A 72,089-nucleotide genomic window follows, 5' to 3' on the forward strand; every position below is an offset into this window, starting at 1 on the left:
ATTAGCTCCAGTGGGAACTAACTTCACATGCATTATTTGCCAGGATGTTTTTAAAAATCAATAAAGCTCTTGAAATACTTTAAAGGCAACCAAAGGCTGGCTGCAAAGTAGCTAAATCAATTTAAGAGCGGAGGTTTGTTCTGCCCTGGGAATTGCTAAATAGAAACACAAAATCCATTTGGTGGTACAAACACTAACGTCCTCCCCAGCCCAGCACACACGTCCAGCCCAGGCATGCGGCCGGCAGCTCTCCCACCACCAGTAGCTACAGAAAGCCCAGGGGATCCTGCTCTGCTCAGTACCCTTTTCTCAGCACATAGCTCTGCACTCCAGAGCATCGGGAACAGTGCCCTCTGTCACTAAGGGCACATCTCTGCTGCTCTGGCAGGATGCTGGTTGTGTGGTTTGCCCAGCGTAATTCAGTGTTCTAGTCTGTTCTTCCCCAAAGTACAAGGGAGAGCTGTCCTTTCCGATCACGTTAAGTAAATCATAGAATCATTTTGGCTGGAAGAGACCATCAAGATCAAGTCCAACCCTCAACCTGACACTAGCACTAAACAATGTCCCTAAGAACCTCATCTACGCACCCTTTAAACCCCTCCGGGGATGGTGACTCCAACACTGCCCTGGGCAGCCTGTTCCAATGCCTGACAGCCCTTGCCAGGAAGAATTTTTTCCCAATATCCAATCTAAACCTCCCTGGTGCAGCTTGAGGCTGTTCCCTCTCATCCTGTCACTTGTTACCTGGGAGAAGAGACCAACCCCCTCCATGCTCCAAGCTCCTTTCAGGCAGTTCAGAGATCAGAAGGTCTCCCCTCAGCTCCTGTTCTCCAGCTGAACCCCCCAGGTCCCTCAGCCGCTCCCATCACACTTGTGCTCCAGCCCCTTCCCCAGCTCCGTACCCTTCTCTCAACTCGCTCCAGCACCTCAAGGTCTTTCTTCTCATGAGGTGCCCAACACTGACCCCAGGATTGGAGGTGTGACCTCCCCAGTGCCAAATCCAGAACAAAGGACAATCTTTTGTTTCCCTGTTTATTAAGCAAACAAAGTACAAACCCCATTGGGTTTGTACTTAGTGTATGGTGTATGCACACCATCATTACATCTTGAATTAAAACCTTTACTGCAACACACACAGCACCCACAGCATGGCCTCAGGGTCATGAAAGGACATTACTTATTATAGTAATGGAGCAGGGATCCTCACAGCAGCCACGCCAATCCCACACGGGGTTTGGAACCAAAGCCCCACAATTTTGGTGTCTTAACAAAAATCCCAGCAGTGACGTGCTTCAGGATAGGCACAGCGGCTTTGGTAAATATGCCTCAAATGTGATTCCTAATGCTTGCAGATCACTGACTGCAGTTTATTTTAATACGACAATTAAAGAAGCCAGTGTGATGATAGGTAATTTCAATCACAAGCCATTAAAGTGTCCTGTAGATGAAAGAGGCCATTCTGCACCACCAACTGCAGATGTCAAACCTCAGCCCCAGCAGCTGAATTGCTGCCAAATGGCTCAGTTTGGATCTTCAGACACAGGTAGGTCCTTAGAAGATGAGTAGCTGTGTTGGCAAACAGACAGGAGCCGCTGGCAAACTCCAAGCTTGCTTGCTCTCTTGTCCCATATCAGCAAATCATGAAGTGCTGAATGACCAGTGGGTCTGAGCTCAGAGAATCTGCAGCAAATTAAAAGTTGTTGAAACTCTTAGCTAAATAAAATGAAATATTCTCATGCTAAAAGTCTTCCTTGTTTCCTTTCACCCAAGGAAATCATCTTGGTAATTCCCAACTCATTAGCAGGACCAGAGCATGACACCCCAAACCCCCATGATCCTAATTTTACTTTCACAAGGAGCTACTATTACCCACAAGGGACATCTTGGGATTATAACAGCTCTAACAAGTGTTAGCTTGGTATACATTGGTTATTAAGAAATGGCAAATTCAACATCAGGAATTATTAGAAAAGAACAAAACATTATTATGCCAAAACATGAATGAGGTGAAGGATTTACAGCAACAATTGTGTGCGCAGTTTTTCAATTCATGACACAGCACTGGCAGGAAAGATGAAAGAGAAATATGCATGGAGAACTGCATTTTACTCCGTGGGTCTCTCTCTCCTGTGTATGTCCTCAACAACTACGACATTAGTAGTAGAAAATCAGAGCCACAACTGGAAAGCATATTATCACTTGAACATGCTTTCAGAAGCTGTGAGGGAACAAATAGGATAATGAGATTATGTAGATTACAAGTAGATAATCACCAGGTATGATGCACCTCTGTATTTTAAGAGAAATGGTTCTATAACTCAGAAGAAATTCTGCCTAACATTCATTCCAACACACTAAAGCATCAAATCCACATACCTTTAACAGCACCAGATGTTCAAGCAACGGGGAACAGCAAGTGCCTGCCCAGTGAAGGTGTAACACAAAAGTCATTACGTGAAAGAACCAAACAAGCCTGTTTTCCTCCTGCTCTTGCATCAGCAGGACAGGTCCCGTCTGGAAAGTTCTGCCTGGGGAATTTACACTCAGCACCTGTGTGTGCTCACCTACGTGTGCGCTCACTGTACAACTCACTTTGCAGTCACCCTGAGCTTCTGTGGGACAGCGGCATGAACCCAAGCAGATCACAGAACCACAGAACGCCCTGGGTTGGAAGGGACCCACACGGACCATAAAGTGCAACTCCTGTCCCTGCACAGGACAACCCCACAGTCCACAGCGTGGGTCTGAGGGCAGATGAGCACCCCAGCTCTTCAGCAGCACACTCAGAGCTCCATCCGTCTTCTATGTACCTCATCCACAGGGTAACATCTACCAACCACCCTGAGATATTCATTTATGAACTTTTATCTGTACAAAATCGTTCGATTTGCTGATAGATGGCAAACGGTGCTAACAAATAAATTACCTGTTGTCTGCTAAGAGAAATCGGTGATGACCCAGGTCATCATGGAAACTGTAAGAGGTTTTCTTAGGGAATGATTAAATGAAAAACAATACTAAAGAGGCAATAAGTGCTATTGCTAAATTCATTCTGTTGTCGTCATTATGGGAGCCAGTTTTCCTGTTCTCTGCTAATCAGATCACTTAGCAGCAGCTTAGTAAGAGCAGCATTAACCAAAGTGCATCTGGAGCATCCCATGGACAGCCAGAGGGATTTCTGTGTACTCATTACCTATGAAGTTTTGGAAACCCCTCAAACCAGTCATTCAAGTCGGGTCAAGATACATGGGTTTAATCCTTGCACTCCCTCTAGCAAAGTACAAAGCACTTTGTCAGGGAGCTTTCAACTCTGGCCAAATCAGCAAGTTTGTTGGTTTTATTAATGCGGTAACGCTGATCTTCTGCACCTCCTGCCAGGTGAGGCTTCCCCTCACCCCGGGTCTGCTCCCCACTGCCAGTGTATTTCACTGCTGATAAAGATGAAACTTCCATCATTTGCCCTTTTTCTGTTAACAGACACTATGGGTATAAAAAATATCTTGTTGGGCCAGTATCATATCAACTTACGCTATAATAAGTAATGTCCTTTCAGAAAAAATAGCTTCCTGTGACCTGTAATTCCTAGAATGACATCTCCAGAGTAAGGCCACCCCTGCTCCACACTTTCCACGATTACCGCTACCTGAAGTTTGCAATCCTACCAAAAGGTCACTGTTTATCTTAGATTAAGTGCAGAATTAAGTGCTAGAAGCATGGTGCACTCAATATGATTGACTGTCTTGTACCATGTTGCCTTGGAGACCAGCAGACAAAAACCTGAGATAGATGACCCACAGTCCTCTTCCTCGGGGGAAAAATCTCTCGACCAGCTAGAGAAAATTTCCCAAGAAAGCTGCATGGGGAAGGCTCAGACTGCACCTGCAAATTCTCCTCTGTCTTACCCAGAAATAAAAGACTGAGGAGGAGAGGGACATGAGTACGTGCCACAGCAATGACATGACATGATGGGCAGGCACAGCAATGGCACGATGCATCGGCCCAGCAAAGCAGCGGCACGGCCAGGCTGCACCTCCCCTGCTTGCACTCGGCCAAAGGAACGGTGGAGAAAAGGCTGCTCCTTGTACCGGCCACGCACCTGTACCTGATACTGCAAAGTCCCAGCTCGAGAAAGGGACACACACAACGCCTGACCACCTACGTTCTTCCTGCCTCGTGACAGCGCTGGGAGCACAGTTTGCAGCTCAGCATTACCCCATGCAAACACGGCATCCAGGGGAGGTGCTCTAAGAGCAGCAAAGCAAACACCACTGGAGAACGCACACACTGTCATTATCAGCCTTATTTACAGTATTCAGCTGTGAAAAGCAATCACAAGAGTTAAACAAGTGGCCAATGCAAGACCTCCCTCAAAAAAAGGCATCTTTAACGAGAGTGGCATCAGCACAGAGACCGTCTCCATGTTATCAGACAGGGAAGCACATGAAGCCAAGCAGCGACCGTTCCTCCTCAGCAGGACCTTTTCATTATGGTCAAGAACTATGTTGACCCTAAAGGCACCATAACTTGCAGGTTGTGAGCTGAGCTAAGTGCCCTCTGGGAATCTGCTGCATGTCAAGTTGTCAAAACATGTGTTTTCTCTCATTTGGAGCTGTGGTCAAGACAGAAGTCAAATCCAAGCAGTTGGTCATTATTCTGCAGTTCTATGTAACAGTCCTTTCACTGGGCTTGTCGTAGCATACATGGAAAATACTTTTCAGTCATTAATTTTGGTTGGTGTCTGTGTTGTTTTGTTTTAAAACCTATAGAAAGCAAACAGTCACATTAGGGAGAAACTAAAAGAGATAAATCTGGCTGGTCATATTTCTATCAAATGACAGGAGTCCAAAAAATCTACTTCAAATATTAATCCACAAATACTTCCTCAACAACTGCAGAAGGGTATCGGGGAGATCCAACTGTAGAAGAGTTGAGTACTTACCTAGATAGACCACCCCCCATCACCACTTGTATCAAAGACCATCTTGAACCATATGGTGACAGTCACCTACTATTACAGTAGTCAGCAGGATGGAGTTAAATATTCCAACTTCCCAAATCAAGAAATGAAATTAATCTGAAAATATTTTAATGTAGCAAGTTTGGCTATAGAACCAGTGCAACATAGAGAGGACGCCCATTGTATAACCAACTTTACTGCTTAATCTTAACAGAGTAAGCTACAGAGGCAACAGATTTACCACAAGTTATCTGGTTAAATTAAATATTGCAGGTAGGAACATGCTGTTGGTAATTGTGGCTTTACAGTACCAATGTTCAAGTTGGCTGAGTTAGTTTTACTGTAAGTAAAATGCAAGTTTACAGAGAAACAAAATAATTTAGTATAGCACGCTGTATTGTTTCATGCTCAGTCACAATGATAACGTCTTTGACAGATAAACAATATTTCAGCATTATGTTAATAATGCCAAAACATACAGGAATTTTAATGCCAAATTTACAACATAATACAGTGCTTAACAAACAGATTTCTCAGGTATGGTGGCCAAGTGAGAATGCTACACAGGACTGAGAAGCATCCAAGCACTACCCAGTGCACACAAAGTAAACCACACCGACAGGAATGCTTTACCTTCTGATGGAATTATTGTTCTAGAAGTTTGTGTCCCAAACATAATGCAACGTAAAATGAATGTTGAACCCTTGCCTCAAACACGAAGCAACAGGAATACATGTTCTTTAAAAGCTTGAACCAGTAAAACCACCTTAAGAACAGAAAAACATTTTGATCACTGGACAAGGATGATAGAACTTGATTACTGTATTAGGTGAACTAGAATGAGAATGACGTTGTAAACACATTTTAACCAAATTCGGTTAATGTATCTATTCTTAACTCGAGAATATTGGCATTTCAGCAAACAGTGATTTTTAAAGCTAAGGACACTATCAGAGATTTTATGTTTGTCTAAAGCCAAAACTGATTTAAAAAAATCTGGAAGCTGGCAAATCATTTTTCATTCCCTATCAGCTTTCATTAACTTTTCCACTGCGTTCTTCAGCAAAATTTTCAAAACCCCTGTTTTTGTCTAATTCTGCCTCAACTTAAGCAGCTGGTAGCAAAGCTGAAGCAAACACTATCGACACTTGAAAATCCCAACTGCGAATGGTTTGGTTTCCACTGCTTGGGGTGAGCTCAGCCTGCTGGCATTGCTCTGCATGGAAAGCAGAACACTGAAGCATTCATTTTTAGCTTGAAAAGAAACACTTCCTTAAAAACAAATCGGCTTTCTGAATATGCAAAGAAATATATAGGTAAATCAGATTTTAATCTGTCAATCACAGAAGTGTCCTCCACATTCTTCCCCACGCCCACCCTCCAAACTAACAGCATTGCCAAAGTGGCTGATGTGAAACTGAGAGAATTAAATCCATTTACATGGCTACAAAGCAGAATGAAAAAGAAATGTTGTCCCTGCCGCATATATTTTTTATCTTTTTCCTGCATTGTGTAATGAAGTCACACAAGCATAAAGGGGCTTGTGGGGGGGTTTCGTGTGTAGTTTTTTTTAAACAGGCATAAGAGCTGTGCAAGATAAAACTGAACAAACTTTGTTTCAATTCAGAAAGATTTTATATTACCGACTCATTTCTCTTTGTAACTAAAGGTGATAAAAAATAAATCCATAGTAATAAAAGGAAAAAAACACAACAAAAACACCTGTAGTCAAGCTGGTTTTTCAAGTATGTTTCTCCCCTCAGGAAAGAATTGCATTAGCCATACTACTGATTAAAGCCCCTGTCACAATCATTAGGATTCAGACCATAGGTCCAGATCTCCTGGAACTGGGCTCAGCTGGATCTCCAGCTGGGTTTGCCAAGGCTGGAAGCGGGGGGCCGATGGGTACACATGCCTGCGTTACGCCGCTCCTCAGCTCCCCGATGCCAACAGCATCCACTTCACAGCCCCATCGCGTCCCCGGGACAGGAGAAACAGCACAGGAGCCACAAAGTGACCTTGGACAGGTGCCACTGTTCACTGATCAACCAGCTGCAAGTCTGCTTCGTGCTGCCAGAGGTGCACTTTGCAGACCTACAAAACCCGCCAATTTTGCCCCAAATATTTCTACATAGCACAGCATCAAACACATCTTAGTATTTCATTCAGTCTGGAATTCACACCTCAATCTATTGCGATTATGGAAGCCACTGAAAAGTCAATGAGAGGGGTTCTACAAGAGTTGGTCCCAGCACTGAACACTAAAACGCATGTAAAATAAAAGGGGACAAACTTCCAAGTCACGATTAGTGATGGTGATGGGTTCGACTTTTTTCTCAGATTCACCTCCCATTAACGCAAGAGAAAAGTGCAACTTTGCAGCATGTTTGTTCACGTCAAGTTTTGCCTCAAGAACACATTTTGCAGTAACAAAATATGGTCTATAAAGTTGCAAAGTGCACAAGCTGAAGGCACAGAGTACAAACACATAGGAAAACAGATTTCAAAATACAAAGTAACAAAAAAAGAGCTAAAAGAAAAATCTGGAATTTAAAACTCCCTGACACAAGATACATTTATATGGGACCAACTCTTAAAGGTGACCATTTTTAAACTAATGAACAAATATTGCAAAATAACAAAATTTTATTCTTATTAAGTAAAAGCTCCAGAAAATACCTTGAAGTTTAAAAACTAATACACTGACGTGTTAACTAGTTTTAAGAATGTCCTTAATATTAAGAAAAGAGTGCAAAAAGGATTCTTCCATTCTAACACTTTTGGAAGCTGCTGATTCCAGCTGCCCATTTCTACTTTGAAAGGATCGTTTTTCAAGGTGCATTCCTCACAAAAATCACAGAACATGAACTTGTTGAGAGGCCAGACCAAAGAATCATGTCTTTCAAAGTCATCCCAATTGTAGCAGCAACTGACATTTTATCATATAAAGAAGTCCAAAACTCTTCTTTGAGGCATAGTTCGTGTCAGAGCTTGAGTATCAGCAGTTGCCAAAGGAGGCTCTGGATACCACCTGCGCTCCTCCAGTGTCTGTTCTGGTCAGGAAGAGAAGCTGATCCAATATATTCACTATCTGTACCCCCTGGAGCTTGCACAGCCTGATGAGCCATCTGAAAGTACAGAAAACATTCAAGAAATTCTCTCATATTAAGCTTCCACCTTAAGTCCTTTGCCCCCATCAACCCCAAAACCAGCATTGCCTGCAAAATGCTAACAGTGTAAACTGAAGTTGATATACCAGGGAAACATCCACCTATTCATTTCAGGTTGTCATAAGAATTCATCATAAAATTGTATGACATTTTATGGTAGGAAATAAAGCAAACATACTCAGCGGAAAGCACAGGAGGAAACTTGGTAGAAAGAATGCAATAAAAAGTTAACAATGGCACCAGAACAGATACTATTCCCCTGTCCCCAAGGCTAAATGACAATCAGGACCTTGTACTTAAACCCTGACTTAGTACATGTGGGATTAGATTCTCTCCTGGACAAATATTTAATCAGCACAGAAGGCAGGACCTTTGACTGCACCCAAATTCGGGATGTCTGGAGTAGACCAACTAACCAAGAATGGAGATATTCCTCCCTGTATCTCTTCACTCCACCCCATCATCTCTACTGGGGAAAATTAGGAGAGTAATGAAGTGAAGAACCTCACAGTTAAAAATGCAGCAAGAGACTTCACCTACAAATGCAAGAGAACTTCCCTGCTGCACGACTCGAGCATTTGTAGACAAATACTCAAGACAGGTGGTCACCAGCTTGTATTAGACACATCACTGAGGGTTCCAAGTTGAAAAGCAAGACCTCTCCAAACTGTCCCTCCTGTCAGCAGACAGGAACACACACCACCAGCACACGATTTATGCCAGAGGTGGCCTGGCTCATCACTTCGTTACCTGTTAGATGTATCCTGACTTGGGACAACTACATTCTTCTCCCTTAAGACCTCAGCTGTCTACTTAACTGAAGTGGAAGTATCTTGGCCTCGGCAGCTTGGATATCTTACTACCTTACAGGTGGGCTGTGGGACTCCAGCACAGTTAGCCAGGCTCTAGATCCAAGAAGATTGTATTTTTACTTGGAATGATAAAGATTCCTTTGGCAGACTGAGCTACACATGGAGGGGCATCCTCTGACACATCGACAGCCCCAAGAAGACAGAAGTCCACCAGGAGCTGTGCATCCAAAGCAGCAGGGACAGCAGGACAGCGCAGGGCAAGGAGATGCATACTCACTGTACGTTAACTCTTCTCCAGCTCTCTTGCGTGACTGGTCACCTCTAGGAAAGAAGGGGAAGAAAAGTATTTTCATGATAATCTGTTCTAGTTGAAGATGTCCCTGCTCATTGCAGAGGGGGTTGGACTAGATGACCTTTAGAAGTCCCTTCCAACCCAAACCATTTTATCAGTCTATGATTTTAAAAAAGAGAAAACAATAGTGAAATACCTCAGCGCAATCATAATCAACTTTTACAGACTTTAGGAACAAAATTCAAACATAGTAGTAATAACACATGACTGCGGGATTCTGGATTTACTAAAACAGAAACGTAAGCTAGATTTTATATATTTAACGAGTTCATCCTTCTGTCAAAGACAGTAGGTTTGATCTTGTAACTTTTTACAAAATGAGGATGAGGAAAATTGCTCATATGCAGAGCAGTCTCAAGCCATGCATAGAATTGTTTTCCTTAACTCAAACTCCTCAACCAAGCTTTAGAGAACTACATAAACTCTGCATCTATCCGTCTAAAAAGGTAAGATAGTCCTGAAAACCCAGCAATGAGACTCGAAGCAAATGTGAGCTGACAGCACTTCCTCTTCAAGCACAAAATTCAAATAAGTAACTAAAGCTGTATTGGCATCAATTGCTCCTGAAAACCCAAAGTCAAATTCCCATCTATTTGGAAAACATGGTTTTTCCTTTTATTCTTGTGCACACAGACCCTTAAAGCTGGTAAATCTGGCTGCTTCACAAGTTTCTCACTATGATAGATACGCTATTGAAACTGTCATATAAGGAAGAGAGATTCTAATACATTTTCATCACAGTGGTTATAATTTCACATATATCTGCTGGAAGTTGGTAGAATATTTTTTTCTCTAATAATATGAAGTGTTCTTCCTTGAAATGACTCTTAAAGTGATGGACCTGCTGTGTATGACTTGATTAAGGTCTTTCTCAAGACAAATACTGCCAGGCAAATGGCTCGTGTTCCCACTTTCTGCAGCAAATAGTATTTAATGGTGTTGACAACCTGACTATTTCAAGTAGAACCTGATATGCCATCAGTGCTGCTGAAGACACCTCACTGTGCTGTGTTCCTCAAGGTTATTGTTGTAGGAAGTTCAGCAGCAAAGACACATCACCATTTTTTGGCGCAATTATAGGAGAAGAGGTGACATTTCATGCCAACCCAGAAGCCAACAGCCTTCGTACGCTCCTTCATAAAAGAGATAAACAACCCTTTTGTACATACATATACATCTATACACGTAGGAATAGAACCTCAGAACAATGCTGAAAAGGTCATAAAGAAATACAACCCGTGTTCCTGAACATAAGCAGAAGCACATTTTACTTCTTCAAATACATTTCAAGGAAAAATGCATTTCAAACACTACTTCAAAATGCCATGTAGCAAATTATATCACCTGTACTTGAGTTTTCTTTTACCTCTGCCCTTTCCACGGTGACAGACTCTAACACTTTACATAACCTCCATGTTTACCAGGCTGCACTGACTCCCTGGCAGTAAAACCATATTAATGTGTTTTGCAAAATACATTCATCAGTTACTCCACTGCAGAGTTTTGGTTTGCACTTTAATGTAATAAATCAAAAGCAAGGTAGATAAAAACAGTAGTTGCACCAAAGCATGGGTTGGGGTGGGACAATTTTCTAAACCTACAAGACATATTAAAACTCTTCACATGTCCAATATCCAGAAGATGACATACTCAGAAAGACAAAAGGAAGAGGAACTCTTAGAAATTGGACTTTGTAACCAATATGTGACACAGGAACCTTTACTTTGTTCTTCCCTGTATGACCTTTCTCAAGCCCTCATTTCTTTGTCCCCACAAGACAGAAACGGTTTCCTATGGATTTGTATTATTTACAGTGTTAGAGAATTACTTTTCTGCATAAAACAGGAGTTGCTAAAATATATTCTGAAGATCCCATGAAGTTTCTAACAAGAGGGCACAACACTGGCCTCCAAATTTTGCAACGGTCAGTACCCTTTGCTTCCTTTTATACAGCACCAGCCAAAAAACTTCACGGTCAAGCTGGCAAGCCTGCCTTATTTTCAGATACTGGGGGAAATATGTTCCTGAAACAAACTGATTTTGTGGATATGGATCATTACTACTTGAAACTTCAATTTTAATTCTCTATGAAGTACAAAACGAGTGAAATGTGATTGTATGTGGAACTATTATAAGACACCTACAGAATTAATTAGATTGAAAATTAGACAAAACTAAAATGTTCCTTTTTTTTTGTTTGTTTTGTTTCGTAAATTTCCTCCTTTTGTCAGCACTATATACCTACTCAGTTTCAAACAGTCTCAAACTTCTATTTCTTGGGCCAAATGCACCGCTTTTCTCAGCCTAAGCTCTTATGACTTTATTTTTAGTATCCTAAGCTATCAAAATTTGTTTTGCTCAACAGAAAGCCTTACAAGGAACGAGTCTCCAATGCCATTTGCATTTAGGTCAGCAGTAGAGTTCTGAAGCTCAATAATTTACCAAGCTTTGGAGAGAGAAATTACCTCTGCGGAAAATTACACGAATGTGAAATCCAGGAGCACATCTAACACTAAACATACACACATTTAGTGGGTGTTTAAACTACGGGACCATTTTTTCAGTGCTGCAGTTGCACAGGTAACAGGAAGGATGATTTATCCTCTTCCCATAGAAAGGAATCTCTGGGGAACAGAGCACGACAGCTTCCCCAAGCTTGGTCCCAATGCTGTGCTTCCATCCAGGCAGCTCAACAACAGGCGCAGCCCAGAATCATCAACATGAAAATTAACATGATGAAAATTTTCCACCGTCTCTTCTACTGTTTGTTCTTCAATTCTCAGAAGAGAAACATGTATTTAAAATAAACACCTACTGTATAAATAGCTCTGAAAGTGGAATAAGGAGAAGTCGTCAACTGACATTTTCAGAAGCAACATAATCAGAAAAGAAAAGGTCAAAGTAAAGGCTGAACAAGAGCATGATCATGCATTAGAAGCACAATGAAAAGACTGGGTGGCATGAACTGTAAGCAATCTGTTACATGAAAATATTTGAAGACTTGCGATGATTTGCTCTTTGGTACCATCTGCCAGGTTGGTACTGCTCAAAATGTGTGGAAAATAAGACCATATTTCAGATACTGAGCTGTGAAAGTTCTTCATTAACTCTTAAATTATTTTAAATGATTTCAGCACTGTCCAGCACCATTACTACTGAAGTAGTAATTATTACCTCGTAAATCCATTCTGCATAAGCTCTCTTTGAAGTTTCTGGTCTTGAGCAGCATATTCCTGAAGCTCAGATTCCACAGCAGGGGGTAGAATATTTGGGATGAATTTAGAAAATAAAGCTGGTGCCATCTGTACCCATTCTGTAAGAAGAGGGAAAGCAACAACAAAACATGTGGAAAAGATCTTTTGTGAAAATTTTACTCTTTGACAGATGTCACTTTGCCTCTATTTTGAATACATCCTCTATTTTGAATACATTTTATGATCTCGAACAAAAAACAAACAAACAAACAAAACCCCACAACAACAAAACAAAACCATCCCCTAAACCCACAGAAACCAGACCTTAAAGCAGAACAAATAATCAGACTGTTAAATGCTTAAATGTAGATAAAGGAATTACTATTTTCTTTGGTCATCAACCTTGTGAGTAAATTGAAATTCAGTTCTCGCTGCATCTCACAGGGGCTGCTGAGCCTCAGGACACTCTCGAGTACAGCTGAAGATCAGCAAACTCACCTTGATAATCATAGAGTGCACTATCAGCAAGTTTACTGACGACACAAAGCTGGGAGGAGTGGCTGACACACCAGAGGCTGTGCTGCCATCAGAGACCTGGACAGGCTGGAGAGTCGGGCAGGGAAAAATGTAATGAAATATAACACGGGAAAGTGTAGAGTCCTGCATCTGGACAGGAACAACTCCAGGTTCCAGTATAAGTTGGGGAATGACCTATTAGAAAGTAGCATATGACCCCCACCTGGGAGTTCTGGTGGACAGCAGGATGACCATGAGCCAGCACTGGGCCCTTGTGGCCAGGAAGGCCAATGGTACCTGGGGTGGGTTAGAAGGGGGTTGGTCAGTAGGTCAGAGAGGTTCTCCTGCCCCTCTACTCTGCCCTGGTGAGACCCCATCTGGAATATTGTGTCCAGTTGTGGCCCCTCAGTTCCAGAAGGACAGGGAACTTCTGAAGAGAGTCCAGCACAGGGCAACAAAGATGCTGAAGGGAGTGGAGCATCTCCCGTGTGAGGAAAGGCTGAGGGAGCTGGGGCTCTGGAGCTGGAGGAGACTGAGAGGTGACCTTATTAATGTTTATAAATATATAAAGGGTGAGTGTCAGGAGGATGGAGCCAGGCTCTTCTGAGTGACAACCAATGATAAGACAAGGGGTAATGGGTTCAAATTGGAACACAAGAGGTTCCAATTAAATATGAGAAGAAACTTCTCAGTAAGAGTGACAGAGCCTGGCCCAGGCTGCCCAGGGGGGTTGTGGAGTCTCCTTCTCTGCAGACATTCAAACCCCCCTGGACACCTTCCTGTGTAACCTCATCTGGGTGTTCCTGCTCCATGGGGGGATTGCACTGGATGAGTTTTCCAGGTCCCTTCCAACCCCTGACATTCTGTGATTCTGTGTAACACATTAGTGTGGGAGGCTTGTTCACAAAATTTACACCTCTCTTCCCTGAGCCTTATTTCTAGAAAGCACAGTAATATCAACATATAACCCTGCTTCTCCATTACCCATTTCAAATGAATTAATGCAATTCTCTCACTGATCTTCCAAAGCTCAGATGAACACTTTTTAATGTTCATTATATAATTCTAAACTGTATTAGTTCAGCTTCAGGATAGAAATGTGATTTAATTTCACTACACTGAACACTGCCTTACAGAAGCAAAACAGTTTACCTTAAAGCCGCTACAAGGCTGATAAGAAACACAGGCGACTGAGCAAAGGATGAAAATTGGGTTTATTGCAACTGGGTAAGAAGTTCTAAGAAAAATAAATGCCCCACAAGTATTTCTGAAGCCAGACTTTCCAGAGGTTGTAGCAGTTCTCTTAAACTTCATCTTTACTTGGAAAAAAAGGGATGCTTTTAAATATATTCACTAGGGCACACCATGAGCTTTTATCCAATGCCCACATATGGTCACCTGGTTGATGCCAGGCTTCAACAGTGTTTATTTCAATCAGCAAACTCACTAAATAATCATTACTAGTGTACATGTGGTTTAAAAAAAACCCAATGCACTACCCTCCCTCATCACAGAACCGTTTTGGTTGGAAAAGACCTTCAAGATCATCAAGTCCAACCATTAACCCAACACTTGGCATTCACAACATGAAATACTGTGGTATGTATTTTGTGCCACTGCCAGATCATTATAGGTGAGAAAAGTATTTCAGGTTAAATCCAGGTGGGAAAACCAACACCCTCATGATGGCAGAGATAAAGAAAAAATTTAGAAATATTCTAGAAAAATTCTAGAAATATTGTGTCTTTTTTACCTGGTCGTAGTGTATACAGGCCTTTCACAATATTTGCCATGGTTGAAGGAGTTATTTGAAACGGCGTTGACTGAGCTTCCAAGAGTAAAGCTGAAATAAAATTAAGAGAATTAGCTATTTTTCTAATCAAGAAATACAGGCTCTTACACATACATTTCTGCATCAAAGAAATACAGTAGTTGTGCTTTTTTGTTATCTGATGTCCTCTCAAAGGCAACAGGCAGGTATCTGTTTGACAACCTAATTCTCAAGAGTAACAAAACATCACCTTTAAACAGAAATATTCTGTTCAAATTATATAGGATGAATATGTTAAATAACTTACGTTTCATCTGTTTTCAGATAGGTAAATGGAGTGAGGAAAAACCAACTAAGTGTTGGCGCTAAGTATATATATGGGCATGTTGAATGCCTGGAGATCCCAAAATCCTCACTATACAATTTTTAGCATCTTGCCCATACAACTAAGGCTAGATTGAAATTCTACTAATGAAGTATAAGTAGTGTAAAAAGAAAGTAAAAATCAAATAAGAAGAGTTGCCCTTTTAAACACAAGTGAACATTTCTATTTCATTTTTGGTATTTTCTGTAGTAAACATTGCAGTAATTGCATCTTCCTCTTGTGGAAAAACCTGGCAATAGCAGATTTACTGCTTGTATTACACTATCCAGACCTTTAGCCTGCCTTGTATTTAGCTGAGTTTTGTAAATCCACCTGAATTACAGAAACAAACAAAAAAATAAATCAATAAGGCTTAAACCAACTGTGGCCTTTCAGTTTTTATGATTCTACAAAGCAGCTGAACAGCACACACAGCATCCTGTGCCCACTATGCAGGGGAGAAATTGCTCTTACACACTTCAGGTAGAATTGTATCTCTTGTGCTTCCATTGTAGACTCTGGTTTTCAATCTTTAAAGCTTCACCAAATCGGTCTTCAGCATCTGCCAACACCGTACTTGCCATAGAAAGAAAAATCCTTGGCAGCACGTTCTTCCCTTTGTGAAACTGTTTAAATGGCTCGTGTAATAGGGAGATTAAAAAGGAAGAATTTTTCTAATCTCCAGGTAATGAAAGTGGTTACATTTCACTGTTATAGATGAATTTATTTTACAAAGAACCATCTCGAAAGCGCTTGGACCTTTCAGCTGAAGCCTTGAGGGGGTGAGAGGCTGTGATTTGTTTTGTAATAACATATTTACAGCCTCTTTCCTAAAGAGTTTTTAAACAGCCTCTTGGCAGCCAGGAAAGTTGCGAATCATTACATTTAAAAGGGAATGATGCTTTTTAAAGAAGATATGCACACAGTAATGCACAATCCATACAACATGTGTATTTACATACATATATTTAATTAGACTGTAGCTACTTCAGCATAAGCTTCACCAATAGATTTGTAAAGCATCCAAATTTCTTCTTCATATGTAGACACCAAATGATGTTCCAAAGCTACATATGACAAATTATTTAAAATAGAATAAGCCTAAAAATACTGATTTAAAGGCCACAAACTCCAGAAATAAGTAACTTGAAAACTTTAATAGATGCGAAATAGTAACTCAATCAACATGGCTTCTTGACTTTATTCCTGATAAACTGAAAACTGTTCTGCAGTAGTATCCAAGTTATAACTAGCAAGAGCCATTTAAAAATATTTCAGAAACTACTTTGTATAAATGTATACATACAGGGCATATGTGGAAGAGAAAGCAGCTGTTCAGAGTCACTTTGGGGACAAACCCAAATGTTAACACAAGCACCCACAACTGCAGAACTAGAGGGCATCTGACTGCTTGGATATCTCTGAGTAAATGGAAAATCGCAGGTCACACTTATTTCATCTATGGATGAGATGTGAAACACAGCGCTGAGCACACAGCCATGTGTACTGTTGTCTTTCAGTTTTTATAGTTTTTAATAACATAGGAGAAGTAGATGGCAAAGACAAATTTTATTTTCTGGTATATATGGATCAAAGACAAGAGGTGCTGAGCACACCAGACTGGCAGCCTGTGGTACTGGAGACACGCTGGGCCTGTGAGATGCTCCCACCTTTCTCCTTCCCTTCCAGCTAATGAGACCCCCACAGCACCCCCTTAACGTGTTCGAGCTGCTGACCACAAGAATTATTTGTACAAGCAATAGTTTCAGAGGACAGTCCACATCTTGAGCATAGTTCACCACTATAAACATGCAATATTTCACCCATAAAGCTCATTTCAGTTGTGATCCTTTGAGATAACATGAACAGATATATCTGCAATAGAAAGCGAGTAAAATGAGCAGCCACTTGTTTCTGTTTCAGGTTACTGACCATATCACCTGAGACAGGGATTTCATTAATAACTCAGTCAAAGAATTCACCTGGAGATCAATCCTACAGAAACACCTTGTTCACCACCCCACCACAGCATCAGGAATTAACATTTAGTCTTTTTTCTGCAACTGCTTATACCACATGCGACAATGGAAACTTAAATCGCTCACGCCTGATTTACGGTCGATAAATACAAACATGATGTTATTATATTCAACAACAACGTAAGAAAGGAATGGCATATATTTCCTGTTGCTCACTAAAGAAAACTAAAAGAACAGACTATTCATTAAACCATACAGTATAAATTAATCCAGCCCACACCTTTTCCAAAAGCTATGTGTCAATAGCTGAAGGATGAATAGCATTGCTGGAGAATATGTATTTTCAGAATGATTTCTATAAGGACAAGACTCCTCTCTCTGGATAGATTCAAGAAACCTCAGTCAGACAAAGACATAAACACATAAAAAGTGTAAAACTCCTTCACATGCAAATTTATCTTCAGTTTTGCAATGAAATCTACCCAAACTTTCAATCCTACATTCCTTCTTGAGAGGTTCACTTAAACCAAAGGAATAGAAACAGCCGTGCCAGACACACTAAGTTACCTCTGTTGTTATTTTACAGTCTTATCAAATATTAAGGCTTTGGTTCTTGCTTTATTATAATAATTAATGAGACTCTACAACACAGCAGTTGCAAAGACTCTTTCTACCCCATGGCATTTACAAAGATGGATCAGGGTGAGGCAGAATAAAACTAAACCTCAGGTGAACGACAGTGGTAATGACACTATGATACGATCTGACCACCTCGGTGTTTCTGAACCAAGATGGCATTTCACAGACTAAGTAACCAATATGCAAAGAAGTTAATTAACCTGCAAATAGTCCTGAAAATAACTCACGGCAGAATCAAAGAAGGGACGCGTGGGCTCCCACGATGAAATGCTTTGTGTGCAAAAAGATACAAGATGCTTTGAAATGTTGTTGAACTGAGGTAAGACAATACCCAGAATGGCCTCGGGACTTTTTTTGAGGAATGGTGGATAAACTATATTGGAATAAACAAGGTATGAACCTGCAGCAGTTCAGTTATTCTGCGGTAACCATGTTACTCCATTATTGCAGAATCACTCTGAAGCAGCTCGACCCTTGATGAAGTTTTAAACTATTTCATAATTACAGTGGGTACCTGGGGCAGCCAGAATTCCAGGAGCAGAGATGGTATCTTACCAGTTCAAACTCACTTGTTCAGAACTCAAGATTCACTTGCAAAATCTAAAGGTTAGCTATTCTAAAAATATTCCTATCACTCATTTCCAAATAGATTTCTTTTACTTAGCAAAGATGTAATTCTTCTGGAAGAAGAGTGAAACTCTTGCATATTAGTGCACAAGATTTTCTTTTCCTCCCTTTGCAGTAATGTAACAGAACTTCAATGTAAACTACTTTAATAAATCACACCTAAGTATGGCTTCAGCAGATGTATTGAGAGTTGTAATTATTCAACGACACACTTAAAATTATACATCGTATTCCCATTAAAAGCAACTCTAATAGCTTCCCCAAGTAGGCGTTACTCAGCTGGTGCTCTCCAGCCCTCAGCAGAAGCAGAACTGATGGCTTAATGAAGCTAGAAAATAAAACAAATGTATTCCAGAGATCTTTATCACACCATACAAACTGTGCTCTCTTGTACTTAACTCCAATACGTATGCAATATTTACATTATTTTGCAGAACAACCACTTTGATATTTGCACAGAACTGGAGCCCTTATACAACTGTATGTGAGCTGTTGCTTTGAGGTTCTGGGGGAGGTTGGTTGTTTTGGGGGGTTGTTTTGTTGTTGTTTTTGGTGTCTTTGTTATAGTTGGTTTGGTTTTTGCTTTGGGGTTTTTGTCATTGTTGGGTTTTGGTTGTTGGTTTGGTTTCTGCTTTTCGTTCCTGTCTGTGTTGGTGCATTTGTTGTTGTATTAACCTACTGCCTATTCTATTATTAAACTGGCCAATAAATCTTGATCACATATTACCTTCTCATTACTTTAACCCAGGTACAATTTGGACGCGTTAACTATTGATCTAAAACTTCAAAAGCCTTTTGCATGAAAACCAACCTTCCCATTTGCAGTTACATCAAACTCCTCATTATTCTGCTTTATTTTCCTTTAAACAGAACTAAAAATAAATTTTTAGCAACTTAAATTCTTCAAAAGTTTGTCCTGAGTTAAAACTTACATTAGAAAAAACCCACAGAAGTCATATTTATTACTAAGCGTTTGCCACTAGGCCTTTAATAAAGCCATAGATTACTTTTAAAATATTCATTACATAGCCCAAAAGCTTTATGAAGTATCTAATAAAAATGCTGTGGAGTAAAAATATCCAAGTCTTAATCACACGGAAAATATTCTGTGTTGTAACCTGAATAAATATGAAAAACAAAGCTATAAACATAGAAATACGAACTTTTGGACTTCTATAACTGGAAAAATAAGGTGATATTTTCATGTTTACAATTTTATGAAGGCTCGTTGAAATGGGAACATTGTTCCTGTTTCTCTACCAAGGATCCAGATTAAACGTTACAGTCATTACCTGAGACTATATTTTCCTATTAAAAACCTGCCTTACTTTGAGGTGCTGCAACTTAACATGAAACAAGAAAAACAGCTACAACTGTTTAAAATAACATAGTTCTTTTAATTAAAAGTGCAGTTCAGTAACAATATTTGTGTGTAGATTAAGCGTTCTTTAAAGAATACAAGTGTATTGTAATATACTTGGTAACACCACAGTTTCCAATATGGCTACAATACAATTACTTAACTCTGCCAAATCCCCACAGGTCGGAAAAGATGCAGAACACAGTGTAGCTGATTTTTTGTGACTACTGATATTTGGAATGAAGACAAGAAGGAAGGAAAACATTGCTTTAAGGTTGAACGGGAATTTGAAGTGGAGGTAATGGGATTAAACTATTTGCCTATGTAGAATAAGCCAGAAACTAAACACTGAACAGATTCAAAATCTCCTAAATGCACAACAATCTTTTAAACATACTTTCAGTGAATAACTTAATAATAAACACATCATTTCCTTACACGTCTAAAAGGACCCTCTATGCTATAGAACCCTCTTGCCCCCCCAAAAAAGTTGGTATTTCAACAGCTTTATCACCAGGAAGAATAAAATAGTTTGTTGTAGAGGAATTCTAACAGAAATCATCCCATTTTAGTCTTGTACAAATATGCTGGAATAGATTGGTATTTTGTCTTTGTGCGACACTATCTTGCTTCATTTTGAAGACTCTCAGAAAGGAATCTTATAATCTAAACACAGATTGATTAAAACCCAGAGAACAAGTCACTCTGCAGGCAAATAATCTTACTTTTTTTTTTTTTTTCAATAAATCAAACATCTTATTTTTCTTTATCATCCTTAAATTTTAAGCAAGAAACATATCTTTATGAAGGTGGCAGAGCAAGGTTGTGCATTTTCTTCTCATACATTTTTCCTTACAATGTGCAAAGATCAGTAAGCAAAGCCGTGTCCAGGGGCTGAGTCACATCCAATATATTACAGAAATAAAGCGCCTCAGCAATCAAATGGGACTTATTTTTTTACCATATTGCTTCTGCCAGCACTGTAGTCACTCTGTGTCTCAAAAAAAAGAACAGTCATTTCAAACGCTTACGGGTAGATTCTATATTCATGCTTTAGTTCAGATTAGAAATGTGCTTTTGAAGCAAATTCACTGATCATCCCCACTTACTGCTCCTTGGTTCCTATGACAGAGCTGCCTGGGACCATATTAACTTAATTCCTTTTGGGCAAGATTAAACCAGATATGCTTGAACTACTAACGGCCTTTCTGTCCACAGGACCAGACATTAGCAAGTGTGAAATAAAACTCTCCAAAATGCACATAAAGGTGAACACTGAGTCCTTGACACCAACACATAGGTGTTCCATATTCTCTAGATCTGCTCCCTTTTTAAACACCACCACTTATTAATGTAGATGTAGCCTAAACCATGCAAGGAATCCTTCAGCGCTTGCAACAGGGCACATACCTTAAAACATATAAAACCGTGGCCATTGAACTTCTGCTGCACCAAAACTATACTGACGATATACACATTTTTTCCAAGACCAGGACACTGGGCTACACTGACTTTTGAACCAACTCAGCACAGCCACTCAAGAACAATTTTATTTATGGATCTAACTGCTATTTCCTTAGGAAGTATAATCATTAGATCTGACATGGAAACGAGAAGCACAAATTAAAACAATTTATTGAATGTAAATCTAAAAGGACAGAATAAAAAAAAAGGTGAAAAATAACAAGTGTTTTCCTCCCTTTTCAGGGGATTTTCTCTGCAGTTTGTGGGTCAAGGCAATGACAGCTTGCTTCTAATACATAGATTATTTCAGACAGATGTCAAAACAGAGGGGGGAAAAATAAAGAAATGCCAACTACAGCAGGGAAAAAAGACAAGAAGAAGATGGATTGGATTGACCACCTCTGCCAAAGGGTGAGGTGTGGGGAGTAAAGTAAAAACCCCAACACGTCAAAATAAAGCCCGTGTTCTCTGTTGTAGCTGTGAACCTGGCATCAATCACAGTGCTCCTCTCTTTGGGCTGTGCACAAACTAGAGCTAGACATGGAAACACAGCCTCTCCTGCACAAACACCAGGCAAACCTCTGCAAGGAAACCTCTAATGGTTATAATTTGGTTGATTCTCTGTAATTTTGTATTAAAATTGTACCTGCTGCAAGCAAAAAGGACAACTGCACAACTTCATCGTTAGAAGTTGTCAGCAACCTTGGCCAACTTTCCAGGCAACTTTTCTGGTACTTCTCAGAAAGCACCAACGCAATGGAAACAGCTTTCCTGCCATCTTTATAAAGGAAAAGCTTTTCCAATGTAAATAGCCCTTCTAATAAGCTATAATATGCCTGCAATAAAAGCCTAAAAATTAAGAAAATGGAGCAGCAAGATTTCTTCAGCTGAATCCAAGTGACATAACTGGGAAGAAATGAAGCTGCCCTATGCAAAAATCTTCAGAGAGAAGTTTTTCCCAGTAACTAATTAGAAACTGTAAATATAATAAAATAGGTTACGATTCCTCCCCCTCCTCCGGTCTTTTTACAAGGAATTTTTTCTTGGAAAACCATGAGAAAAGTTGCTACTTTTGGTGAACACACACGATAGGTTTTTACACTGGATTTTAGTTCTGAACTCACACAAGCACTGACATGAAGAACTACATTCTATAATTACCTACGTGCTATTAGAATCTACATACAGGGAACTGCTCCGTATCCTCATGCTTCAGCAGCTAATTCTGTAAGTATCTGGATATATATCATGAACAAAAACCTAAAACAGCCAATGGTCGAGATCTAGTGCTTTAATCCTCAACAATAATTTTGCCTAAATTTCACATGTTTTCAAGCCCACGTTCTAGTTCTGAAACAGCAAATTTCAGGGAATTGCCTCATTCACAACCCATATTATCACTTTGGATCCTGATAACAATTTTAAGAGCTGTGAAGTCCTAGGCCCTATTTATTCAATTGCATTTTCACCATGGTCCAAGAGGTTTCCTTTTTCTCTGGATTAAAAGGACCTGTTCCTATGATCTATTCCTGACAGAGTAGATCAAAGATGGGAACACGCAAACATCCATTCCAGCATGCTGTTAATAGCTTTTCTCTTCTGTTGCCTTTAAAAGTGAGCTTGTTTTGGGCACTAAACTGCCAATAATAATTCAAAAAAAGAATAGCAGCTACTTGCCTGCCATCGAATTTTACCTATTGGAAGTACTAGAAGTAGTTTCAGGAGCTGTTACACGTTTTCATCACTGAAGACAGATACATTTTGCAATAACTGCGATTCTTCTAGACTGAAGAACACACAGGGAGATGACAAACTGAGATTACAGCCCAGGAAACCCAGGTCTAACCTGCCCCAACAGTCAGTGGCTGCATAAACAAAACAAACAAGTCACATCGTGCAGAACTACAGCAGGAACATAGACAACATTCCCCCCTTCCCTAGGGACAAGGGATATTATCTGCATCTTCCCCCCACCATTTCTGAAGCTTCTTGCAAATAAAATGCTACATCTTTGCTTATTACATTCAGTTAAGTAGTTGTGCACATCGCAACTTCTCATGAGCCATTTAATACAGCAGTGTTATCAGCAACAGCCAGCTCTGGCTTTGTAAGGAAAATAATCAGGTTATATTCACTTAGGTCAAATATATCCACTTTAATTTGAAGAGCATTGACTGGATATATATGTGTGAGCGTACAAGTGTTTCACAAACACAATCGTGTTCATGGATCTGTGTATTATCAAGCAAATACATTAAAAATTGTAAGTGCTCAGAAGTGCTCTAGAGGGAGTTGCCTTTTTTTTTAACTAAAAAACAAACCAACCAACAACAAAAATTCTCTATCAAAAAAAAAAAAAAAAAAGGACTTAGTGCAAGCAAATTCTGTCCAAGTCAAGTTCACTTGAGAGATATTTCTTCTGTAAATAATGAATCCACACCTTAATCACTCTATTTTCTGCAACTAAGTGCTGAGGTAAGTGCTCCCACCAAAGAGACCATTGTACCGGGAGTTAATTGTGCATCTTTGTGCCTTGGAGCACGCAGCACAGGGACCAGGGCACACACAACCAGCAGGACTTTGAGCCAGATCAAACACTAAGACGAGATCTGTGCTGCACCGCTCTCCTGCCTTTCTTTTCTCCCCATCTTTTGAAGTGGAGCAGGACCTTTTTCTGAAATCAGATGAACCTGAAATGTACTTACAGCCCTTCCTGAACACAACTTCAAACAGAAACACCAGCTTCCAGGCTCTAATGGAATGATAAGATACTACAAACAAAAAACCCTCCATATGAAAAACATAGCAACAAACTTCAAGAGCAAGAGATGCTGTCCTTGTCCTCCCAGTCTAGATCACAAACTGATTATACCGATTTTGTTGTTTCTTTTTAAAACAGAGTGAAGCCATGCTGCTACTCACTGAAGTGGCAGCTGCAGCATCTCTTTAAAAAACAGCCCCAGGATTCCATTTCTCTATACAGACGACAATTTCACTGACTTTAATTGCCTACGCATACCCACTCAAAACCTTCTTTTTCCAGCCCTCATAATAAAAAAACCACATCTCTGTTGAAGCAAATCTGTATCAAGTATCAGGAAATAGCACCAAATTCTGCCAATGACACCGGCAAGTAAAGTAATTAACAGACACTGACTTATATCTTACTTTCATAGGGCCCTTACGCTTCTAAAAATGAACATAATGGTCTTAGCTATTATGGTCTGAATTCCAGCAAGCTAGAAGAACAGCTGAGAATAAACACTAAAACTGCAAGACTATAGCATATGCTTTGTGTCTTCAAATATTTCCTAGGAATCCATTAGCAAGTTTAGAATTTTATTTAGGCAAACTTTAACTCAATTTAAAGATCCTATTATACAAGATTTAACCAAGTGAGATCACAGTTAGGAGTTTATACATGTCCATATATATTACCTTACTTATATACAGCAACACAGTGGGTGACAGCCTTTATTTTAATTTTATTTTCCAATGTTTTCTTCTATTTTTACTTTAGCAACTAACACAGAGCTGGGGAGATGGCCCATCATCGCAGGTCTTTTCCTTTCAATGGTTCATCTGCCATTTCTATTAGATTCTCATATTATCATCCAGAGATAACTAATTACATAGCAACATCTCTCATAAGTTATGTTATAAAAATCTGACCAGTGTTACTTTTGCTTTGTCATTTGAAAGAAAAAAAAAATCATCACGTTAATGCTTTAATTGCCTGAAAAATGCATACGCTTAAAATTTAATGTATTTCCTTCTAAGGCAATATCAGCTGAATTTTCCATGATCCTGTTGCAGCAATCATCTTACCAGATTTCATGAGACCGTTAAACCTCTTTGGCACAAAATAAAACATTAAGTCCATGGGTGAGGATTCCTCATTGTCCTGCTATTTCCAAGGTGATCTGATCTGCTACGTGGCTAAAAGCTCTTCTCAAGGAGGCTTTTCCAAAGGGCAAGGACAAGATGGCATCAGAGCTGGTGACCTCCCCTCATTCTAGGGTACCAGGCTCCCCGAGCTCAGGGTAGTCACCTTGTTCACCCACCCTTCTCCCAGACGCCAACTCACAGTGACCCTAAAAAGCACAGCAAAGCTCCTTGGCCCCAGCCCTTCGCTGGAGAGAGAATCTGAGACTGGTTGGGGTTGAAGGGACCTCTGGAGATCACCCAGTCCAACCCACTTGCTCACGCAGGGTCACCAGAGCAGATCACACAGGATCATGTCCAGGCAGGTTTGAATGTCTCCAGAGAAGGAGACTCCACAGCCTCTCTGGGCAGCCTGGGCCAGGCTCTGGCACCTCACACGGAAGAAGTTTCTCCTCACGTTCAGATGGAAGCTCCTGTGCTTCAGTCTGTGCCCGTTGCCCCTCATCCTGTCGTTGGGCACCACTGAAAAGAGTCTGGTCCATCCTCTTGACACCCACCCTGAGGTATTTACAAACGTCGATAAGATCCCCTCTTGGCTTCTCTTCTCCAGGCTGAACAGACCCAGCTCTCAGTCTCTCCTCATAAGAAAGGTGCTCCAGACCCCTTGTCATCTTCATAGCCTGGGCATCACTACCCACGTCAGGACAAAAGGAGAAATATACTCTAATCATCCATCATCTGGTCTCCATTTATCACACAGACAGCAACTGCTTCAGAGAGCAGAGGAGCGGAGGAGCTGTTCTAGATGGACACAGACACCACAGCAAGTCTGGGTTACACAAAGGAGTGCACCGGGCTCAACGCTCAACTCACCAGTTGCACAAAGCACCTGCAGTTCTCCCAGCACTGTGGTCAGCCGCTCACTACTACACAAACTCTTCCAAACTGAACTCTGCTTATCTCTGCCTTGGCTAATTGCCCCCTCGGGGAGCTCACCAGCCCAGCGCCAGGTCCCTCTGCTCATGCAAACACTGCTGGCGGTGGCAGCAAACTCAGCGGTTCACCACAGGAGTTACTCACAGGAGCACTTAATGGGGTCACTCAAAGTATGTTCCATTTGCATTAACCTGTTACCTTAACGGAGAAACTCCTGTAGCATTATGCAGTTCACTGGCTAGCAGGGAGTGCTCGAGTACATCGTGACAATAACCCCAGCAGCATCACAATTCTTTGACCACACCACATTCTTAATGATACCTGTCAGTATTTTGATAAAGAAGTCAAAGAGTAATAGCATATGCAACAGGAAAATGAAACATTTGTTTTGCCATAATCACAGGTGACAAGGGAAAATACATATTCGTTCCCTCAGATACTCAAGAGAACTGTGACTTCATATAAAATCGTATTTTTGAAAAAACAGGTTGACATGGGTCACATTTCTTCATGTGAATGCCTTAAAAAGGAATATGTATTTATGTTCAATAACCATTTGCTATTTTCTCCCTACTCGCTGTAGATTTCTGCAATATATGAAAGCCCTGCAGTTTTCCAGGCTCCCATTACAAGAAAAACTCAAGAGGTTTACTTACGCATTAGGTTGTAAATGTGCTTTTCTGCAACATGTTCCGTAAACAGCTTTATAAGGTCATCTTTTAAGTCTCTGTTAAGCTTGGTTTCTATGTAAAATTTATTCTGGAAAATAAGACAGAAGTTTTCAATTTTGTTGCTCGTAACAGCAAATACAGTAAAGTTACTTTTTCCCTGAACGAAAATAGTTCAAAATCTGTAGAATATTTGAGCTCAGTAACTGCATTTATACGACATAAAACATTCCTGTACAGCCATGAAACTTGTATTGAAAATCAAGAATGCATGTGGTGCCACTGGTAACAAACCCAATTACATAAAGGCAACTTACACACAGATATGTATAATGAATTTTATCCTATATCTACAGATATATGTCCATATCAATCCAGGTTGGGAAATTTTAGAAAACACACTTTACTTTAGAACTTTATAAACACTCGAACACCAAAATAGGGCTGTATATAATAAAAGATAACATTTTTACTAATATCTAAAAGTGATTAAGCCATTAAAATAGGTATGTTACAATAATCTATCACCAGTATAGCTATCCATTCCTGTGGTTCATCGACAGTCTCAGAGAACAGCTACTCAGAATTAATCAACTCTGGAAACAAGTGATATATAAAAATCCATACAAAACTAAACGACATTAAATTTTTTAGGATCCATTTATCTTTATCCAGTCAGCGTTAATAATAAATTCACCTCTGCAGCCCTCAAAGGAAATTCTATTAATGAGTTCCTTGAGGAACTCTACACCTAATGTACTATTTGGTGTTATTCATCAGTTCCCAGCCTGCAATTAATAGTAAGATTTCTTGCCTGTATTTTATTCATAGGGGGGTTTTAAATGCTGTTTCAAGATAAATCTCCTGTCATTACAACACTAACACAGAAGTGGAACAACTGAATTCATATGGATGACTTGTGTAAAAGAGTTAAACAGAGACAGTAACAGAAAATCAACATAATCAAAAATAACAAACTGGAACACTTATCTGAGAGATTTACTAGAAGAAGGGATATCTTAAGGGAAAAATGTTTTTTAAATCAAGTTGCTCTCCTGTTTGCTAACACATTTAACACAATTGGCACAAACCCTCACAACACTATTAAAGCAATCTTTTTTTTTAATGAAACTCATTCTCTTGGTCACTACCAAAACCATACACATACCATAATAAACTGCCTATGCAGAAACAACTTAAATTTCCAAGGCAAGCATTCAGCAGCAGTTATTTACCTCTAATGAAAACTGACCCTGTTGGAACAAAGGCAATCTGAGGGCTGAATACTCGCCCCTATTGAAGTTGAGGTTTGTGGCAGCAATAGACAACCACCTTAGAAAGGTGGGGTTTTTTAAATTTAGTAAATTTAGTTCCCTCCCTGAAGCAATCCTACCTGTAGAGGTTTTGCCAAGGGCTATTACTTAGTTCTTTCACCCCCACCTGAGATTTGAACAGAGATCGAGGGAAAGACTCTGCAGACAACTTGCCTTGTAAGAAATGGATTCACTTCATTTGCAGTATTTTTGGTCAATGGTGAATTCACAGCAACTGAAGACACGCGTCCTCTAGGAAGCGTTAAGCACCATACTAGTGTCTTTCAGACCTAACGTCCCAAACCATTTCCACCTCCAGCTCCTGAGCACACACCAGTGCAAAGCATGGTGGTGACCAGAGCATCTCAGCTCAAGTCCACTGACCTGAACCAAACCTGGTTCTTGGGAGATGACAGAGGAGATGCACCTAGCTAAGGAAATAACTCACTCTGTTCCTTTCCCAGCCTCGAGACCTTCTTACATTGAAAGCAGCTGCCAACAATGTGCAAACCGTGATTCTTCCTTTTGTTAAGCATTGGAATGTCTATACCTTAAGTTTCATAACTAGAAAAGCAACAAAAACCCCAGCTGTTTCAAACAGAAGAGTTACAACGCAGTACTTAGAACAACTGTAGAATACTCTTCACACTTGCTCACTTGAAAGTGACTTTCCAAAAAGATTCCACACTTGCATGAATCTAAATACACAATGAAAAATCATCTAACAGAAGTATTAATACTTCATTTCCAATCTGCACTGCAGAAAGGAGACAGCAGAAGAGCTGTTACCTTCCCCATTCTTGTTAGTGGAAAAACAGTACAATTTTCTGTATAAGATCTCGCTACTGAGTCTGTACCAGCATTTCTTGAAAAGTTTGTCAAGCCACCTGAGGGTCCCCTGACAGGTAAAACATAGGCAGATAGATACCTGAGAAACTCAGAAATGATATAAGCACTTCTTCTACAAACCACCATATCATAAAGCAATCTGGCAAATGTTAAAAGACATAATTGAGTTAACATTACTATGCAGAGAACAATAAATACTTGAAAGAGAAAAAACTGTATATGAGTGACTATCTCATTCACATATCTATACTCACATATATTTGTGTATACAAATACACACAAAATGCCCTCTAGCTTATAAGCAATGAAGTACAACACCAGCCAGTAAGAATAGCAATATTTTAGAGGCAATGAAAAAAAAATAATCTTAACTACCCTAAAACCACACAACTCACAAACGTTGGGCTCATTTCATGCCATAAGATGTAGCCACATCTCCAAGTATCACTAGCAATTGAGAACCTATTACAAAAAAGTATATCATCTAAATGATTATTTTCATTTTTCTTGAAGTAGAAATATGATTTTTTTATTCATTCACGTGTGTTGCATACTGTGACATGTACAGTCTGTAAGCATCCAGAATAACCTCACCTAGATTTGCAAAGCAAATTAGGAATCACTCTTAGGAATGATTAGACTCACTGTGTGACTAGCTGACTCCTAATTTGCTCCACCTGCAGTTATATCCTGGAACTTCTGAAGGAGCATAAACCCACAGAATTCTGGAGGGATAAAAGTGCTTTGGGCCTCCATGCCTTCTTGAAAAGTCCATGGCATGAGGCTGAAAAAAATCCATCACCATGTGAAAAAGAAAACCACTAGTGCTCTAGCAAAAGGGGGAAAAAGAAAACTCCCTCAATTGGGAAGTCAGCCCTCTCACCTTTCCTGTATTCCCACGATTCACAAACAAGAAAACGGTTTGGTACATGGGAGGAAAAAGAATATAAGTGCTGCTGTTGATAGCAGAACATACAGGACTAAGCCCAAGGCAATGCCTTTTTGGTCACCAATGGACACTGACATGTTCCAGTCGTACGAAAAACCTTTAGATGCTATGAACCTAAGTTTGTCTGCATCCAGTCAACAGTATAAATTGCCTTATCAACTGACAGAGACATTTCCAAGAGACATTTCTTTATGTCTTGTTCCACTCTGTGCAATTTAAAAGCAACACTGTGGGTATTGGTCTTTTCTCCCACGTAACGTAACAAGAAGCAACGGCCTCAAGTTGCAGCTGGGGAGGTTTAGGTTGGATTTTGAGAACAAGTTCTTGACCTAAAGGGTTGTCAGGCATTGGAACAGGCTGCCCAGGGAGGTTGTCGAGTCACCAACCCTGGAGGGATTTAAAAGACCCATAGATGAGGTTCTTAGGGACATGGTTTAGAGGTGGACTTGGCAGTGCTGGGTTAATTGTTGGACTCCATGATCTTAAAGGTCTTTTCCAACGAAAATGATTGTATGAGTCTATTATATTCTCTCTTTGTAACTACGAAGCCAACATATAACAAGTCAATAAACTATCCCTGTTCATACATAATGACCTAATTGTTTAGGATGGCTTTTTTCCAATCAAAACAGAAACCATTCGCCCCCGTTCCCAGGAAAGAAATATTAGGACAGAAACCAACTGCAAAAGTTTACATTTAAAAGCACAGCTCCCCCTTCCTCTCAAAATACAACATGATCAGCACTATTACACAGGTAGCAAAACCAAGCATGATTCATAATTTCTACAAAGTAAAAGTCATTACAGCTGCATTTTATACTTTTCACTTTCAGTCAGGATCTTGTGTACTGTCACACTTTATTGGAAAAGAATTTTCTAAAACTTACCATATATATGAAAAGAGGCACAATGCTCTGCAATGCTCCCATATACTGTCCAAGAGCTATGTTAAATCTTTCAATATAGAGATCTGGAGGGCTGGCCTGCAAAAAAACATAAAAGTCAGGTTGTAATTTGAACAAGAGACAGATCTGGAAGAGCATGGGCTATGCTTTCATAGCAAACTCAAAAAACTACAAAGCATTTGATGCACTAAATCCATACAAAGCAAGCCACAAATCATTCCAGAGTTTCTGCCATAACTCCCTCTAGCAAAACCAGTTTTCTTCAGTAGCTGGTTTTTGCCAAGGACTACATGTCAGTGCCCAGCAGAAGGTCCATTCGATAAGAAATACAGAATGCACGTCACAAATTAGCATGTAGCACATGCAAATAAAAACACTTATTAAAGACCAGACCTTCATTTTGAGAGAACTACCCATCACACCTAGGATCTATACCCAAATTTCAGCAAGCACTGCGGTGTCTGCTCCAGTCCCCCCAGGCTTTTACTCCAAGACACAATGTGACATTAAGCCGCTGCTTTGCATCAGAGCTGGCAAGTGGCACATCCTCCAGCTGCAGGGAGCTCCGTCCTTCCTAGAAAACGTTTTGAAGTTTTTGCTGGGTCACCTAAGGCAAGGCAAATATCGGGGTTTTGAGCTAGAGGGACTGCAGAGCGATGTCTTCAGATAGAGCTCCCCAGCTGGTTTCCAGCCCCACAAACATCCCTGCAGTCCTCCAACCCACGACATTACCCTGCAGCCCCAAGCAAAACTTTGCTCCACAAAACCCCAATGTGCCAACTTTTCGATAGGCTTTGTAGAGCCCACAGTGACCGCACTGTTTTCTGTATACATACAACCCTAGCTTTCCCAACGAAAGAAATAAGAAAGCTAAAAAGATTTGTCCTGCAGCAAGCTAAGTTACATTGAGAACAAAATCAGAAAAATGGGAAGCTCTACCAGAGTTTATTTTATAAATATCTATTTGGAAGGATGCAGGGGAGCTGCATTAAAGCACTCAAGAGTGCACTTACACAGCCAGGGATGGAAATGGAGCCAGGGTAGCGTGTTGCTCCGCTCTTCCCCTCTCCATCCCAACCCGCCCTCTGGCCAAACTCCTGCTTTCATACTAAGGTCTTTTCAGGGGGTAACTGTTCAAGTTTCTACTGTTCACACACATATACATTCTTATACACGCCCAAAGTGTTGCTTGTTAATCAAAAAGCAAAACTTCTCTTCCCTTGTACCATTCTCCTCTCTGACAGCATCAAGTTAGAAGAGGATGGAGAATGTGGCAGCAACTGGGACCTTGCAAGAAAACAAGCTCAAAGGTTTTCCTAAAGCCAAGCATCTATGGGATGAGAAAAGCTCAAGCCCAGCTGCACCTCGACCACTTTACTGGAACTTAGAACTCATATCTTAATGAAGCAGATTTTTCAGCCTTTGTACGGACATTCACCAGGGGCCCTAAGAGAACTGTTAGAATTTATGTTGACTTTTCGATGTACTAAGTATTCTGAATTTATAGAAGTGTGGGGTTTTTTTTCCTTTAAACTAGCTTATTTTGCCTCCCTCCTTAATATGCTTAATGAACACATGAGTAATTTTCACAGCAAACACCAGCACAGAGCAGACGGAAAGGAAAGTGAAACTGGCAAAGGAATAAAGAGTGTTACTCTATTCATATGCTGTTGCCAAAGGTTATATATGGTTATTCATCATTCTGATTATAAGTTTTTAATCTTATTGCAGATTAAGTTCTCAGGGGTGGCCAAACAAATTTTAGTTCAAAATGCCAGCAACGTATTAAAGTGGCTATCAACTCTAAGAACTCCCTTTCATATAGAGTTACATACATAATTTGTTGCAAACAACACGCAATGGAATCTGCATTTCTAAGCAGCATGTATTCCTGCTTTGCTCCCTTTTAACCTCAACTTTAAATATGGTTATACTCTCTGATTTGTAAAGACTTGGCATATAGCTTCTGAGATTAAAGAAAAAAGGAAAATTGTGCTTCAAAAAGCATATCAGACCAAATAAGACCCTCTCCTGACACAGGGCACTGCTCTTTTCTCACTGACAGCTTGCAATTCTTTTAAATAAAATTAAATAATTTTAAAAAGAGACAAAAGTTGTCCAGACAGTACAGGACTTAATCCCATGTACAGACTCCAGGCAATGACACATAAACCTCCAAAACTCTGACAATCAACCTCTCCTCAATTACTGACTTGTAAACCAACAAATAACCCAAGCCAACAAGAAATCAATACTACTGTTTTCACAGCTCATCTGTGAAATATTGTCATCTGTGTGGGGAAAAGAACCATGTGTTTTCTCTTCATGAGGGTGTTACCGTACGGCTGCTTAAAACTGCCACATCGAAATCACTTACTTGCTTGAGCATTGGAACTTTCTCCACGTCTCTACATTCACATTAATAAGACAATAACTGCAGTGGGACTTGCTTTATATAAACTACATGGACATTATAAAGTAAAGAGCAGTGCATGCCATCAAATTCCTGAATAAATAGATGTTGCTAAGATTTTTCTATTAAATGGCCATAATTAGAGTAAAACTTGCATTTAAAATTTATATTTATTCAGCTATAGCTATTACACAGAAAATGAAAGAAACTGCTCGGGCTGACATTTTTCTCTTAGTGCAGAAAAGATAACCCACATATTCAGCTACTTTAATTATGGGGGAAGGGCAGAATTAAGCATAACACTTTCTACAACCCCTCCTAGAAAATACTAAGTCTTTAAAAACCACTCCTATCTTACCCAAGTGATTTATTACAGAAGCTATTCAAAGAAAGAAAAATATACTGTTAGCTTAACATTTTCCAGAAAAGAAGAGAATCCTTCATTCCTTCACTCCCCATCCTGAATCCTACAGAACTGTCAATCCAGTTTGTGGGCTTTTTGTGGGTTTGGGTTATTTTTGGTTTTTAAGACACCTTATATGGGGAGAGAACTTAAATCCTGTCCTACATGTGCTGTCATCTACCACTCACAGGGTGAAGAACAGTTTTCCAGTAGCAACTGGTAGAGCATCTGTCCACAGGAGCACTGAACGTTTGGTCAGGTTTCTCAAATAGTGATGCAACTGCTTAACATCTTCAGATTGGTTTTGAACCAACTACTTCTTAGCATAAAATACGATGGCTGCTGTTAAAAGCTGACGTTAAGAACATCATTTAATCTCCTTGCGCACCATAGGGGACATCTCAGCACCAAGAGAAATGAGAAGTAACAAGAAACACGTTTGAGAAAGGGTGACGTGTAAGACAAACATCTTCAAACAAAACAAGCAATTAGAAACCCAGTATGCTAAATTACCCTTATTTGAAATCTAATAGCTAGGCATTTCAATAAGCTTGTGGACAAGAAACTGTATACATTAAGATGTGGGGTTTTTTCAGTTTGAATATTATTCTTTGACTGAACATAAGAATGAAACCAGAAGATGCTGCTGGCTCAAGACAACTCAGAAATGGCTCAGAAGAAACAGTGACAACAGTTCTTTGCTTGAGGAACACAAACTTGATCTGTTTATGAATAGTCATCTGGCACAATGAGCGATATATTCAGGAAAGCTTACATTCCTATGTTGAATGGGCAGTTTCATTTTCCTGGGAACACGCTCGCTGCCAAAACACCAGCACAGATGCTGCGGCATCTCTCCCACGCCTGCAGAGCAAAAAGGGAGAAAGGCTCCGACCACACAAATTAACCTGTTATTCACGTAAGTGGTCTGAAACTTTTAAACCAGTTTTTGTTCTTTCTCGAGAAAATCTAATTTGTTTACTTTGCCTTGCAGACAATTTATGTGATGCCCAGATCTACCTCACTAGACAAGGGTACTATTAAAACCTTTTATAAAAAACAGACATCAAGCAAAAGCACAATTCCTACCAAGACTGGCTGTGTCTTCTTAGTCAAGCCTGCACTCAAAACTGTTCAAAGCTGCACAGCATCATAACATACTCTCATATAGCTGTCTTAGAGCAGGGTCGATGTAGGCCATGCTTCCATTTCCATTTTTTGAGTTTGTAAAACAAAAAAGATGTTGTATCTAAGGACCACCAAAATTATGTTTAATAGTAAGATATATTTAGAACCTTTCCATCTAGTAAATACATACTCATTTGTGCCATATTTACTTATATCTTTCTGTAATTACATCGGGGTCTGCAGCACTCAGCAGAGTGTGGCAAGGAACTAAAAATGATTGCAGGAACACAAGCTTTTTCAAAAAGTTGCATGCAAGGGTGCTTTTCTCAGGTTAGCTTGCTCATGATAATGTCATCTTTAATGGCAATTCTGGCCATATGGTGACCCTCACCTGCACCTCAGCTCACGAACCATCTTTTCGATGTCCATGCATGCAGATGCACACACTTCTAATACTTCTGGTTTCTGCCATACAAGTTCTAACACTGACCATTCATTTGATCTGATTCAATTCAGTGTGATTCACACAGCATTAGAGGCTTGTTTCACACACAATAAAGCAACCTTCCTCCAGCAGAACTGAAGGATGCTTGGTTTTCTTCCTTTTAAATATTACGGACCAGATAAAAGGCCACTCTGAGTCTCCCCTTTAAGAAACAGCCTGTCAGTATTACCAGATTGTGCAGCAAACCCAAATGGACTTTAACCCTAGTGATTTAATGTATTTAGTAAGAAAAGTTAGGAAAATGCAAGTTCTCAATTTTCATTTTCCACCTATATTTCTGATCTTTTCTACAGGTAGAACCCAGAGGAGGCAGATCTGTTTTCTACATGAGCGTTCAAGTAAGTACTGCAGCTATGGAAATTATTTCAGGGAATCAACTCATTTCAAATTAACAAGAGCTAATTTGAGTGCTATTTCTATGCTACAAGAGATGAGACAGGAGTTGTGAAGACCGCTCGCTATTCCTCATTTGGCTGGAAAGTTGAACAATGCCCACACAGTGTAATAAGAATGGGCTTCTTCATGTAAATGGACTATAATAACCTGGCCTCCCGTAAGTACATTACTGAATTCTAATCATAACTTCATTAGCAACCTGATTTACTAAGTTTGCACAAAAACAGACGTAGATGATGATGTCAAAAGTTCTACTTCACAGACTGGCATAACTGTTCAATTACAATATATCACTATATAAAGGTAATACAATCATCAGTGTACCTTGGGAGGAAAGCAAAATATATCCATAAAACAATCAGTGGTAAAATTACCTTAAAGTATAAATACGAAGAACTGTTATGAGGCGGTACCCAGCCCATAACTCTGTCCACAGTCAGAAGTTCGGATTCCCCAGTCCCTCAAAGCACTACTTGGATGTATATTTATACCACTTGTGACTATACACAAATCTCACAAGGCAAAGATGACAAAGCCACTTAAACTTCATGCTTTTCCTCCTGCCATTAGCGGAAATACGGGAAGTTACGCTGTTTCTAAAAGACAAACAAGGAAGTTCAGAAACTAATCTGAAGTTTGGATCTGTATTTATCAGATTGATGTTTCAGAAAGAGCTGTGGCAGGCAATGACAAGCTCCTCACCACTGCATGGCAAAACTCCGTATCATCACAGGGGACAAGCAGAAGGTAAAAACGAGAAAGGCAAAAAGGGAAGGAAGGAACAGGTTGTCCACAGATATTGCTGACAGATTTTTAACAACAGATGGCAACCGACAGTGACGTGAGACAAGGCACTCAGTTCCAGGGATTTGGAAGCCCTCAAAATAGCAGAATGGCTTTTACACCTGACTCTAATGCATATTCTTCCAAAGAAACAATAGGTGAGAAGATATTTTCACACACTGCACCAACTGGTTGAAGAGCTGATGAGACAGAATGCTGAGAAATTGTAAGGATTAATAAGAGGCAGCAAAGCTTTCTGGCAAGACCCTAAATCTGTGGGTCCTGGGGGCCAAACAACCACCATGCAAATTATCTACCCACACCAGTCACTGCTCAGTTCGGTCATGTTCATTATAAAAAAATATATTGTTCCTGATAAACAAAATAAATTACACACATGCATACATATCTCAAGATATAATAGAGAAGAAGGAGCCCAAACCTCCTGAAGCGTTGAAGAGCCTACATACGCTATCAGCAACTGGCTCCAAATTTAATCCAGTGCTTTTAGACAGGTGGAATTTGAGCAAGAAATTCTGGTGGTTTAGCTCTACCGCTTCTGTTTGATTTAAAATAGAAATGATGTAAGCAAACCAGCGTTTATTTTCTCAGAGAAAGACTCATTCTCACTTATTAACTTCGGTGAACACAAAAATTACACACAGCTAGTGAATTAAACTGTTTCTGGTCAAGGCGAAAAAAATCCCACAGCAACAAACACACGAACAAACAACAATAGACCCCTTTTTTTCTCTAAATAAAAAGAGGGTATAAAATGACAACTGTTCTTCAGCTCTCAGTCATTTCCTAAAGGAATTATTGTGATTATTATAGCAAAAATGAAAATATTTCATTGCACCTGCACAAAAAATCTACTTCTGACATGGGCCAGCTCAATGCCTCAGTGCACTTTGATTGCCAGCGCTTAAAGGACTTTCCAAGGCCTTTTTGAAGAGATACGTAATGGGCAGAGTAGTCGATTTTAAATGACTCTCAGAGTGCACAAGAATAAGGTAACTCAGAAACGCTAGTGCCTAATGCAAACATAGTTTTATTCACTTTAAAAAGAGTTGTATTTAAGTTGAAAGCATATGCTGTGTATCCACCCCACCTCCTACATCTGGATGACTCAGCGCTTACCCACAAAACCAGCTCTCATTATCTTAAACCACAACATACTGGGCTATGTCCATTACCATTAAAACGTTTCCAAATAAAGCACCTGGGAAAAATCATCTGTATACAACAGGCTTCACAGACCTCAAGACAACAGGAAACTTGGTCATTTGCATTTTCTGCGGCCACTCATTATTTTTTTGGTTAAGCACACAAAAAACAAAATTCTGATCAACTCAAGAATTAGGGAACTTTAATTCTCAATTACTGGAAGCTCCACATGGCAAAATCCAGTCTTACTGGTGCAGAGAAACTGGTCAGACATCGATTGCAAGAAAGGAAGGCAACCCTTGCTCAGAGTCTTTCCATAACTGAAACAGCCTGAAGAGAGGATCAGTTACTTATACATAGTAAGGAGGAGCTAGAAATGTTCTGGGCTATAGGAAGCCGGTATCAAAGAGCTGATGGTCTGGCAACAAGAAATGCATCTCATCTCAATGCAGTACTACTCAGCGGGCAACGTTCAATGCTCTTCACCCAACGTCCAACATGCAGAGAATACATCACCCCACTCACACTTCAATAACGCCTCTGCCATCACTGGAAATTATTTATTTTTGGTGAACACCTGTGAAGCAGATCTTCAGGAGTGCACGTGGTGACAAACACCTGGCAGCCTGGAAGAGCAGAAGTCCAGGCCACACCTGGAGTATTGTGTTTAGTTCTGGGCCCCTCAGTTCAGGAAAGACATTGAAGTGCTGGAGCGAGTCCAGAGAAGAGCAGCAAGACTGGGGAAGGGACTTGAACATAAGACCTATGGGGAGAGGCTGAGGGAGCTGGGCTTGTTCAGTCTGGAGAAGAGGAGGCTTAGAGGTGAGCTCAGCACTCTCTAGAACTACCTGAAGGGAAGTTATAGCCAGGTGGGGACTGGTCTCTTCTCCCAGGCAGTCAGCAATAGGACAAGGGGCCATGGGCTTCAACTCTGCCAGGGGAAATTTAGGCTGGATATTAGGAAGAAATTCTTTACAGAGAGAGTGGTCAGGCATTGGAATGGCTGCCCAGGGAGGTGCTGGACTCGCCGTCCCTGGAGGTTTTTAAACTCAGATTGGACATGGCACTTAGTGCCATGATCTAATAAACGGACTGGAGTTGGACCAAGGGTTGGACTCAATGATCTCTGAGGTCTTTTCCAGCCCAGTCGATTCTGTGATTCTGTGAAGTCAGGCATGGGATGAGCAGGGAGCGTGACTGACCCCGTGCACCCACGGGGCTGCAGCAGCACCCAAGTTATCAGCTGAGGCTAGCCAAGGACTACACAGGGGGAAAATAATAATAATATAGGCAATTTCTGCAGTGAAGACCTTGCAGAAAGAAGATAAACTGCAGTAAGGAGTTCGCAAGAGCGAGTCTGACCAGTCCCCCAAGATGTTGCCATTTGTACTATTTGTTATCTGACAGTTTTGTTGCTTTTGCTGTTGATGAGAGGTTCTTGTAGGAAACAGCTTGCTCTGGCATGTTGGTTACATGCAGATATTCTGCTGCCCACTTGCCATAGAAGTGCTGCACTTCTATGGAAAGAAGTTGCTTGGCTCATCCACAATAAGACACAGCATTTACCTGCCATTTCAGTTTTCATGATCATCCGCTTTCTCACACAAACCAACATTCCTGCTTATATTGGGCTACATTTGCATCTCTGCATATAAAAAAAGAACAAACTTATCTTGCAGCAAGTTACACCTTGCCAATTGAACAGAACTCTGCAATTAGATTAAATATTGTTGGTAGGTGGAATGAGTTTATGCCAGAGAAAGCAAAACACCAAATATTGTCCATTAAAAGGATTCATTTTATATATATATGTATATACACATATCTATAGTTTACTTGCGTGAACAAGAAAGTTCCAAGCACCTAACATTTAGAAAGTAGTTTGTTGTTGTTGCTCAGGTAAAGATCTGGCACTGCATTTTCAACTAAAACCAAAGTGACTGAATGTCACCTAAATGCATTAAGATCAAAGAAGTATCAGGATAATAAAATACATTGTAGTAAAATAATTTCTTAACAGTACATTTCACAACCCACAGCTAAAACAGTTTCTTGACAGGACAATTTTCTAAGGCAGATAGGTTTTATTTCAAGCAGCATAAAAAGATGGATTTACCATCCAAAGCCAAAGTCATGTTCACGTCAGACAAAACTCACGCAATACACTCAAAGATGGTATCACGTTATATTATACTCCTCTCGCCTCCTGCCACAAGGTGTGTCTAACATACGTAAGAAAACTTTTGCAAGACAAAGATTGCATTAAATAGTTGTCTCAATTATTCTTTCAACAGCTGCTGTTGAGAAGGCAGCCTTGGTTTTAGGCAGAAGGATTTAATGCACAGATGCATTAAAGCAAACTTCAAAAGCAGCTGCCTCGGTCAGTTTGGGAACTTTAGAGGAAACAATCAAGGGCTACCACAGAACAGAGAATTCGGAGTTATTCCCAAACTCAAAGCACAGTAATGCAGTACATTACCGTGGGATGTATCAGAGGAACTGGCCAAACCTGTAGAGCTGCAGCGATTCGCAGTTCTTACAGCAGAAGAAAAACGCACAGGCTGCACCAGCTCAGCAGAACCAGGGAAGGTTTTACTCTAAATACTACACCCATCTACTCTAATTGTTACAGAACAGTGAGCCTGTCATTCCACAAGGAATAAAGAAACTGCCAAAGAGAAATGAAGCAAAGAACATAGCTCAAGATGACCGAGATATTTTATAGTCAAAGAATGCCCCAAAGATTGTGCCCATTAAAAGCAGGGTGGTTATTTTTCTTTACAAGGAAAGCAAGAACAAAGATTGAAACAAGAAGGACATCAGAGCAATCACAGCAATACATATTTTGATGGGAACGCACGTTTAGCCAGAAGTACCTGATGCAATTAAAAGTAGTAAGGTTGCTTTTGACTGACAGAAATGAGTTATCAATTGTCAGAAGCACTGAAGGAGCTGCTGTAGTTTAGGGTTCCTACATATTTGCCATCTCTACTTGATGCAGTGCAAGTCAGTACAGAACTCAAACATCAGTTATGGAAGTGACAAAAGCTGTAGGGAAATAAAAACAGTGTTGCTGCTACGGCAATGACAATTTCAAAGACATGTCTGGAGATTCTAGCCTAAAAGGAATTTTCGACAGGGAACACACAAGAAATAAACATGGATGCACAAATAAGCAGCAGAGAAGGACAGGGATATACAAACTGTTTTAGGACTGCTGTAAACCACTGACATCTAGAGATAGGCAAGAAAAATGCAGAATAAACTGTAGCACAAAACTTTGATAGGCAATCATTCCCGATTTATACTTCACAATTGATTTTTAATTCACTTCAACTTTTTGCTTTAGATTTTCCCTTTTGTGCTGCTTGTGATAAACAAGGACCATCAACAGTTTATATAGATTAACACGGCAATGGCAGACATCCATGTCATGCGCTCAGATCACGTTTGATTGCAGCATTTACATCCTAGATTATACTGTAGGATTCTATAGTATACACTCAAGTTCAGCCACTGCTCTCCAGGTGGTTCAGATCTCCAAGGCCAGTCAGTGCCGTGCAATCAGATCCAGCAGTCAGGATTCTGACAGCCAGTTAGCGAAGGAAGCAGTCCACAATTTAGTAAGCAGGTGTAAATCAGGCTTAATTGCAACCCCCTCCATGGGCCATCTACATGCTGCTCTGATATTATCACAGAACCCAGGAAAGACAGAATTAGATTGTGCAGCTTCTTACCTGCAGCTCCTTTGAGACTCTCTCTAAGTGGTTAGTTATCTTTTTTATTAGGTCACTATACATCTGTTCCGAATGCTGCTGGCATACACACTTATACACACAACTGCAGAAACAAATATAGGAACAAACAATGAACTCACAACAGTTTGCAATGAAGGGTAACAGACTTCAAAATATTTTATTCAAGTCTCAGTTTAGAGGAAAACAGAGTTAATTGAACAACTGTTGAACTTTTAAATACAGCCCTAAGCTTGGAATGAACTCCAGCAAACTCTTAAGTCTCCCCTGGAGCCCCCAGCATGTCCATCCCATTCCCACTTCCCCTTCCTGACCTCACTTGAACTCACAATGAGTTAACAGTGCAGGATAATTCCGACAACAGCACGCTCCTAATTCTGGCTTTTGTCCCTCCTATGTGAATGAAGTCCCCATTAAAATAAGCAGGCTTAATCACTAGATGTGCATTCTAGAGCAAAACCCTTTTTAAAAGAAGGGCAACAGTGACAAGCAGTCATAGAAGTTGCACCAAAACTGTGCTGGCATTTAGAACAAAACAAAGCAAAACCACACAGCAAAAGTTCTAAAATTAAAAATTACAGACCTAAGAGTGTTACTCCAGCCCCTGTTACTTAAATTCTAAGAAAACCCTGCATTTTCAAAATGAACAAAGATGCAGAGAAAGAGCAACAAAACTTGAATTCTACATTCCATGGCTTGGATGTATTAACTCCGGTCTTCAGTGTTACCTTTGTTTTTTAAGAACATTTTATTGCTCTCATACTGCAATACAACATATCTGCAAAATAAGGCTAGGTATTGAAAACATAGTTTCCACAGCTGCAAAACAAATACATATTTTACTTTCAGCAAGTAGGTACATTAAGGTAGTCATCATCATTATCAGGACTAACACCAACATTATCTATACCAAGCAGCTTTTAATTCTCCTGAATGTTTTCATTCTCGGAAGTCAGCATTTTGAAAACTATCTGCCAAAGATGTACAATGACAAACAACTGCAAAGATGGAATAAAATCAACTACACACTAAGGGCTGTTGGAATTTTCTAATGCAAGTGAGAGGTTGGGCACTAAGTCCAAGCCTTCTGGGGCAAAGACAGAGCTCTCATCCAACAACTGCCACCCCCTAAGTCTTCTGCAGGAAGGTTTTACAAGTCAAGTTTCTATTTATTCCCTTTGACAACTTCAGAAGCCCCAAAAATACAGCGTTCATCCCTATGCAAAGTCTGCTCATTAGGCAAACCACCTTATTTCTTAAAAACCAAAAGGTACTGCACACCTTTCCTACTATTATAGTTTAAAAATAATTGAGCATCTGTAGTTTGGTATTATTTAAATAATAATAGTCAAAGTCATCCTGCTTCTTTCTCATGAAGTCTACCAATAGCAGATCCTATTTTTGAACTACCAAAAGACATTTTGGTATGATGAAGTAGCATCAAAAATATCGATTTAATTTGGATCAAAGAAAGAAACACCGACAAGAAAAGCCAGATGGATTTTTGTGATCTCTTACAAACCAGCCAGACAGGTAACAATGGCAAACAGTCATATCTGTGTTTGCTTCATAAGTAACTAGTGCATACCCACTTCTACAGGTTTGCAATGACTTCACTTGCAATGACGTAACTGAACTGAATTTTAAAGTGCACATCTGCTTAGTATTACATGCAATATTTCTGCAACGCATTCTGTAGCCAAACATCAATCTTGGGATATACATGCAGAGTGTGTTTACATCTTATTTGAACACTTCTATTTAGAAGTTCCTTCCCCTTTTTCAGATCCTGTTTTCAGTTCCTGATTGTGGGCTGATTCTCTGAATCATCCCTGCCCTGCTGTTACCCAAAAAGAAGTGGGCAGCTTGTTAGTCCTTCAGCATAACCAAACACCTCAGGAAAAGTAAGACCCAAGTAGGACACTAGAAGGTAGAGCACTAATGGAGAGGGATGAAGATCTAAGTTGTCCTGAAGAACAGGGATCTAACCACATTGTGCCTGGGATGCAGCTGTAACGGGTGCCAGAAGTACAACTGTTCACATTTCCCTTGTTTCAAACTTCCCTTCACATCTCTCTTGTGGATATATTTAACCCTTGTGATAGGCAGTGACTATGTACAGGCAGGCTTTGGACTCAAAGATGAAAACAGTCACTAATAACACTTCGAAACCTTACAGGTAACTGATCCATAGTAAATACCTGCATACACACCTTTGAAATGATCTCCTAGCTGTGGGGTAGACACCTACAGTTAGCACTGATCACGTCAAATACAGTAGTTTGGGTATCTAATAATATATTTTGAGTCTGCGCTACGGAAACCTTGATTCCTTTAGTCAGCGCAGAGACGATCAAAAAGATCACTGTATTTTCAGCTGTTTCACTGTGAAAAAAAAAATTATAAAAGATACGTAGCTGTTTGAACCACTTCAAAAAAACACCCCATTTTCAGGCTAAAGAACCAGTCTAGTGAAGCAGAGAGGATTTAAACCTCAAGTCTGCTGCAGATTTTCTGCAATAGTCCAAGCAAGCATCATCGTTAAATTTAAGAAAAAAGCAGTTTTTATTCCCTATGTTGTCTAGATTGTAAGTCAAGTAAAGGGATACCTACTAAAATAATATACAGTTTAAAAAACATCCTCTGATCCTGTGTCAGAGTAATTACATTTAGAGACATAATTTTTAAAAGAATACTTAAACTGACATGCTAGCTTTATCAGTAACACTAACCTATAGATAATCTTTTGTTTTGGTAAAATACATGCAACAGACATCTGTGCATCATTACAACACTGCATCAAGTGTCACCCTCATGTATAAGGGTTATCTACCAGAAACAAAAACCCCATTATTCCTTTATTATTAAACCTTTCGAGGAGCAAAAAGATGGCAAAGATAAGCTGCAGTTATCTGAAAACCACAACCAGGTACAGATCTTCTGTAGGTATTAACGCATTAATTCTGCACACTACTCTTTATCAGAGATGACTGTGGGGAGACATTGGCTTAACTCTTCCTGCCAGCTGTTTGCACACTGGGGATTTCAAGTGAGGAAAAGGAATTTGATTACTTACACTAAAGCTGCAAAATGTGTCTCAATTCAAGTTTACCATCTCAATTACTGGTATACAAGCTGATGTTAGAGTCCTGGTAACAGCAATTCCAAAAGTTTGGAGAGGAAAGAGGAAGTTTATCAGACTTTTTCAGTGGCGTTAAGAGGGCAGACTAAACCCCTGCTGTACTTGGGTCTGGTTCCCTAATCCTGAGTTTCAAACTGGAGAGACAAAGCGAATAAGAGCAAGTGGGCAGGAGACAGAGCTGAAAGTCTCTAAAAACAGCAATCGGTGACCGAGCTGCCAGCGCTGTTTCATGGAGCGCAACACCATGCTAACAACACCCAAGACAGCAGCGCTACTGGATGTGCTGCTGGCAAGGGCAGCGGTTTTAATGGCATCTTGGCCAGTAAATGCAGCAGCAGCCACCTAGTTTCCATCCTATTTACCAACACTCTGGATATCTGTCACCTACAAAACAAAAAATCTCCATTTTGGTCAATCTCTTAAGAAACTTCCAGGTCTCTAAAGCACTCGGCATTTCGGTTTGGTGTGATTTTGAAGCAAATCTCCCCCTACCATCCCCACTACCGTGCAGTGGCTTGGTCTGCAGAGCAGTTCTGGTGCGTGACCTGATCCTTTTTAAAGCAAAGTAAACTGCAGCTCCAGGCCAGGCACAAGCCACATGTTATCCAGACAAGAACGGAGATATAAAGGACTGAACTTTGTGACTGTCCTTCAGAGAGCCTCTAAATGCACATGCAGCGGAGTGGCTGGGCCAGGGGGACATCAGCCTAAATCTACCTGATGTAAAAACATGCAAACGACAGTTTATACAGATGGACCTTGGCACCAGTTTCTATTCTGCATCTCTACTGCACCAAGGTGGTTCCTATCAGACACAAGATGCCTTTTGTAACAGTAAATAAAATGCCAACCATGCTAGCCTCTTCTTCCGCTTTGAGAAAAGGGATATTGAGACTTCAATACATTTCTTAATATACTACACAAAGCAACTGTGGCAGAGCTTACTTTAATGTTAATGTTTTCAGCACTTATGCATTTTAATTCTTTACCATTTTTTCTTGTTAACATGGAGTGTCAATATATGCACCTCTTATTTATTCCTTCCAACCATTTAAACAATATTGTACTTCGCATAACATTCCCGCTTTCCTCCTCGTAAATACAAAATAAGCCATATGCATAGGCTGCAAGATAACACAAACATTTAACTTTAAATAAAAAGTACCGTAGTGCTTAAAAGATTTCCTTACCTGTATATTTGTTCATAGGAGATAGGGATGTAGTCACCAGGACTCTGAGTTAAAAGCTGATCTATGGCACTGTCCAACTTTGGCCAATATGTGCTCTTATAGTCTTCAATTGTTATAACATTCATTACTACAAGAAGAAGACAAAACTACATTTAGTAACTCTAGCGAAAAGATTAGAAGCAAGCGAATGCTCTTCCATTTCATATCATATTGATAAGGTGGCCAAGAAATCTGGGAACAGTTCACTTCTGCTAAGATAACCTCATCTGAAACTAAAGCCCAGACTTGAATTTGTACCTTTTTTATCTACAGAAAATACAACAAAATCGGAAAACCTGTCAAATCATTGCTTAGATATTTCTTAGGAGCCCAGTAGCTGGGAAAAACAAACTCCTGGGAGTTGTGGTGTGACAATACAATAATAATGTTAAAAGAAAAAATAGTTCAGTAGTTAGTTCAGATTAATAAATCACATAACTTTGTGAGAGTCCAGAATCAACAATTAACACTGGGTCCTCACATGCAGAACAACAAGCTATGGCCAAGACTGGTAGTTTTTGGAAACTCTGTCCCAGAGATACACTAATTTCACAAGTCTCAGGTGGGATGAGCAGTTCCCTTGGCTAAAAGCTGATGCAATTCCCTCTGCTCCTTCAATTCCAGTCAGGCTCCCAGGAAACATCTTTGGATCCATATTACAGTTGCCCCTCTAGTAGGCACAATAATAATCCTTTTCCAGATAAGAACCAACACAAGGAAGAATAGGAGGTATTTAAATTAGTGTTCCCCATCACTCCCTGATTTTCCTCCTGAGCTTCCCAACCACATCCTCTTGCACAAGCCACTCTGTGCCCCAGCTGCATTTTAAATACATGTGGAAATGTGGATTCACTGCTGGGTTTTGGGAGCAAAGTTTCTGAAATGCTATTTTCACAAAGGGTTAAAGGGAGCTTCGTAAAGTCACTTTTGGCAGCATTATGAAGCACAATTCTAGGGAAATACAGGCAAAAGTTAACAGTATCACAAGAGAAAATATAAAGAGAAGATGGAATAAACAGAGGTCTGAGAAAAGAGTGTTTGAGCATTATCTGTAACTGCCAGAGTTACAGATTCCTGTTGCGTCTCTTTTTAGAGTATTTCATCCATCTTGCAATGACTTGTCTGAGTCCTCATCCCTTACAGAGCCCAGGCTCCGGGCACATGTTCTGAGGAGCAGCTTCCACATCGTAGCTTTACTACTTGTGCTTACATGCAGCAACAACATTTGAGCATTTCTGTTTCACACTTCCCCCCAAAAACGCAGGTCTCCACAGAAGCGCTCCACTCCACGGAAAACATTCAACCCAAGTCAGCAAAAATATCAGACCTAGTCCTTGGTTTCAGATTTCAATGTAAAATCACACCCACACGTGCTTTAACATATTAAATGAGTTGTGTTCGTTTGAAAGAAAACAGTCAAGTAAGAATTGGGAACATTGCAATATGATTTTTTAACAGGCTGTTGAGATGTTTTTTGTTTGTTTTTCACAATACAGCAAAAGTAGCAGCAGCCAGGCAGGGCTGCCCATCGGAAATGCTGTGCGGGTAAAGGACAAAATGCTTTTACAAACAGCCCTGGGAGACCTGCATAGGAAACACAGATGAGTAACATTCTAGAAAAGCTTCATTTTTATTCAAAAGACTCTTACAAGTATTATTCCATTTGATTTCCACACTTCAGTTCTGACACTAAGCCAACCATAATATTTATATAGTTAAGAGTCCAAATACTATGCACTGAACAATCGCTGTTTTTATTCTTCTTCATCCAGAAAACAAATTAAATTTTTAATAACTGTCACAAGTTAGCAAAGTCCTTTTTATTCCAGTAGCACTTACAAAGTGCAAAGGATGAGTTAAAGCAGCACCTTTCAATGACAAACCCTTCAAGAACAACCTCAAGACCCAGAGGGGATCACACAAATCCTTCAAAAGAAAAGCCAGATTGCCCTTTTAGAAACTTCTGCATTTTTACTTTTCCATCTTTTTAGGATGTCATTCTTAAACATTTATCCCTATATTAAGTATTCAAGATTTGAAAGGGTTTGCCCAACAGCTTCTGTTTCCAAATCACAAGGACAGGGTGACACTAAAAGACGACTTGCATTTCGCTGACATTTATTGCATTTCTGGGAAGTGACACAGATATTTAGTAACCAAGCTCGCCAGAATGCAGAATTTTATCCAACTACAGCAAGTTTGGGGTGGGGCTGGGAGAGAAATCAGTCTGATCAAACGGAAAGGAAGCCAGGGTTTTCCAGAGAATTATAAGAGACTTCACAAGTAAAGGCTGAGAAGCAACAGCTGCTTTTCCATGTACAGAAAAGTTCAAAAGAAAAACTGTTTAAATCAAATGCAGCAGTGAAACCACATAAGTGAAAAAGAATATGCATGAGCTTCATATCCTAACCTAGGTATTTCAGCATCATAGCCAGAACTGAAACATAGCCTGCTCCATGCTACCCAATCCTTTGATACCAACTTCAATCAAAAGAACAGCAAAAAGTACTAAGATTTTAGAAAAAAAAAGTCCAAGAGTAGGTACACATCCTTCATGAAATGGATAAAAACTTACGAATGCACATAGCTCAAAAAGATGTTGGAACAGTAATAGGCATAGGATGTGAAGAATAGAAAATTATTTTTAAAAATTAAAAAACTGATAGTGTTGCTGTTGTTATTTAGACGAGACAACCTGAAAAACTGCTCAAAAAGCTGACTATGTTCACCTATAAAAAACATCCTTCTTTTAAAACTATAGCTAAAAAAGCAGGGGACAGAGCAGGACAGATAACCCAACCTATCGACAAATAAGCAGACATCAGCCTGACAGTGGTCTGTCATTTATTCTGACCACAAAGAAAGCAGTTAGGCATCTTTCAGCAGCTTTATTTCATCTCAGAGAGTGACATATATGAAGTTTTACTGCTTAATTAGCAATGCACCCTACAATCCTAAAATATTTTGTCAAAGTGTACAAACTCCTCCAGCAGATGCCCAAGACTGATGTTCAGACTTGCAGCTCTTGCTGTGGCTCTGCACTTTGCTTTCTCTCAACCCTCAGCATGTTTACAGAACAGATTTTGTCACATCCCCTGCCTGCCAGCTCCTTGCATACATTAGCAATTTTATCAGTCTGCCCCGTAGTTGCTTTCAAGTCTATTTTTATTACTTGTTTCTCAGTCTGTGTTCAGACTGGTTGGTAAAAGTAGCATTAAAAGTTTTTCTTCATCTGTTTGCCTACGCAGCAAAGCACAAACCCTGCACTGAGCTGCATTATGCAACAGGGTAGCCGAGGAATGTAATGGACACGCCAACGCTCACAGCCACATGTGCCCATCCTAAATGAGACTGGGGTTAAATACAGTTATAATTGCCTTGCCTGAAAATGATTTAAAAAAAAATGTAAACACCCCAATAGGGAAAACTTCATTTTCTTCACAATCCAGATGTACTGCAATTACTAGTACGGAAAAGTTTTCCTTAAAGTATTAAATGCCATTATGCTTCTTTTCTCCCTTATGGCCTTTGAAAAATATTTTTCATTAGTATTTTTTATACATTGATAACTATGATTGAAGCTGATCAACAGTAAATAAAGGTTTAGTTATAAGTTTACTAAAACAAGGAACATTTTCTCAAGATGCTTCAACTGGAGAAAAACGATTAAACGAACTACACGTTATTATATCCGATTTTAGTTCTCAGGTTCACCAAAAACTCAAGGAAGGAGAACTGGATTTGGCTCCTTAGAAAGATTTTAAAGGATCTTCATCCAGTGTTCTCACTCAATTATTCTGCCAGCTGAATTAGACCAAAAAAAGTCCAACAGGCACCTTGGTCTGCAGCTGCAAACATGAATTAAACCAACGTGTTGCAAATAATTATGTACTGGAACACAAGCATCGGGATTTTTGTTTTGGAGGAAAGAATCAGGAGGGAAGAACCTATCTGAATGCTCCAATTTATCATGGGATTATGGGGAACCATACGTCACCCACATTTTTGAATGTCACCTGCAGGATAACCTAAGATCAAGTCTCAGCATCACACAGCAAGGCAGCATGAGTCCTGCTCATTCAGCCACCAGTTCTTCATGCAGCAAAGAACAAACACCTTTCCTGTCAAGCTTAAGAGTGACAATCAGCTTCTCTACACATGTTCTGCAGTTGCTAATACAGAGCAGGCAGGAGGGGATCAAACACACCATCTCCCCCTTTTCACTGTATGTTCATACCGAAAATGCCCTTTCTCCCCTTTCCCACACATGAAAATTAAAGAGAGGAGATTAAACGATCCTCTGTCAGAGCCAGGATTAGAACAAGCAGGATCCCACCTCGCCTCCTGTACTTTCTCAGTCCATAATACTTCACTGGACTTGTCCTGTTCATAGAATCACTGAGGTTGGAAACAACCTTTAAGATCGAGCTCAACTGTTAATATACATATACTGTGAAAACTATCCACTAAACAAAGGCATAGAAAAGTCCTAATGAACTTAACTCAGATAATTTTGTATTTTGCAGGAATTTTCTCTAAAACAATACTTAAGATCAGCACACAGATAGCAATGCTGGAGAAGTGAAAACAAGAACTCAAAACCCACACTCTAAGCAAAATCATGCTCAGCTGCCTCTTCTCGACCTCAGACATAAACTGCAGATTAGCTGGAAAAATCACCTTCCCTCTTGGTGAAGATCCAGCTTGAAAACCATTTTCATGCTGAAACAGAAGCACAAAACTAAGACTCTCAATTTCTGGACTGAGAGCTCAGTTTAGCAAGGCTGGACAACATTTCATTTCAACTGACTCAAGTGTTTATGAGCCATCCCAAGGTACCTGGAGCCCTGACAAACAAGACAGGCTGAGAGCCAGAAAGCTGAGGGAGTCTGGGAGCCTCAACTTCAAAGCTGCCGGCCTTGGCAACGGGCCTGGAGCCACGAAACCCAGCCTGCCAGAGACATGGGGATCCAGGAGCCCCAAATTGGGGCTGCTGAGCAGCTCTGGAGCCGGACAGGTGAGCTAGCACTGGGGAAACAAAGGAAAAAGAGTGCATTTCCCATCAAAATCTCATTGTGGCAGTTACACAGTTACGTTTCCAGGAATAGCTTTAACTAGCCAAATCCAAATTTTCCTACAGCCACTAGAGAAAAGAGCATATTCTGCCTGGAGGCGTGACTGCTGGGAATGGAAGTTGAAATTGTCATTCATTTCGATGAATAACAGAAAGGTCTTCTCTCTCCTCAACCTCAGAAAAACAGAAAAATCTGCCATTTCTGTCAAAAGCTACATGCAAACGATGTTTTGGAACCAGTTTGCTTTTTTGGGTAAATTCTTCAGTTGTTCTCATCGGGCCTTTGCAGACACACGCCCCTTCGCAGGGCTCTGCACCCACCATCATCCGCTGTCAGCAACTACAAGGAGCTTTCAGACCCATCTTGGGCTTTCTCGGGCAGAACGAGTCTTTAGGAAAATACAATCTGAGCTAAAAGCTCCAGGAAAAGCCCCAATGGCTCCGCAGAGCCCAAAGGGCAACCTGCCCCTGCTTTCCTGCTTTTACTGCCAGACCCACCGCATCACCCCATCGTGACAGGAAAGATTATTTTCTCCTCCCAAGGTGCTTTAAGTCATTTTATTTCACTTCAAGAAGCCTCTCAGGCCACAACCCACGGTGGGGACCTGCCGTAGGACAGACCTGAGCCTAAGCTCAAGGTTAAGCCAAAGCCTGAGCCTAAGCTCCAGGAGCAAGAGAAGCAAACTCTCAGTTCAAGGACGACAGGGAACTGCTTGAGAGAGTCCGGTGCAGGGCAACGAAGATGATGAAGGGAGTGGAGCATCTACCTTATGAGGAAAGGCTGAGGGAGCTGGGTCTTTTTAGTTTGGAGAAGATGAGACTGAGGAGTGACCTCATTAACGTTTATAAATATATAAAGGGTGAGTGTCAGGAGGATGGAGCCAGGCTCTTCTCAGTGACAACCAATGATGGGACAAGGGGTAATGGGTTCAAACTGGAACACAAGAGGTTTCACTTAAATATGAGAAGAAACTTCTCCACGGTGAGGGTGGCAGAGCCTGGAACAGGCTGCGCAGGGGGTTGTGGAGTCTCCTTCTCTGCAGACATTCCAACCCGCCTGGACATGTTCCTGTGCGACCTCATCTGGGTGTTCCTGCTCCGGCAGGGGATCGGACTGGATGATCTTTCAAGGTCCCTTCCAACCCCTGACACTCCGCGGTCCCGCGAAGCGGGCGGCCCATCCTGAGGACGGCCCGAGGCCCCGACCCCCCCAGCCCCCGGTCACTCACGGAACTTGGAGGTCGAGGCGTTGATGTTGATGGCGGCGGCGATGGCTCCGGCTCCCCCCTTCCCCGGGCCGCCCCCCGCCTCGCAGCCCCGCAACACGCCGTTGTGCTCGGGCAGCTCCGGGGCGGTGGCGGCGGGGCCGTGCGGGAGGCGGCCCCCGGCCGGGCCCAGCAGGTGCCGCCCGTAGCCGCCGGCGCCCCAGTTGTTGTGGTTCTGGTCGTCCATCATGGCCTCGCAGCCGCCGCTGCCCTCCTCCTCCATGCTCTCCTCCTCCATGGCGGCTGCCTGGCGGGGAGCGGGGCGGGGAATCACCGCCCGCCGCCCATGGGGCCGCTCTGGGCCCGGCGGGGCTCCCGGCGGCTCCGCTCCGGGCACGGCCCGGCCGCCAGCCAGCCTCCGGCCGCGCGGCGCGACACTTTGCGGCGGAGCGGAACACGGCGGGCGGGCCGAGCGGCTGGCGCCGCGGGGCATGCTGGGGAATGTAGTCCCGCGGGGCCGAGCCACCATTGGCTGCGTGGCCGGGAGGAGGCGGGGCTGGCGGCGGGCCGCCCGCGGTGCACTGTGGGACGGTGGCGGGGCGGGGGTCGCGGCGCGGTGGGCGCGGGGCTCTCCGGTCCTGTTCCTCCGGCACTCTGGTTAATTTCAGCCTGGGAGGGGGGTCCGGCGGTTTGGGTTCCCTTCCCCGCCGAGGGCAGAGCGGCGGGATCGCCCCCCCAGGCCGGGGCCTGCGCTCGGTGTCAGGCCTGAGGCTCCATCCCCCTCTAGCGGGAAACGGGCGGCGGGAAAGCGCAAAACCCATATTCGAAAAACACCCAAACAGGGCTGTGGATGTTACACTCGCCTTCCCACCCCCCTTATGGTCTGTTTCACAGCGTTTCGCTTCTCCTGTTAATGGAGGAAAAGTCTGCACAAATACATGAAACTTTTTCTTGTCAATGGACACAGTTTAAAGTTTCTTGGTATTTACCAAGAATATTTACCTCAAGTTTTATTTTCATTTGCAACTGGCTGCTGTGGTTGAAGGATGGGAATGAACAGTGGGGTTTTATGGAAAATAAACACCTGCTGTGGGGGGTTTTGCTCTTGCTTGGAAAACAAAGTGAAAAGTAGATAAAAACAGGTGTCTGGCCTGTTTTCCTAAGCGAAAAGTGAAAAGCACATTATTTGTTTTCCGGATAGAAACACCAATTTTTATTTTAGCGTGAGACAAAATCGTCCTGTTTTATAATAGCAGAAGCTGCCACTGATTTCACTGCACGGGGGGGCAGTTCTGCCTCAAGTTGCTTTGATAAAAGCAAACTGCAAAAGGAATTTGCCCTTATTGCGTTTTTTCTTATATATTTGAACTAATAATGGTTTTCTTGGATGTAAAGATCAAACTATGAACACTGATGGTTTGTTCGAACCAATATACCGTCCTCTCACTTTTCTGTCTTGGTAGAGTCACAATTTGTCTCAGACACCAAAAGCCGATTTGGTGAATCACGTCTAGATCTGAGACGACAGATTCTGCATGTTCAGACGCCTGTCTCGGCCGTTGATTTATTTCTATCTACACCCTAAACACAGCTGGAAAAAAGACAGAAAGGGCTTTTTTATTCACTTCTGCTTCACCTTTGTATTTACCGAGCGGGACATGTAATATAATGTAAATATCAGTGGAGTCATTTATAATGGGTATTAAACTTGGGATGCTAAAGCAGCAAAGCGTTTTTAGCTCAGGTAAGTGTTGCCATTTTCTGGTAATCGCAAAGAAACATAAACGAAGTTTGCATCTCTTCGCTGCTTGGAGAAAGACGTGTTTGTGTTCTCAACCTGCAGAGCAACTCGGTCACACCCTCCTGCTCACCCGCTTCCACTGCTCTCCGGAGCAGGTCTCGGGTTGTTGGCAGGTTTTTAAACATAGGAGAAACGGAGAATTTATCCTTATCAGTATAGCTGTATCTTTTTCTTATTAATTTTGAAAGTGCTGATGTTAACATCTAAGGGCAGTGAAAAGACAAACCCTGCATTTTTCAATTCTACCATTTCTTATGTTCCGTTTCACACTCCCTTGTTGCACACACCTATTTTTGCTACCATCTCTGTAATTTCCTGAGCAGCTGGGGTCTTTCATGTTGTTTATTTTGCCCCGATCTCTAAAGGTATGTTTTCTTTCTAATCCATTTTGCGCTGTGACTTCACTCGCCGCACTTCCTTGTGGCGGGAGTCCAGAGAAGCTGAGGAAACTCTTCACTGTGGAGTTCTCCACAGAGCCGCCTCTGTTGCCTTGTGCAACGCGCCAGCTCGTCTTGCACATCAAACAAGCAGCTCTTTCTTGCCTCCCGTAAGGCAAATGACAAGCTGCAACACTCCTCCATGGCTCACGCTCTTTGAGCACATGACTGCGAGCTGATAAAGGCGCTATCAGATCCTCCGCGGTTAAACCCGCGCTTGTTTTTGCATGCGCTTCACACCATTCTCCACGGTGTTTCCTTATTTCCTCGTCAGCATGTGAAAGTTGGATTCAGGCTTTAAATACTCTCTTGGCAAAATGGCATTTTGCAACACCACAGCCGTAATTATTTGCAATGTTAGTTTGAGAATACAACATGCAATTCTGATGAGACCTGAGTATCCGCACGTCTCCATAAAATCCCTGGAGACTTCAGACTTGACTGCACTGTAACATCCTCATCAGTAACTTCAGTACTTTAGCCAACAAAGCATCACGCAGATGTCACACTTTGGTTTTAGACTCCTGAATCTGTATTTTATTACCTAGACAAGTATTGGAAGCATTTGTTACATCTTCATAATATTTACCTTTTCATTTTTTTTTGACTCTGCACTTTTGATAACCAGGTCACAGCCGCAAGCTTTACTACAAATTAAAGGGAAGATCAAGGTTTCTTAACAGTACCTGTGGAAGGATTTATAGCTCTGGTTCTAAAAAACAAATTAAAAAGGAAAATAATTCTGACAGGAAAGAAATATGAATGCTAAGCAGGCACGCGTGGCGATTTTCTGCCGAATGCTGCTGCTTGCCAGCATTTCTTGAAGCCGAATGAGAGTTCCACTTCTTGCGCAATGTAATCTGCCTTGTTTTAAAAAACAAACCAAAACCCACACAAAACCCCCGAGAGAACCACGACCGGCTCCGGCCCTGCAGCTCCTGCACTCAGCACGCACCAGTGTGGTCTCACCGGGGCAAAAGCCTCATCATTCTGGCTCCCCGATGGATTTTGGGTCTTCAGGAGAGGCCTGATGCATTGAATGCAGTGAAAAGCTGCAAAAGTTTCACCAGTGCTGTTTTTACAGCCTGTCATTAGATATCAGCCCGCTCCCCCGGGACCGCAGGGTCATCAGCCCCATGGACACATCCCATGCCATCCACATAGAGTGGCACTCAGCAATAAACATGAAAGCACCGCTTCTATGAATGCAAAAAGAAGCAGCAAAGCAGCATGTAAATTTTCAGCTGTTCCATCATGTTTTCTCATTTGACTTGCTCCATCACCTCCTGGTAATCTGCCGCTGAGCCTCCGCCTCCGCTCGGGTGTGCGGAGTCTATTGTGAAGCTCTCCAAAAGCATCCCCTTTATCAAACAAGTGCTTCTTCTCTAAAAGCAAAAAGGAAACTCTAGACTTCTCAGAGCAGAATTTGTTTATTCCATCATTAAGTATTTCATTTCTCTTTCACAATGTATTCAGAGAATATGTGTGAGTCCGTGAAAACTTTGGTTCCAGTACATGAAGAATAAATCACAGAATACATTAAGTAATGTTTTCAGAGAATCTGCCAAAGCTTTTGTGCTTTAATCTTCGACCTAGGTCCCCCTTTCTGCTTCTTAGGATGAGAACGCAAATACAAAGATGTGCTGGGTATAAAAGCACAACAATTTTAGTTGTTTAAAAAAGTTTAAAGGATTTTGATATTACCTGATGCCAGTAGGATTTTCTCAGGAGTGAGGAACTTTGTTAAAACGGACATTACCAATACATTTAGGTGTAAAGTTTAGGAAATATTTGGGAGTTTTTCATACTAAAGTGAATAAACTGAAAACTTCCATTCCTCCTAGACTTTCCCCGGGTGAGTGTAACAGCAGCGTTGTGCCAGTCACTGAGAGAAATCCATGCAACTAAACATCCTGGTTTGCTTTTTTTCCAAAATGAAAATTAAAACAAAACAAAGCCAGCATAAACAGTCTCTGAAAATTTAAAAACAAATGGACAAACAACAACAAAACCTACAACAGCATAAATGCTGATGGGCAGATCACCCTGTAAAGCCAGCTGTCCTTCGCCTAGAGGTGGAGCCAGTCATCTGCAGGGCTGAACACAGAGGAGCGACATTTTCTGAGCAATAATGCAGGAAAACAGGGAAAATAAAAGAAAACAGGAAAGAAAAATGTAGTTGTGCCTTTGCTTGAATAATGGCTATAAGTGTGTGATACATCCTCACCGGTAGTGAGCAGATTACTGCGAAGTTCAGAATACATTTGTGATCACCGCAAGACAATTTTTCACGGGAAAATCTGGGGAGACTGGGCTGGGGAGGAAGAATCATTGCACGAGCAAAACCAATATATAAAGGGGAAGGGAACCAGTAGCACCTCCCTTACACGGCTTTCCTACCCTACCATACAGGGCCATGTTAACGACTCCTGTGTGGCACAATGCTTTGAGGTGTCCAGCTGCTGTTTCAAAAACAGGCCTTTCTAGGACAGTTAAAGCAGTCAGTAGGAAAGATTTCTCCATCGCATCTTTCATTTGCTTTCACTTCTGAGACGTTCTGGAAAACAATGTGCGCACCACCTATCTGGGTGTTGTGAACCACCAGCGTGCAGCAACAGAACCGGCGCCTGGTCTTTGTTTTGTGTTAGATACTGGATATCAACTTCCTCATTCTTGCTATTTTCTCAGGAAATGGAAAAATAGCATCTACATTTCCTCCTGCTGGAAGATAATGCATTAATGCACCGTGTCTAAGTTTTAAATGGGAGCGCCATCTTTCCATAACTATAAGAGAAGAAACGCTGGTTCATGAAAACTTTTTCCGTCAATAAGCTGCCGTGGTGGGAAGGTCTTTAATGACAGTCTCTCTGTGGTTATCGTAGCTATTGTGTGGTTTCTTGGTCTGCTCTGGATTTGGTACTTAAAGGAAGGCCCACCCATGTATTCTGTGGGACTTGCTGCCACTTCTTTCCATTCTGCATCGTCCAGGTTCAGAAGTTGACAATTACTCTGATCCGCTCCAAAATCTCAGCTGGACAAACTCCTCTGTAAATTACTTCAGGGTGAAAGGAATTACACAAATGCAAGAGGTTTTGCAGACAAACTTAAACACAGAAATAACAAATGCAAGAGATTTTTAAGTGTTCTCAGTCAAGGGCCAAAGACACACAGACGCCAGCCCTCACCATTACTGTTCTTAGCCCAGCAAGTGGCCTTATCTTAATCAAACCTCACAATCAGCACTCCAGCCTCGTTCCCTTCGAGCTGCCCGGAGCTTTGGCGTCATTCACAACCCACAATCATGTCTGGCCTGACTGCTTTGCTCAGTACTCTCTAATTTTCTTCCTATTTCTTCAGCTATTTCTTTCCTTCAGTCTCTCTTCCCCCACCCAGGTTGTGCTTGTGTCCCTGGCTTAACTTTCTCTGCTCCTCCCTTCCTTTCTGGGAGTAATAACAATCTCAGCATATCAAACTACATGTTCAACTTCAAAGAGAGCTTTTAATTTCCCTCCAGACTCACAGCTTGATCTCTTCCCTCACCTCTTCTCCTGGGTCCAGTCCCATCATCCCACCCAGATGCTGCCCTGGCTTGGGCCCCATGTCCCACATCAGCTGGTGCCAGTCACATTTTGGCAAACAGCCTCTCTTACCCACCCCAAGTCTCCTGAGCAGATTCTCTGCTCTGTCCTTTATTTCACTCCCCCTCACCAAATGCAGTCGTGTTCTCCCCTTATCCATCAAACCCACCATGTTACTAAACCACACCAGACCCCTCTTGAGTTTCTGGACCCCCTTCTCCATCTCATTAACCACAAGTTTCACTTTCAAGGTTCTTTATGATCCAGTTCTTGTCTTTCATTAAGTATCAGGAAACCAGTCTGTCCTCTGATCTCTTTATGATAAACCCCCTTATCTCCCATTTGTTAAAACACTCACTCAGGCACCTTTGTGCTTTTTCCCAGGCACTTATAAGTATCTGTGAAACTATCCTCATTATCCTTAAAATCCTCCTTTGACATTATGTCAATAAAATCCTTAAGTGTCGGGCTGCGGGTGTGCTGAAACCCTCTGACTAACAGTGGCTTATGTTTCTTTCTGCCTCCCTGTCTGTCTGTGCCCATTCATTAGTTCTTGTTTGGTAGCGAGACCTCAGGCTTTGAAGGACAGACATCGCCTTTCTCTTGCACAGCCCCCACCACAACGGGGTCTCGATCCCTGACCAGCTGCTATGTTACAACAGTAAGCCAGTAAATCAATCCATAGTCTTTTTCTCATCAAAATTACCAAAAAATTAGAAAATGACACGTATAACATTGTGTGACAAAAGGAAGCGATGAACCGGCAAGAACGTCGATAAACATAATTGAAGACTAATTCTGACTTCATATTAGAATGGAAATAAAAATCAATACAAAACTTCCTGATGGCACATCAGCAGAAAAGTGATAAAAACATGCAAAAACATTCCTGGGAGTTTTTTATGTGTACAATATTTTGTACGCCACCTTTACTTTTGTCAAGTTTTTGTATCTAACCACTGGTAGACCTTGTCAGGAAATGAAAATAAGACAAGAAGAAGGCTTTTAAAGGAATCCTAAAACTCCATCACCCTTTAAGTATCTTCTTCTTGATGTTGCAAAAAACATCAAATCCCATCCTGTTTTGTGGTTGTTCCATGGTAATAAGTTACATTAATGGATTATGCTTCAGGGCAATTAGTTTCTCTGCTCTTGCCGCTCCTTCCTTGCTGCAGGACTGATGGAGCAGGACACATTTTATCCCTAAATCAGAGAAATAGCCATTTGGCTTCATAGAGGTTTCTCTTGAAGTCAAAGCAGAATTCAAAGAAAATATTCATATTCATACAGTCAAAAATACTGTGTTTTCCCATTAGACAACAATTTCTAAGCTATAAATCTTTTCTAGCGCAACTTTTGATGGCAGAATTTTAGCGGCCACAGAGCTAGCGTAGCATCCCTGATGCTTTACACTGCAAACACCACCTGTTTGACATATGTCTACGTCTAGAACAGGGGGACTAATCTTTTAAACAGCTTCATTCATTGGTGCAATTTCTTTGATATATCTCACCTGAAAATGTCACCCAGGATCAAAATCATAACAGAGATGCTACGAAGCAATAAAGTAAATGGAAGACAATTCATGAGCAAATATACACAAAATAAACTTTATTTACAGCAAATAAAAGGACACGAGACAATAACAAACAAATAACTTCTCTTCATGTGTATTCATTAGTGTGGCTTAAGGCGTGTGGAAATTTTACTACAAAACTCACTGCTGTAATGCATAATTAGGCAAAGCACAGGCACTACTTACCATTATGGCAAGAAATCTCAGCTGAATCCAACCACCTCTCACATAGGTTATTTCAAGCGTTCCCTGTTGAGGTGTAAGGAGAATTACCATATTGTAGGTGAGCTTTAATGTGCTGCTTTATAAAGATGGTCATTTATATGAAAAGAAAAAAAAATCATGATGGAGGAAGTGGTTGAATTAGATAAAACAAATGAAATACTTAGTAAGCTGTTACTTACTTAAATAAAAATAAATTTTAAAAGGTAGCAAGTAGCCTGTCATGTGTGTTAACTTCACAGACAGAAAAATACTTTAAGTTCTCTTTAAATGTTTCTTCTGTGAGTGAAATAGGTAAAGAAAAGCCCGCATGACAAAAATAAGAGGAATTAGCTCAGCTTCCAGACTCATCCATCAATGTGAGTGCAGCTCATTTCCAGCTCATACAATTCCAAAATAATTTAAAGTGATTGTTTTCAAGTCCATCTTCCATCGCCCACCTTCCTTTTTGCCAGAAATAGCACCTCACAATTTATCCTCTATGTCAAGCTTTGCACCAGCTGCCCCCTCCTGAGCCGCCGAACCCAGTTTACTGCATCTGCTTTCAATATACACACTGGAACCATATTTTCTCTATTGCCTTCACCTGTCAAATATGGTTTAAGAGAACACGCTTCAGATAACGCTAAGAAATGCTACATCCACCAGACTACTTCTGTGCTTATAATTCAGTGTGTTCGTGACCTGTCTTGAAAAGCTAACAGAACTTCATTGACCTTCACCACATTGCAATGAACTAATGCTGCCAGTGTATGGGTTGGATGCCGGACACAAGTTGGCTGATAATTTTTCAGTTTCTAAAATTAGAAGTTGCCTTGGACCCAAACATGCCAAATTTCTGCCCCAAAAAAATGGTGAAACCTTCCATGCTCTTTTTCCAGCCCCCCTGTATTGCAACCAGTCTGGGAGACTTATCTCCAATGAGTTCCCAGGGCCTTTCCCAGCTCCCAGGTCAGGGTGTGAACCCCCTCCATGTGCCGGCTCTGTGAAGATAAGACTCAAGCATGACAAGCCCTTGTCCCTCTCCATCTTGACCTTGATGCTTTAACCAGAAGAAGAATCTGGATGCACGGGTCGAAAGCGAACGTACTGTGGGCAGGTGCCTGTTCTGGGCAATCAGGACCAGGATTACGGTTGACATTGAGCACAGATGTAGCATCCTTCCCTTTATAAAAGCCGATTACAAGATCCCACTGTACCCATGCTGCTGTGCCCAAGTTCTTCCTTCTCTGCAACTTGCCAGAAGGTCCCTCCGGTTCTTCACATTGCTCAAATGAAATTTAGCCTGATGCAATCAGAAGAACACAGGTAGAAGGGGCCACCAGGCTCTTGCCATTTATTATCTGTTGTAGGAGTCTACCTGTAAACTCATGCCCAGTCGCAGGGCCCTGCTGTACCAGGCACAAGAGACCAGAGGAATCCGGCAACAAATCTCTGCTCTGCACAATGTACCAAGCAGATGTTGGGCAGGATAAAAAGAACAATACAGATTATGGGAGAAGGCTCCACCTCAAATCCTGGGGTCAGTTTTGGGCTTCTCACGACAAGAAAGCCCTTGAGGTGCTGGAGCGAGTTGAGAGAAGGGAACAGGGCTGGGGAAGGGGCTGGAGCACAAGAGTTATGGGAGCGGCTGAGGGACCTGGGGGGTTCAGCTGGAGAACAGGAGCTGAGGGGAGACCTTCTGATCTCTGAACTGCCTGAAAGGAGCTTGGAGCATGGAGGGGGTTGGTCTCTTCTCCCAGGTAATAAGTTATAGAACAAGAAGAAATGGCCTCAAGTTGTGCCAGGGGAGGTTTAGATAGGATATTAGGAAAGAATTCTTCCCAAAAAGGGTTGTCAGGCATTGGAACAGGCTGCCCAGGGCAGTGGTGGAGTCACCATCCCTGGAGGGGTTTAAAAGACGTGTAGGTGAGGTTCTTAGAGACACGGTTTAATGACAGTGTTGGGTTAACTATTGGACTCGATGATCTTGAGGGTCTCTTCCAACCAAAATGATTCTGTGATTCTACGCTACCAGGTTATTCATCTGTTTCCACACCCCCCACTGCTCTGAAGCCGCAGATTCACAATTCCTGTCTGAACGTGCACAGTAAGATTCAAGTAAATGGTAATTGGCACGTGGCAGTTTGAATTCCTTTTATTCTTCATCTTTCAAAGAGTAGAAGCAGCAGCCAGTCTGAACTGGAATGCAACCAGCTTCATGTTCAAAAGGGAAGAATTCTCTTGGAGAGTTTAGTATCCAACCTCAGCTTTGTTCAGCAGCACCTCCTGAATAGCATGAATTATATTCTAAAGGTATGTTCTTTTGAGCTGCTCCTGAATAGGAAAAAACTATGGGAGACTGAACAATTTTACAACAAAAAAAAGGGTTTGCTCTTCTCCATTTACTGATGCAATGCTCAAAGAGCACAGCAATCCCCTCCTGCAGGAGCCAGGCTTTGAGAACAAAACAAAACAAACAAACAAAAATCAAAAGAAAAATGGATATTCTGGTAACTATGGAGAGGCTAAAAAAATGTTTTTCTAGGTCACTGAAAGGACACAAAACACGGGAAATGTTTTCTATTGCGACTTGTCTCTCCATTCTCCCCCAGACATAAATAGTTCATGATTCTTTGGAAAGGTGCTCTTTACTTTTTGAATCTTGAAAGAACATATAATTGCTTTTTCCATATACTGGTAATGATGAGAGAGATCAAGATACATTTTTTACATAAAGCAACATGTCATTCATTAAAATTACTACTGCCTGAGTTGAGGAGTTTCTAGCAGGTGTGACATCTTCTCAGAACGTGTATTCAAAAGAAGTCAGATAAACAGAAATCGTCTCCTCTTACTTTTACACAACACATCAAACTCTGGTTTTCAGCTTAACAAAACCTGTCTTTTATGTTCTCATGGGAGTCTCAGGTTTGTTAAAATACCAGCCCCAAACTGGTGTGTACATTTATCTTTATATACACAATACTGGCCTCGAATTGTGCCAGGGAGGTTTAGATTGGATATTAGGGAAAACTTCTTCCTGGAAAGGGTTGTCAGGAATTGGAACAGGCTGCCCAGGGCAGTGGTGGAGTCACCATCCCTGGAGCGGTTTAAAAGACGTATAAATGAGGTTCTTAGGGACATGGTTTAGTGGTGGACTTGGCAATGTGAGGTTAACAGTTGGACTCGATGATCTTGAAGGTCTTTTCCAACCAAAATGATTCTATGAATATTTTTAAAATTAATTCTCCATTATTCCAACCGTTACCAAATAGTGAAATATTTTATCTTTTATAATTCTTTGCATTTTAAGTGTATAGATTTAAGCAGTGTTGGACTAAATATATGCCATTTTTTACACCACTGTGATCAACAAATTGAAAGATATATTTGGCTCAAGGGTTATGTTTTCGACAGTTAAATAATTAGGAGTTGTGGGCAGGGAAGGAAGCAGCAGACTCTGTTACAAGCATCATCACTCAGTGAGCCATTCTGTACATACATACATTCTGCACATACATACATACATTCTGTACATACATACATTATGTTTCACCCTGCAGCGGTCCTCTTGAGCTTTAAAAACTTGCAGAAGCTCTCTCCACTGATCATGTCATCTCCCCACCACTATCTGGTGCACAGTATCAGCGACAGACCTGCGAGACCTCCACGGCATTCATTTCAAGAACACTTGTACGGCAAGAAATCTCAGTGCTATAAAGCAACCAAAAACTAAAAGTATACCCTTGGTCAAGAGCAATTTGTTCCCTGTCTGTCAGTGCATCCCCTGCGAGGGCGGCAGCACCCGGCGCCTGTCACAGCGGGTGCACAGCGGGGAGATAAAGGGGAACATGCACTTGATTTTTAAAGCAGTGTTACAGAGTCAGAATGACATCCCTTTTCCTAGGATGCACCTTGCTGTACAGCAAATGCAACACATCAATTGCTGATGTTATCAAAGGAAATAGCATTTCCAGCCACATGGGAAATATGTCAGCAAAACAAATGGATTCAAATAAACGGCAGCAGAAGGCGCATAGAAATATTGATTCACGGCTTTTTATCCTCTGTCCTTTTCAAATGGTCCCTTTCCAGCACTCAGGCTGCTGTGATAAATACCTCCTCCTGTTGCTGTATTCTTGACTATTGAGAATATGCTTTGTGTGATTTTCTGAGTGGGGAAAAGAAGGAAAAAAGACACCTACGTTTTTTTAGTGATTCTGGTTTCGAGCCACTAGTTTGCCCTACAGCATCAGGCATCACTTTGAACAACTCGCTCGTACAACAATGGCTGATTTGTATCAAGGTGCTTCTCAGTAAAGGCAAGAAATTTGAGAAAAAACACTGAATTAAGTGTCATTAACAAAAGATTAGCAGTAGAAATGCATCAAAGGAAGCAAGATCAAAATCACTATGAAGCGAGCATCTGAAGCACCTGGAAAAGTCCTTCCCATTCAGGCGCGTCACCTATTCAAGTCCAACCTAAATCAAACCTGAAAATGAGTCTTCTGTAGCTTTGGAGAAATGAGACAAGAGGTCTCTCTGTTGGGTTTACGTTCGACAGACAGCCCCATCACAAAAAACGGTTGCCATCCATTTTAGCAGAGGACAATACAAGGTTGTAGGTTTGGCTAATTCATTCAAAATATTTGTAAAAAAACATTATGCTCATTTTTTTGAAAAAATGCCAGTACCAGAACATTTTTCCTTCCTAACCATAAAAAAGATGTGCAAATGTGTTTTGTTGTGAACGGATGAGAGGGAGGCAACACAGCATGGATGGCGTCTGAGGCTGCGAGACTTTGAAACCTCGTGGTGAGGGTCTCGGCTCCATAGATCTACCAGCAGAAGTGCCACCTCCTGCTTTCCCATCCCAGCTGCCTCCAGGGAACCACAACTTTCTTCTGTGCTTGCAGACAAACAGGATTGTATCCGAGCCACCAATGCCGCCTCTTCACAGCCCACCTAGTGCCTGAATCAGGCCAAGCATTTGAGGAATACCAAGAAAACTTTAAGTCCTGTCCTTCAGCTTTTCTAATACCCCGACTTCTCACAGCAGAGCAGCGCTGGCAGTTCGGGTCTTGCCCATCCCTCAGGAATGACAAAGTGATGTTGCTGATCCATTCCCTGTGCCTTGATGCTCAGCAATTTCATAGGTATGGGAAGAGAAATAAAAAAGCCTTATAAATGTAATGAATTGCTTGTGCTGACCCCAGCCCGTTGGACTGGTTGCCCTGACTGGCACTGATTTTGCCCCCCACCTACCCTGGCGGAACACACAGGCTAAAACCCTATTGATGGCCCCATAGCACAGTTTTGGGGAGGAACATGGGGGTTTTAGTGAATTGATGCTGATCTGCCAAACAATCTATAAGTGCTTATTTCCCCCTCAACCTCTACTCTAGTTGTCCTTTGTTACTGCCATAAAAATTTCACTATGACTGCATGAATAACCACCCCAGATGAATTTCAGAAGTTTCAACACATACTTGAAAAGCTGAAGTCATTAGCAAGTATCTATTTGACCACTGACAGCTGAAACAGTGAGAAGAGTGATCATTTAATAACAGTTAAGGTTAAATATATGCCTGTAGTTTATCATCGTTCGCTTTCCCTAAATGCACAACATCAAGTAATAAACGTTGAGGAGATGGACAGTGTGAATTACTTGGTGTGGCAGATATAACCATCAGCAGCAGCCTTTAACATCAAACCAATTCAATGCAGGAGCCTGACAAACAATGCCAGGGGATCATCATACGACATTCAAGTCCTCATAATATCATCCTCTCGCAAGTGTGATATATTGGAGGCGGCTCTCGGGCAGCCCATAATGGCCCACCTGCCACCACAATGATACATGCACTGTGTATTAAGGAAATGAAACAGGAATTACGCATCATTTCTCTTGCTAGCATCAATGGGCAGGGAAGACCGCAGCACCCTGTGTATTCAGGATAAAACAGGATTCTTAGTTCTTTATCGATACGAATGGGGGTGTGATTTGTGAATAAAGTGTTTATTCCATTGGGGGAAGAATGGAGAGTCAAGTTCAGCCCGTGGGTCAGTGAAAGGGAGGAGCGCAGCTTGTATAGCCCCAGCTCTCAGCCAGCCACGGGCTGACAGAGGAACAAGCTTTTAATCATAGATTTCAGTTGTGGGCCTATGGATTGTTTTGCAATGGAAACTCTTCCTCCAAATTACAAGTTCAAAAGAGCTCTGAGACCTAGAGCAGCCAAGCTAGCTGTCGAGTTTCCTTTGACCGTCAGCAAAAGCCACTTTAGCTTCCTGAGGGGACCATTCACAGCATTTCAGCTCCCTATATATCCAACAGAGAAAATTAAGTTAGATACAAAAATGAGCCTGTGAACACTCTCCCACGTACAGAAATGTTTTATCTGAAAATTCCTGTGTAATTTTCAATATCAATTCTGTTTGCAAATAAGCAAAAGAGCTCCCTGGAAAAGCATTTAAACTGTATCTCTTCGCAGGACACATTTACTGTCCTAATTTACTGTTTTTATAGGAGTGACACAAGGCCATACAGACCATTAGCAAGCGATGGCAGTGGGAGCCCATAACCCAGCTCACTCTCTGCAAAAAGGGAAGGGGAACGCTCTTGAATTCCATCTCCAGAGGAGTGGGGAGGGCACGGGAAGCCGAGCATCGTTCTGAGCAGAAGGTCAGACCCACCCTGTGCCACGTCCATTCCTTGGGGGAAGCCTTGGGACTGCTCCCTCCACCTTGTCCTCTTCTCTATTGGAAAACCCCATCTCATTGTCTGTTTTGACCACAAACACCCTAGCAGATGATTAGGACACAAAATCATTACCCAACATAGTGGTTCATCACCTTAATTGCACTAAGTGGTGCTTTTATATCTGATTTCAAAGGCTGTACCTGGAAAGTGCAGCATTTCCATGTGTAGAGGAAACTACACGAGCAAAGTGCAGGTGCAGGCCAGATACTGAAGGCTTATCCAGGCAAGAATTCCTAATGACGGATAAGAATTCCATCCAAGGACAGACTGACAGCTCAGTCCTGCTGCCTGCTTTGTGTAAACCCACCCTAGGACTGTGCAGTCTCCATGCAGAATGAAAGAGATACTTGTCTTCCCTGGCAGGTGCCGAAGTGTGTGCGCAGCTTACAGACCATACCATCTGTGGTCGCTTCTTTTTGGGGGAATCATAGAGGAGTTTGGGTTGAAGGGACCTTCAAAGCTCCCCCAGTGCCACCCCTGCCATGAGCAGGGACATCTTCACCAGCTCAGGTTGCTCAGAGCCCCGTCCAGCCTGGCCTGGGGTGTCTCCAGGGATGGTTCATCCACCACCTCTCTGGGCAACCTGGGCCAGGCTCTCACCACCCTCAGTGTAAAAGATTTATACTTCATGTCTAGCCTGAATCTCCCCTCCTTTGGTTTAAAACCATCACCCCTTGTCCTGTCCCAACAGGCCCTGCTAAAAAGTCTGTTCTCATCTTTCTTACAGGCCACTTTTAAGTATGGAAAGGCCACAATGCGGTCTCCCTGGAGCCTTCCCTTCTCCAGGTTGAACACCCCAGCTCTCTCAGCCTGTCCTCCCATCAGAGATGCTCCACTACTGCAAGCTGCGTACGGCTTCAGGATTTGGAGGCAGTTCATAACCTGCTCCACCCTCTCTCCTATGACTGATCCAACACTTGATGATGAAAGTTCTAGCTGTGCTTGATTCTATTCTCTAACTCAAGTTCTAGAGGGTTTCCAGCAGAAGGGAGAGAAGAGCAGATCTCAGTTCTACTTGTCACACAATATTTTTGAAGCCTGTGTCCCTTCCAAGTCCTACCCACCCACTCAGCCCAGGCAGCCTGGAAACCCATCACAGCACAGGTACCTCTAAGGCGAAGCTGCATCAGCTTCCAATAAATGCCCTGGTTATTCTGGCCCAGAGGGATGGAGAGGCACCTCAACAACCTGCCGTGAACAGGGTGGCCCCATCTCTTTTCAATATAAAAACATGCAAGGTTTGGGTCGCCACAAGGCTGCCTTGTCTGCATATTTACAGACAATTACATATACTCATCAGCTTTTCAAGAGAAAAAAACAGCAAAACCTGTGGCCTTTTGGTTTGGGTGGCTCTGCTGTTCATCCTGCAAGTTAGGAGTAAAAATCCTCCTTGACTCATGAGAGGATCTTGCACCACTTAAAGCAGGTGCTACAGACCCAGCAAATGAGAAGATACCAATCCAGAAAGACAGGATCTGTTAGAAAGCCACACTATGTGTCAGGAAATGACCGCCTGTTCCTTTCCCAGTTGTACTACCTGAGGGCTAACTAGCAAAGCCACCCAGGAATACACACGCTTTTCTTTCCTGCTCCAAGCTCTGCTCCATTCCTTGTTGCAGGGATGGGGCTGGAAGGGTAAGGAGTTTGCCAGCCCTCCCTTCCACACCCTGCATGGGTCGAGCAGCTCGAGGATGCTCCAGCTCACTCCCAGTACGATAACTGAAGGACCTCATGCCAGTAGAGAAAGAGGAGAATTAAATGCTAATCTACAGCTCAACATGGCTTTTTCAACCGGCTGCCAGTGCACAACAGCAAAGCAAAAAATAACAGCTATGTCTGTCACCTTTGCAACAGCAGGCAGTGTTTCAGTCCAAGTTTCCTGTGCAGTCATTTATAGCAGCACAGAGCAGGTGGAAATCATTGCTGTTCTGATCCGGTGGCATTTTACACCCACTCTGGATCAGGGGAAATGGTTATAAAGAGGTACAGTGACAGAGAAAAATATAGAGCACAAACAGTCTCCTTAAGACAAACGTTTGGCAGCAGGTAGTTTCCATGCTCACCATCGCATACCTGCAAATAAAATTAGTCTGCCTGGGCAAATGGAATCGTGAGATGCTCTGGAGCGCTGACAGAAGAGAGGAATCTGCTCAGAGACTAACAAGCGCGCATCTGCGGCACGGAGCAGGTGCAAATCCCAGCTCCAGCCTGCGCCTCCCTCCCAGGTCAGCTCACCTTCTGCAGGTTTTCTCCCTCCCTGGGGAGCAGGGGAGGCAAACTCCCTCTTCTCGCTCCCAGCACATTTGCATCTGTCATTCAGCATCTATGTTTTCTTATTACAGAGCTGACAAAGTGACAGCAATAATTAATCTTACTGTGTACAGAGCTGATTGATATCAAGCAGAATTAAACTACTGTAATCAAGTTAGCCCGTTGCAGATGTGTGAAGTGCTACAGTTTATCAAATTCTGCAGGCACACAATTTGATTCTGCATAACGAGGGAGAACAATACTGACAAGATAGCGGAGAGCCAATAATATGATGCAGGATTTCACGAATCCCTTTTTTTAGCTCTTTAAAAGTGCCACACTTGTCAGCTGTACAAAAGGTGACATGACATGTTAATATGTGTCATATCAAAATTGTCAAAGGAGGTTGCATGCTGGCTCCGTGGGGATGTGCTCTGTCTTCAAATCAACATGTGCATGCACAGACTTACTGTGAGACACCAGAACTTCAGAAGCTGAAATCAAGTAATGGAAGTAAATGTACAGTTCTATAAAGGTGTGAAAAGATGCTGCTAAGGGGGGGTGTTGAAATAGAAGCAAGACTCAACAAGGACAATTATTTCTGTCAAAGGCTTTTGGTGATCGATGTCAGCTGCCGTCACAGCAGGAGGAGGGAAAACCACAACATGAATATTTGATCAAATTAGGCCCACCTGAAGTCTCTGCCAAAGCACGTGATGCTCTTTGTTTTCTATGGGGTGGCAGGGGTTTTTCTTTCACAATGGATTATATCTTTGTCTCGCTTCACCAGTTTTTTCTTCTTGCTCAGCTGAAGTGCTTTTAGTGCTCACAACAAAAGGCAGGGCTGCCAGTGCTGGGACATCTGCCACCCCGTGCCAGCTGGGCAGCAGACCCGCTCCCTGCTCACCTGGGCTGCAATTAGTGCACAGGCAGAGCTGATCCAGCATTGGGCTGCCTGCAAAACCAGGCAGCCCTGCTCTTCCATCCCACATCTCCCCCCAGTTTAGGTCTGTACATTCCTGGCCCTTAGATTGACCTTCAACCACCTTCAAGATGATTCAGTGCACTAAGCAGGCAGATACCAAATCTGGAGGATGAAAACATGTGACATTTCCTATTCCAGAGCCAGTACAAGGCCAAGGGACAAGAACATGAGCAAGGATGCCAGAAGGGGGAAGAGGCAGGACCCTCATGGCAACAGTGAGGAATTGTCTGAGCTCTCCCAAAAGCCAGAGGAGCTGGCGCATTCAGACAAAGCAAGTGCTCTCAGGCCTTTATTTGCTGCACCTCAGGCAGCTGAGACAGCCCAGGGACCATCTACACAGAATTTACTAAACTCTTGGCATTTATTCCCTTTTCACTCATGAGGCTTTACATCTAACCCAGGTGATAGATTTCCTGTACTCCATCCTGTTCCTCGTTCCCTGTAGAGAACTAAGCTGCTCTGCGCTCTCCTGGGCACCACGTGCTGTTAACAAATCACCTGCAGCGCGGATGTTTGCTTGCAAAGACTGACCTGTAGGGAATGGCTTATTTTCATTAGCAGCCTGGCCTATTGTTCTACTCAGATCCTAAACCTGAAAGATGTAACCCAACCTGCCCACCCCATCTCCTGTTTCAAAGACTTTTTCTTTTTTTAGCAGACTAACCAGTCTTTTCTGGCAGATGCCACCAGAATAGGAATCTTTTGGTGCCTCAAGCAACTCCACAGACCATGCTGTCAAGCAGTCACCTCATAGAACCATAGAACAGTTTGGGTTGAAGGGACCTTCAAAGCTCCCCCAGTGCCCCCCCTGCCATGAGCAGGGACATCTTCACCAGCTCAGGTTGCTCAGAGCCCCGTCCAGCCTGGCCTGGGATGTCTCCAGGGATGGTTCATCCACCACCTCTCTGGCCAACCTGGGCCAATACTTTACTACCCTCATTGTAAAAAATGTATTCCTCATGTCTGAGGAATCTTACCTCTTTTAGTTTAAAACCATCACTCTTTGTCCTGTTGTAACAGGACCTCCGCCTGCCCCAAACATGCCACCACAAACAAGGACGTGTCCACCCATCCTGCCAACCCCCTTCTCCCACAGGGTGGAATTAGATGTTTCTAATCCATCAAGGCAGTGAGAAATCAGCAAGTCAGAATGGGTCAAACAGGAAAATGGATATTTCCTTCCTAAGGAAAAACTGTACATGGTGGCATGTGCCTGTGAGAGCTACCCACCAGTGCTGGAAGAGACCTTCGAGGTTGCTAAGACTCACTCTTCCTATCACAAATAGCATTTCCATGTAAAACTGCACATAAATTGATCAAACTCTCTCCTTAAACTAATTAAGTCTGCGGCATCTGTTGCAGGGCGACATTCCCCTAATGCCTAAAAGCTCTCTGCCACTTTCCAGCCTCTGCTCATTTTGCAGCTGGTTTATGCACATTTTCTCTTTTTACCTCCTATCAAGTCCATTAACTGACTCCTTGACCTCATATTGTTTAGTGTTTCATTGTACTCCTTCATGCTCCAACAGTAACAAAAAATAAGCACAAACACAGGAGAACGCATTCAGAGCAGCAAGAAGAACCTCACACCTTTAAACAATTATAAAGAGATGAGGCAAAAGGTAGGGGAATAGCCCACAGCTGAACCTCGCTGTTTTCTGCACGATAAATAAACAAAGAATGACTAGAAAATTGGACCTATGCATTTGAAATGAAACAAGATTCTTCATGCCACACGCAGATGGAACAGCATTAATAATCTCATACAATGGCCACTTATGTGTTAGATCTGTATTAACAGGGCTGAGCAAACACAGCTGGGAAACTGACTTTGGGGGAGAAGGAAGACTTGAGAAAAAGAAACTCAATTGTTCAAAAGAGCCAAGAAGGCAAATTTACTGTTATTGAAATAACATGGTAGAACTCACCAGACAGTCCTTGTAAATCGATGTGGGAAGTGACGCTTCCTCTGCTCTGCAGAGGGAAGGTGACCATGAAGAGTCTGTGTCTTGCCTCAAAGCAAGCAATAGCTTTAGTGTCCTTTGGTTCGGTTGAAGAAGGACCACAGTTCATGAGCTGGGTGGTGCACGGGCTGGATCTGGCCAAAAACGTGTTGGGGTACATCAGAGAGAACGGCCCTGCAGCAAATAAGGCTTCCTCTTTGCAGTAATTCACTCTTGCCTGGTAGAAGTTCATTCTTTATTCATGTTTCTTCCCTCTCTCCAATTAATAACACTCTCTCCCCAGCATTACCAGAACGGACAGTACACAGAGCAGTTAAAAGAGAAACAGAGAGCTCTTAAAATAGAGCAGTTTTGTTTCCGTGAAGCTCTCAAGGTTATCTTTCCTGGCTTTCAAGACACTTGTTTGCGACACCTCCTCTTTCAATAATCAAGACTCCAAGTTTCCAAAGTCTTTTATGGAAAATCTCCTGAAATGTATCATATACTGGCCCTTCAGACAGAACACCTTGAATTCATGCAACAGAAAATACCTTTTCAGGCAACAAGCAACGAGGTAACTTAACAAGGAATCGTTATAGGAATGGTTAGGCTTTCTGCTGGAAACATCAAAGAGTTTATTTACTT

General features: G+C 41.7%; 1 protein-coding gene across 1 annotated transcript; it reads right to left on the reverse strand.

Moving 5' to 3' along the window:
* Positions 1–7,585: 7,585 nt before the first annotated feature.
* On the reverse strand, positions 7,586–52,316 carry CACUL1 (CDK2 associated cullin domain 1). Its single transcript, XM_080347526.1, has 9 exons — positions 51,935–52,316; positions 45,593–45,719; positions 41,243–41,345; positions 30,693–30,788; positions 26,683–26,785; positions 14,755–14,844; positions 12,466–12,604; positions 9,217–9,260; positions 7,586–8,085 (listed from the first exon to the last, which is right to left on the reverse strand). The coding sequence occupies exons 1-9, from the start codon at positions 52,206–52,208 to the stop codon at positions 8,045–8,047; spliced, it is 1,017 nt and encodes a 338-aa protein (XP_080203652.1). The 5' UTR covers positions 52,209–52,316; the 3' UTR covers positions 7,586–8,044.
* Positions 52,317–72,089: the final 19,773 nt, after the last annotated feature.

Source organism: Nesoenas mayeri, assembly GCF_963082525.1.
Source record: "Nesoenas mayeri genome assembly, chromosome: 7".
NCBI classification, from domain to species: domain Eukaryota; kingdom Metazoa; phylum Chordata; class Aves; order Columbiformes; family Columbidae; genus Nesoenas; species Nesoenas mayeri.

Coding starts and splice junctions, on each gene's coding strand:
- CACUL1 (XM_080347526.1), bottom strand. CDS start 52,208: ATGGAGGAGGAGAGCATGGAGGAGGAGGGCAGCGGCGGCTGCGAGGCC. Junction 12,605..14,754: donor CCTGTATACACTACGACCAG/GTAAAAAAGACA, acceptor CTCTTCTTACAG/AATGGGTACAGATGGCACCA. Junction 9,261..12,465: donor ATGCAGAATGGATTTACGAG/GTAATAATTACT, acceptor CTTCTTTCCTAG/AGGTGACCAGTCACGCAAGA.